Source organism: Erpetoichthys calabaricus, chromosome 1 (genome assembly GCF_900747795.2).
Source record: "Erpetoichthys calabaricus chromosome 1, fErpCal1.3, whole genome shotgun sequence".
In the NCBI taxonomy this organism is placed as follows: domain Eukaryota; kingdom Metazoa; phylum Chordata; class Cladistia; order Polypteriformes; family Polypteridae; genus Erpetoichthys; species Erpetoichthys calabaricus.
Window position 1 is genome coordinate 340072340 of NC_041394.2, and position 72089 is coordinate 340144428.

The 72089-nt window shown below is 41.2% G+C and overlaps 1 protein-coding gene across 2 annotated transcripts; it reads right to left on the minus strand.

Annotated features, from left to right (window-relative positions):
• Positions 1-11780: 11780 nt before the first annotated feature.
• LOC114667412 (tigger transposable element-derived protein 1-like) lies at positions 11781-55248 on the minus strand. Of its 2 annotated transcripts, none has more exons than XM_051925660.1 (2): positions 53328-55248; positions 11781-11926 (listed from the first exon to the last, which is right to left on the minus strand). In XM_051925660.1, exon 1 carries the CDS (start codon positions 55175-55177, stop codon positions 53387-53389), a length of 1791 nt encoding a protein of 596 aa, XP_051781620.1. In that variant the 5' UTR covers positions 55178-55248; the 3' UTR covers positions 11781-11926; positions 53328-53386. The 2 variants fall into 2 exon arrangements, with proteins under 2 accessions (XP_051781620.1, XP_051781621.1); XM_051925661.1 differs by lacking the exon at positions 11781-11926 and adding an exon at positions 41233-41872.
• Positions 55249-72089: the final 16841 nt, after the last annotated feature.

Here is a 72089-nt window from a genome sequence, read left to right on the forward strand (position 1 = left end):
AGGAAGACATTTACAGCACGAGTCACACGCGGGAACGAAGGTAAATGACGTTAATTTTTGACTGTCTTTTAATACTGTGTGAGCATACATATTAACACATGTGCAATTAAACGTGTGCATTTACGGGGTGATTTCTGAGGCTTAAAAGCTCACCTTTTATCAAACGCGGGAAGAAAGGTAACTGACGTTGTTCACTGTCTTTTAATACTGTGTAACCATACATATTAACACATGTCCAATTAAACGTGTGCATTTACGGGGTGATTTCTCAGGCTTAAAAGCTCGCCTTTTACTAAAAAGGTAAATGCAAAACTATTTTCAATCAGTTTATTGAAACGCTCCCGTTAAGGATTGCAATAACATATTCGCGAGATAAAAGAACGAAGTAGGGGGAAATGGAGGAACAGCCGCAAACAGCGAAGAGCAAAAAATTAATTAAACAATTGAGAACGGAGCGAGTTAAGCATACAAGCATGTTCATAAGGGAAACAAAGCACGGTGTAAAACGTAAGTTTAAATTAAGTTTATAGAAACGCTCCCGCTGCGGATTGCAATAACATATTCGCGAGATAAAAGTTTAATGAGAAGACACGAGGTATAAACGAAGCACACGCCGTGGCGCAACGTTAGGGGCAACAGTTTCAACCATTCTATGATCTGCTTCTCGCAACTGAAAGACGGCACATGGCGGATGTTAGCCGACTTGCTGACCGCAACGTTAGGGGCTTCAACTATGGCGCTGACGCAACATCTCAGTGCCAACACTTTGCAGACTGTACTTAAAAGACACGCCCTCCTCACTGGACAGTTAAAAACACCAATCAAACTAACGATGACATCAAGTATTACCCAATCAAAAGTAGGAAAGGAGGCATCTTCATAAAATGCGTGTGGGATGATTTGCATGAGACGCTGCTTTAAAAAAAAAATGATAAAAAAAATACGGGATAAATCCCGTCCAGTACTGATTCAAAACGGGACGCGCAATTTCATTCTCAAACGCGGCACGATTCCGTATTTTAAAGGACGGGTGGCAACCCTACAGTGCCAGGTAACCACCCATACAATCAGATTGTGATTCAGACTAGGAATGCAATGAATGTAATTACCCCGATCTACATACAAGGCGAAAGTCTTGCAACATTCAAAGATGATGGTTTGGGATAATTAGTACTTATTAAGTACAACATTGAACATAAAAGAGCTTATGAAGCCTTGAACCGAAAAAAGCAAGATCTCACAGATCGTAAAAAAAAAAAAGGAGGTAATGTCGTTTTACTCGCTGTAGATTTTAGTCAAACATTACCAGTTATTCCACGAGGGAGACCAGCAGATGAACTCAACACGTGTTTAAAATCCATGCTTCTCCCACGGTCGGTTATATGTCGCGTGTTCTCGGGTAGGTACACCAAAAAATTTATACATTTAAGCATGTAATGGGCAAAGAAAAAATGAGGTATACCCGAAGGCACTGCAGTAGTACTCAATGTAACTTTACTTCTTAAATGTTAATGTTTTACTGTTTAATAATTTATACGCTTCTTATATATTGTTCAAATTCTTTTATCAAAATACCAGTGACAGCGCAATGCACGATAACATGGAGTGAATACACCATACGCATCTGCCCACGGCCGCCCTGGTGTGCGCAGATAGGAGTTGATTCTAAAATAAAATAAACATAAAAAGAGTAATACATTCATCACCCATAAAGTGGATAGCAGACGTGACGTATTATATGTGTACCACATTTCAAGTCAATAGGTGAAACGGTTTGCAAGCTACATGTGATTTAAAATCCTGGACAGACCAACGAAAAGCCACGGTAGCAAATTATAGAAGAAGATTTTACTGTTTAATAATTTATATTTATATGAAATGTGCTTCTTATATATTACTTCATATTCTCATATGATAATGATGTTAGTTATTTATATTGATTTCTATGTTATTGTAAGTGCATCTATGTGTGTATATGTATGTATGTATGTGTATATATATATATATATATATATATATATATATATATATAAAATATATATATAAAAAATATATGTGTATATGTATATATAATATATCTGTATATGTGTGTATATGTGTATATGTATATATATATGACAGCAACACTCATAACAATGACAACACAATTACATTGACAATCATGTTACGTTATTTTTAAAATGTTTCCTTTACTTTTTCATAACCTCTTTAACACACTACTTCTCCGCTGCGAAGCGCGGGTATTTTGCTAGTATATAATATAGTAGCCTAATTTAATCAAAATATAATCGCGGAATACGTTTAAGGTAAAAATGATGGGAAAAGCGACGCCTTTCTTAAGGTTTTTTGACCGATTCATTTTTGTTTCTTGGTGTAGTAATAAATTTTTACATGCAGAATTTTTGATGACGTAAAAAAACGTCAATTAAATTATTATTATTATTAAGTTGATTTAATTCCATTACCACTACAACATTGTTAAAATAAGAATAATGCAAAATGAAAATATAGTTAACAAAAACAAACATCAAACGCCAAACAAATAATACTATGGATTTTTCATGATAAAACTGTTGGTTGCAGTTTACGGAGCAAACCAGAAACGTTCCGAGATTCAACTGGATGATAACATGCATACATGACCGCAAGATTCTTACAGTCTGCTTCATATTTAATTTAATTTTTTAAGATATATATGACGGCTCGAGTCACAAAGACAGAATGTGTCCCAAAAATAGTTGGGATGCCAACCTGGCCAACTCGATTTAATTTGAAAAGCAACAGTGGCGCGGTGCTGCTCAAACTTAAAGAATGCTGGCAGTCGCCTCCAGTTCGCCCTCTGCTGGTCGTTCCACCAGAGTGGTGGGATGAGTGTAACATAGAGGGATACACATTTTTTAGGAAGGATAGACAGAACAGAAAAGGAGGTGGGGTTGGTGTTTATGCCAAACAGAAATTAAATGTAAGTCCTCTTCAGTTGGGTTGGATGATGAGCCCCATCTTAGTGAGGACATGTGGCTTCATCTGGAACTCATTAGGGAAAGAGGTCTTATTTTAGGAGTGTGTTATAGACCACCCAATTCAGACAGTAATTTCAACACACTTTTTTTTAGTAATATCAGTGGGATATTATATAATAGTCATGGGGGACTTTCATTATCTAAATACTAACTGGGATAACCTTGCAGATGGAGGAGCACAAGAGCAGGAGTTGTTAGAAGTAATCAGTGACTGTTTTCTAACACAGCATGTTAAAGTACCAACACGGGGTGAAGCCTGTCTGGATTTAGTATTTTGTAATAATCAGGATAGAATTGAGGGTGTAGAGGTGATTGAACCACTAGGGTCAAGTGACTATAATATAATACAGTTCTCAGTATTTTGTAAGAGTGCGGATGAAAAGACTAAAATTGTTAAGTTGAACTTTTGTAGAGCAAATTTTGAGCAGATGCGACAAAGTCTAAGTAGGATACACTGGGATAAGCTTTTAAGTGTGGAGACAGTCGAGGAGCAGTGGAACAGGTTTAAAAATGTTTGACATGTAATCCAGGACAGATACATACCTAAATTTGGAATTACAGTAATCCCTCACCTATCGCGGGGGTTACGTTCCAGAGCCCCCCGCGATAGGTGAAAATCCGCGAAGTAGCGACCTATATTTATTTTATTATTTATACATATTTTAAGGCTTTATGAAACCCTTCCCACACTCTTACAAACCTTTCTCACTCTCTTGTTAACCTTTCCCACACTCTTATAAACACTTCCTATGCTCTTAAACACTTTCTACATTCTTAAACACCTCAGACCAACACTGCACACTGCACGCAGCGATCAGACGTCAATGTGTCTGCACTCGCTTTGTGAAGGGGGGCAGCTGAACTCACGCTGAGCAGAAATGGACTTTGTGCTGCTTCTGCCAAAATGCTTGCTTGTCGCTCTGTGCGTTCGGAAGGATGAGGAGGAGTGGGGGGTGTGAGGGCTGAACGCACGTTCGCTCAAACCCCCCTCCCCAGAGGTGGAGTACGCTCCTGCCACTTCGCATTGTCAAGTGGGTGGGGAGCTGAATGAACACTAAGGAGAAGTGGACTTTGTGCTGGCTTTGTGCTGCTTGTCGCTCTGCGTGTCAATAATTTAAAAGCCTGTACATCACCAATTTTCCTGTCTCACTGTCTTGTCTTGCGTGAAGTTAAAATGTTTTATAATAGTAAGATGTTATTCATATCCTTAGCCCGACATTCACATATCATATGTGTTAACAAAGTGTGTTTTATAAGTTTACATGTGTTTAAAGCATGTGGGATGGGTATTTTAAGGCTTAAACTATAAAAATGTTTATTTATATGGTCTTTCTATATCGCGGATTTTCTCCTGTTGCTGATGGGTCTGGAACATAACTTCCGCGATAGGCGGGCAATCATTTGTATTTAAAAACCCGCGAAGTCGTGAATCCGCGAAAAGTGAACCGCGAAGTAGCGAGGGATTACTGTAATAGAAAATTGAAAAAAACTCAGTGGATTAATGAAGATTTAAAAAAGAAGTTGCAAAGGAAAAAATGCTTTATAAAGGCATATAAGACTAATGACTGCAAAGTGAATCGTATAGCGTATGAGAACATGAGGGCAACCATTAAGAAGGATATCAGGGAGGCTAAAAGACAGTTGGAGAGGAATAGCAGATAAGGCGAAAGATGACACTAAGAGATTCTTTCAGTATTTCAGTAGTACAAGAACAGTCAAGGAGGAGGTGAAGTGCATCAGAAATAGTAAAGGGGAATTAAAAGATAAAGACAATGAAACAGCAGATGCCCTAAACTTACATTTTTCTGAGGTGTTTACAAGTGAGCAAGTGGATGACCTCCCAGAGGTAACAGGGACTACTAAGGAGGTACTGAGGGATTTGGAAATTGTAGAGAGAGAAGTGCTGCTCAGATTAAATAAGATGAAATCAAACAAATCACCAGGACCAGATAATATCTACCCTTGAGTTCTTAAGGAGGCTAGCGAGTACAGATATAAACCCTTGACACATACTTTTTGGAAGTCACTGCACACTGGAGAGATTCCGAAGGACTGGACAAATATCATCCCATTATATAATTTTGAAAGTTCCTAAGGTCTTACTGTCTACCACGTTACTTGCTCGCTTATTCCAAGTATCTATTGTTCTTTGTGTAAAGAAACACTTCCTAATGTTTGTGTGAAATTTACCCTTAACAAGTTTCCAACTGTGTCCCCGTGTTCTCAATTATCTCATTTTAAAATAACAGTCTCATTCTACTGGTCTAATTCCCCTCATAATTTTAAACACTTCAATCAGGTCTACTCTTAATCTTCTTTTGCTTAAATTGTAAAGGCTCAGCTCTTTTAATCTTCCCTCATACCTCATTCCCTGTAGCCCTGGCATCAACCTAGTCGCTCTTTTCTAATGCTACTATGTCCTTTTTGCGGCCTGGAGACCAAAACTGCACACAGGACTCAAGATGAGGTCTCACCAGTGTGTAATTGTATCCAGCAGGGGGCGCTAGCTCCCTGGAAATGAGTTCTTTTGTAATTGTGGGGTTCTATGAAGTCCTTTTCCCCCAAACTGTAATCTGGCCATCGTGTTTCTGTGGTTTGCACGTTGTCTCCTCTGTATTTCTGTTCATGAAGTCTTCTGCTGATAGTCATCTCTGACATGTCTATACCGGCCCCATGTAGACTGTTTCTGGTCTGTCGCACAGGTGTTGGGCACTTTTTCTTGACCATAGTGAGGATTCTCCTGCCATCAGCAATGGAGGTCTTCCTTAGCCTACCGGTCCCTTTGTGATGACTGAGCTAAGCAGCGTGTTGTTTGTTCTTCATGATATTCCAGACGATTGATTTTGCTCATCCTAAGGTTTTATCGAGATCCATAATGGTTTTATCCCTGGTTTTCAGCCTCATAATGGCTCCTTTGACTTTCACAGACACAGCTCTTGAACTCTTCTTTAACAATGCCAGCTGCAGACTCCAAAAGGTAGAAGCAAGCCGAGGTATCGTATTGAAGCCATGAAACCCACCTGAGGAATCACAAACACTTTTGATGCCAATTGTCCCAAACATTATGGTGCCCGTGTAAGAAAAGTATTGTGTGACCAAAATGTCTGCAAATCCACCTAAATGAAAATCTGAATTTTTTGACTTGTAATTTTAAACTGGGGAGCAGAAGGGGAAAAATCAAGGAAAAAAATATGTCTTTGTGCCAGATATTATGGAGGGGCCTTTTTACTTCACTGGAGACACTCATCCCTCTCACACACCGAAATACGCTATTTGAACCATACACACTTGTGTTTGTCTTTTAATTGCTCGATCACACAAGAGAAAACAAAATATTCAATGCTGTAATAATCAAATCACCTTTACTCAGGCAGATGACAATGAAACAGTATTCCAGAATAGAGGAAAAAAAAAATAAAGAAATTGCTAATAAAACTAAAAAACATCCATAGATCTACAAAAATAGGCATCAACTCTGGGGGGAATGATGTGCTCTACATACAGCAGGTTACCTTTTAAAGTAATAAAACTTCTTTACTCCAATAAAATAATGTGGTGCATTGCTTAAAAATAATAAAAAAAGAAATCATTACAGCATTACTACCAAAGCAACACACAAGTAACACACTGTTTGTAAAGCATTCCATTTGCTAATAATTAACCACGTCACATTTATTTAGTTACTTTTGTTTGTAAGTATCGAGTGATGTAACCAGTTAACATACCTCCACCCCGTTGTCCCTCTAGACCACCACCTCATACGAGGTCGCTTCTCTTCTCTTCATCTGAAGATGCTGCACTGTTGCTATCACCATCACCTACTGTAACCAAGCGCCGAGGCAGAGGATGATGTGGACCTTTTGATCTGGGAAGACTCATGCCCAGAAAGAATTCCTTTTGTACTAAAAGAGTCGGTTCACCTTGTGGGGAGACTGGACATACAGTAGATCTTATACAATGAAGCCCACCCCATGAAGGTCCTTATCAAGACCTGAATAGTTGGGAACTTTCCATTTCTTTCTCCTTCACCAGACAATGTCAGAACTTCCTTCTTGTCTCATGACAACTGTACTGTAGAGCGTTTCTGCGAGCTTGTTGCCTGCCACATTCAGGACAGCAACATGGATTCTCTTGGGTGGTTCAGTTCTCAACAATGGTTTAGTTCACATACTTTTCAGGACAGGAGTGAATTGCACTCTTGAGTCATGAAGTGTTATTGCTTTTGGGAAGCGGTTTCTGCACTGCTGCTGTTCTTATTCACTCATGTTCAGGGTTCAGTGTCGTACTTGCATTGTCCCTATTTGTGCTTCTTTCTGAGGCTCGTATTGGGTGACGGTGATCAGTATGGCAGCCAGATGTATGTACAGTGGGGCAAAAAAGTATTTAGTCAGCCACCAATTGTGCAAGTTCTCCCACTTAAAAAGATGAGAGAGGCCTGTAATTTTCATCATAGGTATACCTCAACTATGAGAGACAAAATGAGAAAAAATAATCCAGAAAATCACATTGTCTGATTTTAAAAGAATTTATTTGCAAATTATGGTGGAAAATAAGTATTTGGTCACCTACAAACAAGCAAGACTTCTGGCTCTCACAGACCTGTAACTTCTTCTGTAAGAGGCTCCTCTGTCCTCCACTCGTTACCTGTATTAATGGCACCTGTTTGAACTCGTTATCAATATAAAAGACACCTGTCCACAACCTCAAACAGTCACACTCCAAACTCCACTATGGCCAAGACCAAAACTGTCAAAGGACACCAGAAACAAAATTGTAGACCTGCACCAGGCTGGGAAGACTGAATCTGCAATAGGTAAGCAGCTTGGTGTGAAGAAATCAACTGTGGGAGCAATTATTAGAAAATGGAAGACATACAAGACCACTGATAATCTCCCTCGATCTGGGGCTCCACGCAAGATCTCACCCAGTGGGTTCAAAATGATCACAAGAACGGTGAGCAAAAATCCCAGAACCACACGGGGGGACCTAGTGAATGACCTGCAGAGAGCTGGGACCAAAGTAACAGAGGCTACCATCAGTAACACACTACGCCACCAGGGACTCAAATCCTGCAGTGCCAGACGTGTCCCCCTGCTTAAGCCAGTACATGTGCAGGCCTGTCTGAAGTTTGCTAGAGAGCATTTGGATGATCCAGAAGAGGATTGGGAGAATGTCATATGGTCAGATGAAACCAAAATAGAACTTTTTGGTAAAAACTCTACTCGTCGTGTTTGGAAGAGAAAGAATGCTGAGTTGTATCCAAAGAACACCATACCTACTGTAATGCATGGGGGTGGAAACATCATGCTTTTTCGGCTGTTTTTCTGCAAATGGCCCAGAACGACTGATCCGTGTAAAGGAAAGAATGAATGGGGCCATGTATCGTCAGATTTTGAGTGAAAACCTCCTTCCATCAGCAAGGGCATTGAAGATGAAACGTGGCTGGGTCTTTCAGCATGACAATGATCCCAAACACACCGCCCGGGTAACGAAGGAGTGGCTTTGTAAGAAGCATTTCAAGGTCCTGGAGTGGCCTAGCCAGTCTCCAGATCTCAACCCCATAGAAAATTTTTGGAGGGAGTTGAAAGTCCGTGTTCCCCAGCGACAGCCCCAAAACATCACTGCTCTAGAGGAGATCTGCATGGAGGAATGGGCCAAAATACCAGCAACAGTGTGTGAAAACCTTGTGAAGACTTACAGAAAACGTTTGACCTCTGTCATTGCCAACAAAGGGTATATAGCAAAGTATTGAGATGAACTTTTGTTATTGACCAAATACTTTTTTTCCACCATAATTTGCAAATAAATTCTTTAAAAATCAGACAATGTGATCTTCTGGATTTTTTTTCTCATTTTGTCTCTCATAGTTGAGGTAAACCTATGATGAAAATTACAGGCCTCTCTCATCTTTTTAAGTGGGAGAACTTACACAATTGGTGGCTGACTAAATACTTTTTTGCCCCACTGTATTTATTTATTGATAAGGCCTGTTGATCCCCACACCACTGGTACAATCTCAGTGGTTTTATTACACTTGTTCCTCATCTCAGATTACATTTCTTTATATCTGATAATTTTTTTGTCTTTCCATTCTGAATATGGAGTAATAACTTGGGATTGAAACATTAGTGACCCAAGCTTTATCAGACTGTTTTTCTTTGACAACTATGTCTGCTTTCCTTGTGTTTATCTTTCTGTCCACCATTATTTGTATGTCAGTTCCTCATTTTCGGTTACTTGTTCTGGAGTGTGGTCCCAATGCATCTGTGGTACTGGCAAGTTATTTTTTGTGTACATTTTCCAGCCCAGTAGTTGAACAAAGTTATTGTGCCATTCCTTGTACTGTAGAAGCCTTCTGCCATGAGCACCTTGCAGCCAGCAACCACAGCAGTGACTGTTTCCATCTTGGATCAGCACTTATCCATTTTTCCTATTCTTTTCTATCATTGCCTTCAACCATCTCGGGTTGAGGCTACTGTCCTGTGAACCCGTTATTAGGTGCTTGTCCCTTGGTTTTATCTCATGGCTTCTAAGCTATCCATGGGTTAGCTCTTGATATACCTGGAGCAAGAGACCTGTATAATTTTCGCTATATCTGCGGTTTTTCCAATTCTTCTCTTCTGTTGGTCAGTCCATTTGTAATCTTGTTTTTGTGTCTAGCCAGCTGCACAGCTGTTGTGTGTGCATGGGTTTAGTGTCATCTGTCATATCTAGTTTCTGGTAAACATTTGGCCCAGCTTAATAATATAAAGTTGATCTGGGCTTGTTTGCTTGATATTGATGTATCTTTTGGACAGGGTGGTCGGATGAATAGAGGGGGTTATATTATATCTGCAGTCCAATAATTGTAGCTCTGTACAAGTAATCTATTTTGATAAGCCCAATGCATCCTTCTGATCTGGGAATGTAGAAGCTTGGGGCGCAATGATTCTTGAGTGGTGTGCATGGAGAAGTTTCCGTGTTTTATGGCCAGCTTATGTAAATCATTCTGCGGCAAGTTTATGACACTAAAGCTGTAAAACAGGATGGGGATGGCTAGTTGGCTTATTGCGTGCTGTTAGTGACGTTCCGAGTATCATTTTTGTTTGAAAAATGTATTCGTTTCCAATTTTCTTCCATTATTCTTTATGACTAATTTCTGCACCTTCATTTACTCCCACTTTTCAGACTCTGAAGACAATTTTGACAGACAATTGCTTGCCATGGTCACAGCAGTAATATGTCTTCTCTCATTTTTGATTTCTCCAACAGTTTCTTGGTGTGCTTACTACCAAAACAGGAGTGAACATCACTCTTAGTCAGGATAGGCTTGCAAGTTTAATATTCATTTTGATCCCAGCACAACAGGTACTATTTCTGTTTTTTGTCCCACATTTGGCATATCTCAGATTGCATTTCTTGGTACTAAGTTGTTTTTGCCTTGCCAAACTATTAAAACAGAGTAATTACTAGTAACTGATACTTCAATTTTATATACTTCCTTCAGCTACTTTTACTATTATTATAATATCTGATTTTCAGGCATTTATTTTTCTCTTAGTCAGTATTGGAGTGTCCCAAGTGACTAACAATTTCTCATGGAATATTTGCTTGTTTGGATTTTGGGAGTAAGGAAGTTGTCTCTGTTTTAGAACACTCTGGTGTTCTCTCTGGCTTGTACTTTTGCAGTTGGTCATATCCTTGAGCAGGGAAGGTTAAATTGGTACAACGTTTGGACTGGGTGCATTCCAGTTGGCTGCAGTTCTTTTGTTTCTTACCTCTTGCTGTTTCACTTCACTCCATGACATTTCTTTTGCTTGGATGAGTTTTGTTTCAGTCTGTAGTTTGGTGATCCATTTTTGCTTGTTTGTTGTGTTCTTGATCATATGTATAAATTTTTCTCCAATATTTTTCAGCTTCTTTTTCTTTCTAGGTGTTGAGTTACTTTCAAGGTGTTTCCCAAACTTCACATTCTGTAGAACATGTTTGTGATTTCTTCTCTCCTGTGCGAATTCTTTGGTGAATCTGAAGACTGTTCTTGTGAGAGAATTGTTTTCCACATTCAGAACAGCAATAGGGCTTCTCTCCTGTGTGAATTCTTTGATGAACCTGAAGACTATTCTTGTGAGAGAATTGTTTGCCACATTCAGAACAGCAATAGGGCTTCACTCCGGTGTGAATTCTTTGGTGAACCTGAAGATTACTCTTGGAGGAGAATTGTTTGTTACAATCGAAACAAGAATGCAGATTTTCTCCTGTGTGGATTCTTTGGTGTTTCTGAAGACTACTCTTGTAATAGAATTGTTTGCCACATTCAAAACAACAATAGGGCTTTTCTCCTGTGTGCACTATTTTGTGCCTTTGAAGATGGCCTTTTTGTAAAAAACGTTTGCCACATTCAGAACAACAATAGGGCTTCTCTCCTGTGTGGACTTTTTTGTGCCTCTGAAGATGGCAATTTTGATAAAAACGTTTGCCACATTCGGAACAATAATGAGACTTCTCTCCTTTGTGAATTATTTGGTGGATATGAAGACTATTCTTGTGAGAGAACTGTTTGCCACAATCAGAACAACAGTATGGTTTCTCTCCTGTGTGAACTCTTTGATGAACCTGAAGTTGACTTTTTTTCTTAAACTGTTTGTCACAATCAGAACAGCAATACAGCTTCTTTCCTTTGTGAATTCTTTGGTGGTTCTTAAGGACAGTTCTTTGTAAAAACTGTTTGCCACATTCAGAACAGCAATATGGCTTTTCTCCTCTGTGAATGCGTTTGTGGAACTGAAGACCATGCTTGTGAAAGTATTGTTTGCCACATTCAGAACAACAAAATGGCTTCTCCCCTGTGTGAATTACTGCGTGGCTCTTAAGGTGGTCTCTTCGTGAAAACTGTTTTCCACATTCAGAACAGATATGAGTTTTGCCTCCTGGAAAAGGGGGGGAAATAAAAATTATTTTCAAACCACTTCCCTATTATTGATATTAAGTCACAAGATTAAATAAATGCTGGTTGAAATTAGGAACAACCTTTGATCAACATATGCAACTGCAAAACATAAGTCACATATGGAAAGCCATCCAACTTGTTCTTTAACTTTTGTATTACAACACGAGTACAAGCACTGCTGAAAAGAACTTGAAAGAGTAGATGTGACAAACACAACAGAATGATTATTGGACACATTTTGTTAACTACTTTACATAATTCTATCACATTATCATTATACACTTAAAATATGCATTAAAATTATACCTTTTATTGATTAATGGAAGTAAAAAGCAATAATCTTAAGTTATCATGATACTAAAGAGTTTAATTTTAAAAATAGAGAGCCGTACCATGCATGTGAAAAGTCCCTTTAATAGACAGAATTTCCCCTCAAACTTTTTCACAAATAGACTAAAGCTACTGAACTGTAAAATGTGTATGAAAATGACTTATTTAAATCACCAAAGCAAAACAGAGGAATGAACTAATAGTTTTTATTAATGCACAGGCCTACTAGAGGTGCAGTGATCTAAAAGAAACAATTAAAAGATGAGAAAACCCGGGATCAGAGCAGTTATTTGTGTCCTCACCTGTCCTCACAGGTGGCGCAGTGGTAGTGCTGCTGCTTTGCAGTAAGGAGACTGTGGAAGATTGTGGGTTCGCTTCCCAGTTCCTCCCTGTGTGGATAGCGCTTTGAGTACTGAGAAAAGCACTATATAAATGTAATGAATTATTATTATTATTTATTATTATTTGTGTCTGCCTTAGATGGGGAGTGGCTGGTGAAACAAGGGCTAATCACCTTTAAGGCACAACCGTGTGGGTTCTATGGTCAATGGCAATTTGAATCTGGAATCGCTGATAACATGTGCAAGGCTAAGCTGGACAAACAAGTACAAACACAGAGACAGCAAGAGGTAGTGCAAAGTGTCTCGGTGTTTCATTTTAAAATCAACAAGGTGTAAAATAGTACAGTGCTCTTCCATTAACAAACAAACAACTAATCCATAAAATCAAACTGATTACTGCAGAGGCTAATAAATGAACCATTAAAATGAGGTTAAAATCACAGCAGTGAAACCGCTCTGTAAAAACTCACGAGCCCTGATTACTCCTTCTAAAAGTGGACATCTCTTCCGCTTACCCCACATGGGTTTCCGCAAGCCAGAGGTGACCACCTCCCGACAGGCAGAGCCGGCCTTTAAAATCCAGGCTCAAGAACCTGGTGCCGTCACAGGCTCCTGGCAGGGATGCAGTGCTGAGCCTCGCTCCTCCGACTCCTGCTGCTACTCCTTGGCCTTACGTGGGAGACCTCTTGAGCAAAACCAAGGCAAGGTGACTGTGTTATCGTAGTATTTCCCTCTACTTACCCTTTACCTGTTTTATCAAGGGTAAATGTTCTCGTCAAGCTCGTTATCGGGTTGGTCTACTGTTGCACTTTAAAATGAACACACACATAGATAAACAAGGTACACACAGACCCAAACCACAACAGTGCCCCATGAATGACACACATATGCTGATTAACCCTTAGCACTTTAAACCACACATCAGCCTGTGACTCAGCACTTCAAGAGACTTACTTATTATCGGCACGAACAACATGCGATGTTTCAGTGATATCTCAGACCTAAATATTACTTTTGGTCTACAAGAATACATTTAAACATACAAAGACTCAGCACTGTTGACTATAGGCCATTTATCAGCCAAGAATACCTTCCTTTTATCATACTATCCCTTCTATTGAGTGGCGCCCTCACTCTCAGCCTTATAAACCTCGCAGCACAGAAATAATGGCAAAAAATCTGGCTGTCACCAGGTGCTCAAAGAAATCTAACTTATTAATTCAATCACTCTAGACATTAACTCTTTTAGGGCTAATTTTTTTTTGTTTCTTTTCTCCCAGGGCTGAATATTTTTCCAAAAACTAACATTTTTTAAAAAAAGAACACAAAGCAATTGTTTAACATATCAAATCAACAAAAAATATTTACTTTTGACAAATGTTACTGTCTTGCATGTTGTATGAGCCTGAATTCTCTATGATTTCACATACATATCACATACATTTTACACAGCAAAGTCTGATCTCGCTCAAAGCAGCCAATTTCAGTCATTGCCACATTGCACTCCTTACAATACGTGTTGCTTTGGTGCCTATTTTTCAATTGTCTGTTGCTGTACTTTCTAACATATATTGTTAGTGTGTACTGTAGAGAGAGACAAGTCACCCATTTGCCATCGTGCCATGCCACTGCCACCAAGTTTTCTGCCTGCATGAAAACCGTATTGTCACCTCTTTTCATCTTCTGAAACTTTATGAACTTTATGTATGGCATTATAGCCTGGCTCACCCCATGGGATTTGCTTCTGTTTATTACAGAAGTGAATAAAACTTTGCAGCAGCACGTACCTAAGCCACCAGGGGACAAAACACGTTTGGACCAATGCTCCCTGAAGTTATATCACCAGTTCTGTCCCATCTCTATTTGTAATGCCACAGCGCGCTTCATCTCGTCTTTCGTTGTGGGTTTCCACTTTGAAAAACGAGAATGCGATGCAAACGCAGCCCGCGATTCAAAAAAAATCTCTGCCTACCTGTTTGTCTCGTCTGACAGTAGCTGAAAAGCAGCATTAGGAGAGAGCAGCCTGAAGTACAGCAGCTGGTGATCTGTCGTGTCCAAAAGCAAGCCATGCCATCTTGTAAACTCCGGTAACCAGATCGGCTCTCAACGGATCAATGTATGTGTATTTATCCCATGTGAACCTTGCCGTAGATGCATCAGCTGCGCGAAGGCACTCAACTGGCAGTAGATCCGCTCGCACGGCATCGGCTGGTGTCTGATCAGCTGATGCCTGCTTCTAACTCTCTTGCTCGATCTCCTGATCACTGCCAATAAAGTCCGATTCTGAAAAATCAAGAGTCCGACTCCGCGATAATGCGCAAAACAACGTCTGCCAAGTGTTTTCTTTTCTGCACTTGCTTCGCTGCCTTTTCACATGTCGGTGCCATCTTGCCTTTGTTTACATTTCGCAACTCACGCACACGCAATGTTTATTTGCCGAGTCAATGAGTTTAGCATTCCTCCAAGCACAGAGGGAATGCCTGTGACGTGACAGTGAGATTTGTCGCCATTAACAGCTGATTGTCGCCCTTTATCCCTGGATGTCGACTTTTGTCGACATTCGCCTTCAACCCCTCCTGTCGACAAAAGTCGACATCCGCCCTAAAAGAGTTAAGACAAAGCATAGAAAGTTAAAAGCAGCATGGTATTTATTACAAGAATAATAATAATACCACTGGAACAAAGAATAATGGAAAATAGGCACTGATAGGAAAGTCTGAATATATATAGTCTTTAGGAAAAGCTTACGAAAAAGTTACAGATGACAAGGATGAATGTCCCAGGGAGGCGTTTGATTTAGCAATCGATGTTCATGATGCCTTTCTGACAACCAGTGCCATCTTCATCCATTCCTCTTCTTCTCCTCCTTCTGCTCTTCCAAACCAAGGCATTATTTATTATTGCTTGGTTTCACAGCACATGCACCTGCTTGACTGGCTGTCAATGTGATTGATGAATTTTGCTCAAACTCTTTCCCAGATAATAAAGTTCTTTGATATTGCCTCAGTCTCCCTTTCCCAGGCCATAAACCCAATTGTTGTCCCGGATGTCCATCCATAAAGTAATCAATAGCCTGAGGTATCAGCTCAGGCTTCCTTTCCCAGGTTATAAAGTAATTGAGCCACCAGAAATGTCTTCCTTTCAATGTTGGAAACAGCTGTTTTAAAAGTGAGGTGTAAGAAAACCTGCTTTGATTTGTCTTTAATTTAGTTCATCTGTTGTTTTATCTTGACCAAAATATAATGGAAAATTAAACCAAAATACACCATAACAGTGACTCTTCAGAAAGAATGGCTGTGCATCCTTCATTGGTAAATAAAAATGCTTAACTCTCAGTCAGTGTGTCTTAGTCTTTCCATCTCAGTGCTCATTACAGTATTATTATTGATGTGGCTGTTTCAGCGCATGAAGACTGGCATAAACCTTTAATATGAATATAATAATGTTCCTATGACTATTTTAATAGTCTTTATGATAAACCCTTCGTGTTAGTGTCATTAAACTCTTAAACATCATGATGATTTCCAAGGAAACTAGAAAGCACCTTAATGCCAGTGTGCAGCACAGGGTGATGTCAAGCATTCCCACACATGCACTCCTATTCCAGTGCATCAGAACTACTTTTCATGTCCTACTCTGAGGCAGGACAGATGCTTATTCCAGTCAAACTTTTAGTGTAATTCCTAAGAGTAATTCTGAGACACTTCAAAAGTGTAGACACAGAGCAAAGAATTTCTAAAGTATGAAATCAGAAAGAAAAATATATTTTTTGAAAAGATTTTCAGATACCCCAAAAATGTAAAGGTTGAATTTAATATCCTCACCAATATGATGGCACAAACATCACACAAACTGCAGAAGACCATGTAAGACCACTATGGATGCAAACAGATGCACTGGCCCCAAAAATGGAGGCTCATTTTTAACAGAAAACAAATCAACTTCCTTAATATGACACAGGTCCAAAAAAAAATAAAAAACATGAAATTCACAATCTTTGATTCCCAAAACCCTCAGAAAGACACTGATCACCAAGATAATTAGGCAAAAATTAATAAACATGGCTACTGAGAGAAAGCCTTACATTTACTTCTTATACTGAAAACATCAAAATGCTGGTATCGTACGGTTTTAAACTTCAGGTTTGTCAGTACTTTTCCAGAACCTGCATAACCTACACTTAAATTGGAATTATTTGCAGACTTTGGCAGATTCACCCCTTTAAAGGATGCCCTGAAGCTGGTCATTTAAATGATGGCATGCCAGTTCATGCCATGGGTGACTGATCCTCGGGCTAATGCAATTTGTCAGCATCAGCAACGTTACACTATTGTTAATCATCTGTCCATTTTCTTAACCCGCTTATTCAAGGAAGGGTCATGGGGCAGCTGGAGTAGATCCTTGTTATAGTTTACATTACTGTATATTACTTATACACATTGTCACGCATGCGCGCATGGGGAGCCACGGAAAGACTCGATGAGCAGCGTAATACATCGTGTCAGGGGATTAAGGCGGGGTACTTACCTTTCTTTCTCTTCTTCCCATAGAAAGACAGAAACAACGCCACTGTAACTTCCCCTGGACTCAGTAAAACATGCGCTGCCACTTCCGCATTCCATCCCTTCCTCTTGTCCCCCATTGATGATGTCACGGCTCCCATACTACACTTCGGTTCCTCCCAGCATTCCTGTCACCAGTTTCCAGTCCTTCCCTATTTAAGTTCCCTCCAGACACTATGAAGATGTCTGTAGTGATAATTAGATCTCATAACTTTGACCGTACTTTTTTGTTTAAAAATATTTCTGTACAGTATACGGGGCCGGAAACCCCAAACCTTTTTGACGTTTCTGACTCTTTATTACAACATATATATGCACACATATACATACATATACATACACATATCATTAGGATATTTATCTTGACTTTCACAAAGCATTTGATGAGGTGCCACATGAGAGGTTGGGCATCAAATTAAAAGAAATGGCAGTTCACGGTGATGTTTTTTGATGGGTGCAGAATTGGCTCAGACACAGGAAGCAGAGGGTGATGGTGTGGGGAACGTCAACAGAACTGGCCGATGTTAAGAGTGGTGACCAGCAGGGGGCAGTGCTAGGACCACTGCTATTTTATATATATATAGGAATAAAAGTAACAAGCTGGTTAAGTTTGCAGATGATACCAAGATAGCTGGATTAGCACAGGGGTTCTAAACGTTGGTCCTGTGGTCCCCCTGTGGCTGCAGGTTTTTGTTCCAACCAGCTTCATTTTTTAAACGGACTCCTGGGCTAAATTAAGTGAGCTGTTATTTGCCAGATTCTGTGTTTTGGGAAAAATGTAGAAATTAGAAAACTAAGCTTGGTTAAAAAAAATTATACAAAATAAAAAAATGATATCTATCTATATCTATCTAGACTACATTAGATGATCTGCAGGAAAATGATCCCTTTATGTGATGTTCAAGTCGGCAGTGTGGTATAACTATACGGTCTGTATCATAGATGTGGGCACATGTTTTACATCTTTTCTGTAGGCATGGAGATGTGCCATTTTCTGTTGGTTCACTTAGGGAGCCTCGGACAATTAATTGTTGAAGGTTTGGTGGTTGTCTGTATGCCAGGAGGGGAGGTTCAGGAAATACATATTTCAGTGTTTGATCATTGTTTAGTATTGGCTGAAGTTCTTTTATAATTTTTCGAAGTGTTTCAAGATGTGGGTTGTAGGTGACAACAAGGGGGATGCGATCCTTGTTGTCTTTGTTTTTATATTCCAGAAGTTTGTCTCTGGGTATGGCAGTAGCTCTTCTTATTTGAGTGTCTGTTGTTTTCGGGGTGTAACCTTGTTTGATGAAATCTTGTCTGAGCTCCTGCAGTTGTTGATCCCGGTCTGTTGGGTCTGAGCAAATACGATTGTACCGTATTGCTTGGCTTGGTACATCTCCATGCCTACAGAAAAGATGTAAAACATGTGCCCACATCTATGATACAGACCATATAGTTATACCACACTGCCAACTTGAACATCACATCAAGGGATCATTTTCCTGCAGATCATCTAATGTAGTCTACCTAATTTTCTGCATGAAATGTCCTGACACTGCACTCTATGTGGGAGAAACTGGACAAACACTCCGCCAGAGAATGAATTTACACAGGTTCCACATTAAACGTGGCAACACAGATGTTCCTGTGGCGGCCCACTTCAACAGCCATGGACACTGTGAGAAGGACTTTAAAGTCACAGTGCTTATGGGCAACTTCAAAACACAGCAAGAGAGGAAAGAATGGGAAGTTAAACTCATGCTAAAATTTAATACTTTACAACATGGATTGAATAAAGACAAGAGTTTTATGGCCAGATATGAGGATTGTTTACATCTCTCAGACTGACAGACAACCTGTCTACAGACCCACATTGTTTTGAAAAACTCATTACAAACTTCAAAAGACTTTGTTGGACAGTTATCTTATCCAGAGATCTTGACAATACATTGTTCTTCTCTCTCTTGTTAAATTAACCCTAGCCTGAATGAATCTATTAATTTTTTACATTTAAAATTTCTCATTTAAACATTTACCAATGTTGTTTCTTGTCCTAGAGTGTGTATATAAACATAGGGAACTCCAGTCTCTGTATTACATCTTGCCTGAAGAAGGGGCCTGAGTTGCCTCGAATCCTGAATATTGTAATCTTTTTAGTTAGCCAATAAAAGGTGTCATTTTGCTTGACTTTTCACTACATTCAATATGGTCAAAAATTCTCTGAAAATCTGTGTATCTTTAGTTATAGGAGACTGCGTTTGTTCATTATTATGACTGACATGAACATATGACCATGTTTTATATGGGAATTAGACATATAGATAATTCCTAGGGGTTCACATACTTTTTACTTTAACTAGACAGACAGAGATATTAAAATGTACCAAGCAGTTATATAGGAATAATGTGTTTTTTTCTTTTTAACAATATTTTCATCTTGATTTTCATTCTGTTTTTTGCCAGGTTTTATAATTGTTTAATTAATTCATTGTTTTCTAATTAGTGGGTCTAACGCTAAAGCAGTTGCTGCCTTTGATTATTCAGTGTTGTTTGCCTGGCTGTCTGCTCTGCTGGTTGTCATTATTAAGATAGAATGAAGGGAGCAAACTGCACAGAGAAAGGGCAAAATAGAATGAAATCAACCAAAGAGAGTTAAGTATTTAAATCTCTAGTAAAAATGGAAATATTCCTAAATGTATTATAAATGCAAAAATTATGCTGTAGTGCTTTCATAATGAAGAATAAGAGAAGATAAAAAAATCCCAGCTAATTAAATGAGATCAGCGTTATCAGGTGTTGTCACTGATTAGGAATCGGGTTGGAACAAAAACCTGCAGTCACTGGGGGTCCACATGACCGACTTTGAGAATCCCTGGATTAGCAGATACAGTAATTTGGAATCTGTTATATTATTACAGAAGGACTTGGACAGCATACAGGTTTGAGCAGATTTGTGGCAGATGAAATTTAATGTCAGTAAATGTAAAGTATTACACATAGTAAGTAAAAATGTGAGGTTTGAATACACAATGGGAGGTCAGAAAATCGAGAGTACACCTTAGAACAGTGTTTCCCAAACTCTGTCCTGTGGACCCCCTGTGGCTGCAGGTTTTTGTTCCAACCAGCTTCTGTTTTTAATTGAACTCCTGGGCTAATTAAGTGAACTGATATTTCCCAAGTTCTGTGTTTAGGGAACAATATAGAAATTAGAAAACTAAGTTTGGTAAAAAAAAAAAAAAAAAAATTAAAATGTACCAAGCAGTTATATAGGAATAATGTTTTTTTTTTTTTTTAAAGTATTTTCGTCTTGATTTTCATTCTACTTTTCTAGGTCTTCTAAATTGTTTAATTAATCCATTATTTACTCATTATGGGGCGGTTGCTAAAGTAATTGCAGCCTTTGATTATTTAGTGTTGTTTGTCTGGGTGTCTGCTCTGCTCGTTTTTAATTATCATTATTAAGATACAACAAAGGGGGAAAATCTGCACAGAGAAAGGGCAAAATATAATGAAATCAAGAAAAGAGAGTTAAGCATTTAAATCTATAGCAAAAGCAGAAATATTTCTAAATGTCTTATACATATAAAAATCATGCTGCTGTGCTTTCTTAATGAAGAATAAGAGAAGAGAAAAAAATTCCAGCTAATTAAATGAGATCAGTGTTATCAGGTGTTGTCACTGATTAGGAATCTGGCTGAAACAAAAACCTGCAGCCACAGGGGGTCCCCAGGACCGAGTTTGGGAAACACTGACTTATGAGAAGGATTAGGAGTCATAGTGGACTCTAAGATATTCTAAGGGAATAGAAAATCGATACTCTTTATAATCATAGTATATTCAATCAATATTCTAAGGGAATAAAAAAAAATCGAGAGTACACCTTATGGGAAGGATTTAGGAGTCATAGTGGACTCTAACCTATCGACTTCCAGACAGTGTTCAGAAGCCATTAAGAAGGGTAACAGAATGTCAGGTTATACAGCACCTTGATGTGTGGAGTACAAGTCACAGGAGGTTCTGCTCGACTTTTATAACACACTGCTGAGGTCTCATCTGGAGTACTGGGTGCAGTTTGGGTCTCCAGGCTACAAAAAGGACATAGCAGCGCTAGAAAAGGTCCAGAGAAGAGCGACTAGGCTGATTCCAGGGCTACAGGGGATGAATTATGAAAAAAGATTAAAAGAGCTGAGCCTTTACAGTTTAAATAAAAGAATATTAAGAGGAGACCTGACTGAAGTGTTTAAAATTATGAAGGGAATTAGTCCAGAGGATCAAGACTGTTGTTTTAAAATTAGTTCATCAACAGCACGGGGGCACAGCTGGAAACTTGTTGAGGGTTAATTTCGCACAAACATTAGGAAGTTTTTCTTTACACAAAGAACAATAGACACTTGGAATAAGCGACCAAGTAGCATGGTGGACAGTAAGACTTTAGGGACTTTCAAAACTTGACTTGATGTTTTTATGGAAGAAATAAGTGGATAAGACTAGCGAGCTTTGTTGGTCTGAATGGCCTGTTTTCATTTAGATTGTTCTAATGTTCTAATATACATTATATACACATATATACACATACGTACATACACACACATACATACACACACACACACACACACACACACAAACACATATAGGGTTTACAGAGAATGGTCCAAAAAAAGGAAAATATTGAGTGAGTGGTAGCTCTGACAACAATGCCCTGTTGATGCCAGATGTCAGAAGAGAATGGTCAGATTTGTCCAAGCTTATAGAAAGGCAACAGTAACTGAAATAAACACTAGTTACAAATGAGGTATGCAGATGAGCCTCTGTGAACACACAACATTGAAGCAGATGGGCTACAGCAGCAGGAGACCACACCGGGTGCCACTCCAGTCAACTAAGAACAGGCAACTGAGGCCACAGTTCACATGGGCTCACCATAACTGGACAATTGAAGATTGGAAAAATGTTTTCTGGCCTGATGAGACTCAATTTCTACTGCAACATTTGGATGGTAGGGTCAGAATTTGGTGTCAACAGCATGAAAGTATGGATCCATCCTACCTTGTATCGACAGTTCTGGCTGGTGATGTAATGGTACGCGGGATAGTTTCTTGGCACACTTTGGGCCCCTTAGTACCAATTGAGCATTGTTTAAATGCCACAGCCTACCCGTGTTTAATTGCTGACCCTGTCCTTCCCTTTATGACCACAGTGTCCCCATCTTCTGGTAGCTACTTCCAGCAGGGTAACGCGCCATGTCACAAAACTCCGATCATCTCAGATCAAACTGGTGTCTTGAACATGACAGTGAGTTCACTTTACTCAAATGGCCTCCACAGTCACCAGATCTCAATCCAATAGAGTACCTTTGGGATGTGGTGGCACGGGAGATTAGCATCATGGATGTGCAACTGACAAATCTGCAGCAACTTCATGATGCTATCTTATCAATATGGACCACAATCCCTGAGGAGTGTTTCCAGCACCTTGTTGAATCTATGCCATGAAAAATGACGTCAGTTCTGAAGGCAAAAGGGGGTCCAACCTGGGACTAGCAAGGAGTACCTAATAAAGTGGCCAGTGTGTATGCATACAGGTGTTTCTCAATAAGTTAGAATATCATTGAAAAATTAATTTATTTCAGTAATTCAATTCAAAAAGTGAAACTCATATGTTATACAGATTCATTACACATAGAGTGATATATTTCAAGCGTTTATTTCTTTTCATTTTCCTGATTATGGCTTACAGGTAATGAAAACTCTGAGATAATGCAGTATCTCAGAAAATTTGAATATTACACAAGACCAAAAAAAAAAAGATTTTTAATACATAAATGTTGGCCTACTGTAAAGTCTGTCTGTGTATGCACTCAATACTTGGTCGGGGCTCCTTTTGCATAAATCACTGCATCAATGCGGCGTGGCATGGAGGTGATCAGCCTGTGGCACTGCTGAGGTCTTATGGAAGTCCAGGATGCTTCGATAGCAGCCTTCAGCTCGTCTGCATTATTGGCTCTGCTGTCTCTCATCTTCCTCTCGACAATACCCCTTAGATGGGGTTTAGGTCAGGCGAGTTTGCTGGCCAATCAAGCACAGCAATACCATGGTCATTAAACCTGCCAAACTTTTGGCAGTGTGGGAAGGTGCCAAGTCCTGCTGGAAAATGAAATCAGCATCTCCATAAAGCTTGTCAGCCAAGGGAAGCATGAAGTGCTCTAAAATGTCCTGGTAGATGGCTGCGCTGACATTGGACTTGATAGAACACAGTGGACCAACACCAGCAGATAACATGGCTCCCGAAATCATCACTGACTTTATAAACTTCACACTGGACCTCAAGCAACTTGGATTCTGTGCTTCTCCTTTCTTCCTCCAGACTCTGAGACCTCGATTTACAAATGAAATGCAAAATTGACTTTCATCTGAAAAGAGGACTTTGGACCACTGAGCTGTTAACAGTCCAGTCCATTTTCTCCTTAGCCCTGGTAAGACGCTTCTGACGTTGTCTCTGTTCCAGGAGTGGCTTGACACAAGGAATACTGTGACAGTTGTAGCTCATGTCCCGGATACACACGTCTGTGTGTGGTGGCTCTTGAAGCAAGGACTCCAGCCGCAGTCCACTCCTTGGGAATCTCCCCCAAATTCTTCACAAACCTCTCAAGGCTGTGGTTATTCCTGCTGCTTGTGTACCTTTTCCTGCCCCATTTTTTCCTTCCACTCAATTTTCCATTAATATGCTTGAATACAGCACTCTCTGAACAGCCAGCTTCTTTAGCAATGACCTTTTGTGGCTCACCCTCCTTGTGGAGGGTCTCAGTGACGGTCTTCTGGACAACTGAGGCAGACTGAGAGACCATTTCAAGGCTCAGTACCCCTTTGCAGGTGAGTGGAGTGGGACACCAGGAGTCTATAACATTGAACTTTTTTACCATATTCTACTTTTACGAGATACTGAATTTTGGGTGGGCGGCACGGTGGCGCAGTGGTAGCGCTGCTGCCTCGCAGTTAGGAGACCCGGGTTCGCTTCCTGGGTCCGCCCTGCGTGGAGTTTGCATGTTCTCCCCGTGTCTGCGTGGGTTTCCTCCGGGCGCTCTGGTTTCCTCCCACGGTCCAAAGACATGCAGGTTAGGTGGATTGGTGATTCTAAATTGGCCCTAGTGTGTGCGTGTTTGTGTGTGTCCTGCGGTGGGTTGGCACCCTGCCCGGGATTGGTTCCCTGCCTCGTGCCCTGTGTTGGCTGGGATTGGCTCCAGCAGACCCCCGTGACCCTGTGTTCGGATTCAGCGGGTTGGAAAATGGATGGATGGATGGATGAATTTTGGGTTTTCATTAGCTATAAGCCATAATCAGCACAATGAAAAGAAATTAACACCTGAAATATATCATTCTCTGTGTAATGAATCTATAGAAGAGTTTCACTTTTTGAATTACTGAAATAAATTAACTTTTCGATCAAATTTATTGAGATGCTTTGATGCACACGTGTGCAGGCATCCTGGTCGGGGAAGCTTTTGATCCTTTACCTTGCCGGAAGGCCAGAATGACAGAAGGACAATGGGAGACAACTTGGAAAGACTATTTACTCCGATGAGCTCCTAGGTGGAAGCAACCCTGAAGTCTGATACACCAGAAGACGCCCACGAGCCATGCTGGGAATTGCAGTGACATAAAGCAGCCTTGTTAGGGTCCCTGGGTTCCACTATGGAGTGCTACTAGAGGCTGTGCTCCTTGAATTTTAGGAATTCTGAATGACCTGCAAGTATTTCCATTGGGCTATGCCATGGAAATGGAAACACTTCCAGATCCTAGATAAAATGAGATACCCAGCCATATCCGAGCAAGTCAGAGTCGGGTAGAAGGAGGATAATGCTTGCCAGGAGGTATGAAGGAGAAAAGAAAGAAATATTAGGGGAATTGTGTTTTGGAGAGCCATTGTGAAAGGAATTGTCGATAATAATTCAGTTATTTGAACCAGGGACTTGCATTTGTGTGGTGGGAGGCTGGAGGCCTACAGCCTCTCGCATCGTTTTCTCCTCAGACAAGACGGCAACGAAAAGCAGTCAATTCAGTCTAGCCAAGAGCAGGAATCCCTACTCGTGCTTGAACATTCACGTGTCCAACCCAGAGGATCCCTGGGAAAGGTGTCAACCAGAATACCAATCTTCAGATTCCTCATCACCTCCCTAGGAAACCACAGAAGGAAAGAATTCTGATGAGTGGTCTTTCTTCTTGTGTTAGCAATATGTGAAACATCTAGAACCCACCGAGAAATTAGAAAAGATGGGGCAGACCGATCAAGACAAAGATTCCCTGTACTACACTTCCTAAAATTCCTCCGGAAAACTGGCGGAGATTGTGTCATAAGAGTGCGAGGCTTTTGACTCACAGCTGCTGGATGGAAAGGATCGAGGATTCATTCAACAATCAGCAGAACAATCCAGATGATTGTTTGACCTGTGCAATTTAGAAAAACTGCTTCAGCCAATACGGACACTTCTGTCACTTCTGAGATATTTAGAAACAATATTAGAAGGGATTGACACCATAGCAAGAACTGCATTGGAAACGGTCAACAGGTACTTATGTTGTCAGGGAATAGGATTGCTTCCCACAATTTGGTTACACAGGTGAGGGGTGGGTCTCTGTGTAATATATCATAAGGAAGCGCAGTGCAAAATGGTCCTGGAGAAATATGAAGGGAACCCAGTAGTTGTTTCAACAGTTATAGCTAAATACAGTGCATCCGGAAAGTACTCACAGCACATCACTTTTTCCACATTTTGTTATGTTACAGCCTTATTCCAAAATGGATTAAATTCATTTTTTTCCTCAGAATTCTACACACAACACCCCATAATGACAACGTGAAAAAAGTTAAATTTGCAAAAACCTCAAGTAATTTAAAAAAAAAAAAATTGAGAAAGCACATGTACATAAGTGTTCACAGCCTTTGCCGTGAAGCCCAAAATTGAGCTCAGGTGCATCCTGTTTCCCCTGATCATCCTTGAGATGTTTCTGCAGCTTAATTGGAGTCCACCTGTGGTAAATTCAGTTGATTGGACATGATTTGGAAAGGCACACACCTGTCTATATAAGGTCCCACAGTTGACAGTTCATGTCAGAGCACAAACCAAGCATGAAGTCAAAGGAATTGTCTGTAGACCTCTGAGACAGGATTGTCTCGAGGCACAAATTTGGCGAAGGTTACAGAAAAATTTCTGCTGCTTTGAAGGTCCCAATGAGCACAGTGGCCTCCATCATTCGTAAGTGGAAGAAGTTCAAAACCACCAGGGCTCTTCCTAGAGCTGGCCGGCCATCTAAACTGAGCGATCGGGGGAGAAGGGCCTTAGTCAGGGAGGTGACCAAGAACCCGATGGTCACTCTGTGGAGAGCGGAGAACCTTTCAGAAGGACAACCACCTCTACAGCAATCCACCAATCAGGCGTGTATGGTAGAGTGGCCAGACAGAAGCCACTCCTTAGTAAAAGGCACATGGCAGACCACCTGGAGTTTGCCAAAAGGCACCTGAAGGACTCTCAGACCATGAGAAAGAAAATACTCTGGTCTGATGAGACAAAGATTAAAATCTTTGGTGTGAATGCCAGGCATCACGTTTGGAGGAAACCTGGCACCATCTCTACAGTGAAGCATGGTGGTGGCAGCATCATGCTGCGGGGATGTTTTTCAGCGGCAGGAACTGGGAGACTAGTCAGGATAAAGGGAAAGATGACTGCAGCAATGTACAGACACATCCTGGATGAAAACCTGCTCCAGAGCGCTCTTGACCTCAGACTGGGGCGATGGTTCATCTTTCAGCAGGACAACGACCCTAAGCACACAGCCAAGATATCAAAGGAGTGGCTTCAGGACAACTCTGTGAATGTCCTTGAGTGGCCCAGCCAGAGCCCAGACTTGAATCCGATTGAACATCTCTGGAGAGATCTTAAAATGGCTGTGCACCGACGCTTCCCATCCAACCTGATGAAGCTTGAGAGGTGCTGCAAAGAGGAATGGGCGAAACTGGCCAAGGATAGGTGTGCCAAGCTTGTGGCATCATATTCAAAAAGACTTGAGGCTCTAATTGCTGCCAAAGGTGCATCGACAAAGTATTGAGCAAAGGTTGTGAATACTTGTGTACATGTGATTTCTCAGTTTTTTTATTTTTAATAAATTTGCAAAAACCTCAAGTAAACTTTTTTCACGTTGTCATTATGGGGTGTTGTGTATAGAATTCTGAGGAGAAAAATGAATTTAATCCATTTTGGAATAAGGCTGTAACATAACAAAATGTGGAAAAAGTGATGCGCTGTGAATACTTTCCGGATGCACTGTATGTGCCCCTTTCTGAACCTTCGGTAGATGCTATTACACGGACTATTTAGGTCAAACTGGGCATAGAAATCAGAACACAGAGCAAAGAGGTCCCCAGACTTACGTGATGGGAACTGAATAACTGCATTTCTGACAGTTGATAAATATATGACAGTTGATCTCCCATTACCTAGGCCATCCATCAGAGAAATAACTGCATAGACCAAGGCACTCACGTCAGGCAAGTGATATAATGATATAATAATATGAAATAATGGTAGGTGCTGCTGTGAGTGGCAGCCTTTCCAGCAGCTCTGTGTACGACTTTATATTTCTACCTTTTTCTTACTACTTGGACATGGATTTTTACACGCCGAGACTCGTCTATTCAGGTAATCAACTTCAAGCACTGAAAACAAGGGCCTGTGCCGGTGTGGTTCCCTATTTATCTGAGGAGGTAAGGAGGTCGTATCAAGGCAGCAGAGCCGGTGCTAAGCTAAAGGCTACGCGGCTAGCAAGGAAGTGGTGATACAAGCCTTTGGTGCCTTCTGTGATCATGGGAAATGTGAACTCACTACCAAATAAGATCGATGAACTGGCTGCACTGGTGAAAAATGTCAGGACTGTTTCCTTTAGGGGGCGATAGCTCCCTAGTTGGAATAAGTTCTTTTGTAATTGCGGTGTTTTAAGTAACCGAACACTACAGATATAATATTAAAAGGCAATATCCCTCCCATAGTAATATGGCGGTAAGAAATCACATAAGAGAAAATAACTTAGCTTTCTTTAATGACGATTGACGTGACATTACAGACGAAGGAAGCCATAGCAAGACAATTACCCAGGTGGGAACTCAGTGTATACAGTCTGCCATTTTTCGTCGCTGCGATGGAAGGGTTTTCAGGACGGATAACGATATTTTATGGCTGCTGTCCAAGTCTTTTATACTGGTTTCTCCACGTGCAAGCCCTTACTTAGGTTCCAAACAAGGGAAGAAGATTTTGTGCTGACATTTAACAGAGGACAAAATAGTATACATCTGTCTTTAGGCTGACTATACATTCCTCCAGCTGTCTTTGTCTATCTTGTCCTGTGCTTGGCCCAGCAATTCTAAATGCCGAGCCCCTTTGTACTAAATATGGCTCAGCTATTCATGTACAAAGAAAAGAAAAACAGATTTAAAATGTCTGCACAGACAGTGACATTAAACTTAATATTATAACAAACTTATTATAACAAACCACACTTTGTCACTAGATCTGTGGTGAAGGTCTTATCCACAAAGCGTAAGGTACTCGATCCTCCTTCACAGTGTAGACAGTTCCTCAAGAACATTTCTGGAAATGTGAAGTGTAGTACCACTATGGCTCCTGTTTCATTCATCTAATATACCAGCGTAAATAAATATTAACAATGATAAGTTACAGTACACTTGGATGAAAAGTTACATTTAACATGGTGTTACTAAGTAGTGATCACTGTATCCCACCTGTGGTGTAAGTGGAGATCTCCTGTTATGTCTTACATAGTTAATGTTGTAACTGAATATCATTGGCCCATGCAGTGGGTACCATAGCCTCAGATTTATTTTATAAATCTATATAGCGTCTTGGTGGACTTTACTATTTTTCGGCACTCATAACACTTATAACTACAGTATGTTGATATATGTGCCCCATCCATTGGTGTCTGATCCCTTTATATGAGTTACAATAGTTGTAACATAAATCAAATGCTATTCAAAATCTATTGCTATGATTAATAATTGTTCTTAACCAGTATTATTGCATAATTGTACCCTCCCCAACTTCACTATCGGATGTTCTATTCCCTTTCAATTTACAATTTAACACCATTGGTGGTAAATTGTGCATATCCTCATACTTTTGAGCCCCTCTTATAATATTTTTCAAGTATATTCCTAAACTTTCTATATACGTGCCTTGTCCAACCCAGTGGTTTGTAGATAAAGTCTTTTGCTTGGTGGCTTTGCAGATCCCTCCGAACAAACGTGTGGCTGGTACAGGACTTAGTCTTTGCCATTACTGGAACAGAAACTAAACTGTCTGATTGCCATTAGAGAGCTAATGAGATGCACACATGGTGACTGCCCATTTAGCAGAGGAACACTTCACTCTAGGCTTGCACTGGATACAGCAGTCATTCACAGGAGCCTTCAACAGCTCTCATCTCACTTCAGTGGCATGGTCACAGTCTGTTTGTGTCCATAAAAACCTTGTTTCTGCAGCAAATGTCTGCACAACCATATCTGTCATCAGATTTACATAGCTGGACTTACATTCTTTCTTTGATTCCGCACTCCTTCCACTCTGGATAAGCGAGTCGTTTCTTCACCAGCTATTATCAGGTATGTGCAGCAGACCAAGAGTCATTAATGCAGTACAGTCACTTTAAATCTTTGTTCATAGAACACCACTTTTTCTTTATTGATAAAGCTCTACCACTGAGTTGGAGAGGCCTTAACACCACTAAATTGAGTGTTCAAACTAAAATACTTGCTATGCTAAATAAAGAAGGGCGAAGGGTAGAGCAAATACATAATATAAAACAATGCTTTATCAAACATATGTATAATACAATACAGCACTATTAATGAAAATCCTAGACTTTCAGTTTCCAGTCTCATATCATAAATAACAGCTAGAGATAAATTAATATGGCAAATTATTATATTTAAACCAGGCTAGTGAAAATGTTTCTTCAGTAGGATTAATACACTAAACAAAATTAACACATTGCATCAGTTATAACAAACTGTAGCTTATCTTATCAAGAGACAAAATTTCTTAAATGTCTAAGATATTACAACAGCACAGTTTTTTTTTTTAAACACAGACTTAAAAATAATGACATATAAGAGCATCTGCCACCCCAGACTCTGAATAACAGTCTTTTAAGTAGTTTACTTGGCTAAGGCAGAAGTTCTTTAAGCACATTCAGCACACTGGAGAAAGCAACTGTTCACAAACAAACAGCCATCACTCTTTGCAGTCATTTCTACACACTTAGCAATTGCTTCATTCTTTCCAATATCATCCCATATTCTCATACTTAACATTCTCTTTTACAATTGCACTTCATTCACAGAGATCTCTATCACACATGCTATAAACTCACTCGAGGTTGTGCTTTTTATTTTACTTATACAAGGTTTTCACCATTCAACGCACTTAAACACTTCTTGCCCTTTATGCTTATCACAAAAGTCAAGCAACTTCTCAGGACTCAAGCTGGTATTACTTTCATTAAATTAGGAGTACATCTTACCTCAGTTTCATACGGTGCTAGTCTCCAGATCATGAAAACTCCGTGCCGATCCGATTCAGCGACAACGAGGTGAATCCCCCCATTGGGAAATCACGCAGCACAATTCCACAACAGGAAAGCATTCCCAGAAAAAGCTACGCAGTCACAAAGAATATGCTGATTCAACAAGGAAAACATACATGCTTGAACCTTTATTTCCTATCGCCGGGCAAGTGTGCTAACCACTGCGCCACCATACTATTTACCGTAATAGTACCTAAAATACACAACCTCCATTCACGCACATCAGTCACATTCTGCTTTTCACAAGAACTTGTCTCCCTTCTCATTTATTATTATGAAAAGAGCATTTTTCGTTTAAAATTGATCAGTGTTTGAAAGGAAAAATGTTTTGCACATTTATGATAAGCTTTAAACAAAAATGGAGACATTTTATGTACTTTAACCCAATTATACATAGCTTCTCACATAACAAAGAAATATAATTATCGATGTCTCATTTTAAATCCACACTTACACTTACAATTAATACCTTCTTAAAAGTATGGCCAGTACTCACAGGAAGGTAACAGAGGCATGCTTCTCATTGCAAAGTTAAAACCAAATGTATTTATTCTTTTTCCAATTTAATTTACAGCTCTTTTACATTTTAGTGCTATTTGTGTACACATTATACAGTTTCATTTTTAATACTAGCTTAAAACGTAGGTTTGTATAAGCAATACTTATAAGATGACTAATTTAATTAGTTTCTGTGAGTTTTTCGATGTTCTGCAATTATCAGCATTTCAACACACGTCATGATACTTTAGCAGAATTGGTGAGGGTGTTTGCCAAAACCTTTAACCTTTAAACCTTTAACCTTTTGGGGTACTGCAACAGCTGCACAGCTCATAAACTGCATTTTCAACAGGCGAACGCATCGTGTATTTTTGGATTATATCAGGCTGCTATTATGCCATTAAAGATTTCTACAATTATTTTAGTGTGCGTGATTGTTATAATATGTTTTGTTATTAAGTTTAATGTCACTGTCTCTGTGCACACTGTTATGGATTCATTCATACAGGCAGATCAAGTATGGTGCACAGGGGCTCAGCATTTAGAATTGCCGAGCCAAGCACAGGACTAGATAGCTAAAAGACAACTGGAGGATTGTATAGTCAGCCTAAAGACAGAATAGTATATTTATGTCCTCTGTCAGCACAAAATCTTCTTTCCTTGTTGGGAGAATAAGAACTGCATGTAGGCATTGTGCTATTCCTGTATTTTTTTGAAGGTGGGGTTTGAGTCCTTTCCTGTCCTTGTTTGGAGATCAGAAAGAGAGCCTGCATGTGGAGTAACCAGAATATAAGGATGGACCTACTGCCAATACACTTTGAAGCTATCGGATGGAAGATTATGTCCTCCGTCCGGAAAATCCTTTCAGCGTGGCGACGAAAGATGGCAAACTGCGTAGATCAAGATTCCCGCCTTGATAGAGTCTGTCATAAGCTTCCCGTCTGTAATACCGCGTAAATCGTCAGTAAAGAAAGCTGAAGTATATCCTTTTTTCTCACGTGATTTTTGTACCGCCGTAATCACTATGGGAGGGATATCGCCTTTTATATCATATTTCTATATTTTTCGGTTACTTAACATGCCGCAATTTCAAAAGAACACATTTCCGGAGAGCTAATGCCTCCTAAGGAAACCGTGATCGAGACTTTATGGATTTTATCGGCATTGACATTGTTTATCTTCAATTGACTGACTACCAAACACGCTGGATGTGTGACTCTTCAGACGATAAGGTGCATGCATCAACTCTTAATAATGCGCAGCTCTTCATAGCTTTACAAAATTCTGTTCCTAATGGCTATTGATTTAACTTATTTAATAACAGCATTCCCCAACACGGCATTAACTTTTTTTTTTTAGGTTTTGGACATTCATAGGGCAGCTGATTAATCTGTTTTGTCCACTTGTGTGCCGTTCCGTTTTATTTTGGATAACCAGTCTCGTTTCTACAGGTTTAAAACTGTTGTTTTACAATTTATCGTGTCCGACTTAGTTTCGTCTTTTATTTTATTTATTCCCACATTTTATAATCACTGTAAATGCCAATAGGGACTCTGCTGTGTTGGACCCTTGAGCAAAGCCCTTAACCTGCAACTGCTGAGTACTTGGAGTAGTGAGAAAAGCGCTATATAAATGGAAAGAATTATTATTATTATTATGCTTTGGACTTTTAAGTCCAACTCACATAATGTAATTAGCAGAAGCTGCATTTACTAGCAGCTGTTTTTCTTATTTGTTTATTTTTATTTTTGCACTGTGGCCCATGTTACAAGCCCGCCTCCAGTTAGGGCCAGGCATTTAAGGCAGTATAACTTGGTCATGGGAGGCCATGACTGTGCACACGACCATCCCAATGCACTCAGTATCTGTCTGAAACCCTCCATGCCATCATTATCAGAAGCATATTTTTATATATATGATACATTATATATATAATATGGTTATTAATTTAGCCACTATCCTGCTCGCAGTGCCATTATGTTCCCTATAGGGGGCGATAGCTCCCTAGTTGGAATAAGTTCTTTTGTAATTGCGGCGTTTTAAGTAACCGAAAACTACATAGATATAATATTAAAAAGCGATATCCCTCCCATAGTGAAATGGCAGTATGAAATCACATAAGAGAAAATAACTTGGCTTTCTTTAATGATGATTTACATGGCATTACAGACGAAGGAAGCCATAGCAAGACACTTACCCAGGTAGGAACTCAGTGTATACAGTCTGCCATTTTTCATTGCTGCAATGGAAGGGTTTTCAGGACGGATGACGATATCACCCATCCGTCCGTCGGCTTCAAACTGTTTGGCTGCTATCCAAGTCTTTTATACTGGTTTCTCCATGTGTAGGCCCTTACTTAGGTTCCAAACAAGGGAAGAAGATTTTGTGATGACATTTAACAGAGGACAAAATAGTATACATCTGTCTTTAGGCTGACTATACATTCCTCCAGCTTTATTTGTCTATCTTGTCCTGTGCTTGGCCCAGCAATTCTAAATGCTGAGCCCCTTTGTACTAAATCTGGCTCAGCTATGCATGTACAAAGAAAAGAAAAACAGATTTAAAATGTCTGCACAGAGACAGTGACATTAAACTTATTATAACAATTTTTTTACAACAAGGACCTACAGAGAATGCAGTTTGTTGTGTTTTTGTGAAACGTGGCTAACAACTAACACTGCAGATGTTAACGTGAAGCTACCCGGGTTTAGCACAGTTAGAGCGGACAAAGACGCAAGTACCTGCGGCAAGCGAAAAGGAGGAGGACTTGCTCTCTATGTGAATACAAGGTGGTGCAACTCTGGAAATGTAAACGTCAAAATCTCCACTTGCTGCAGGGACATCGAAATGTTGGCCATAAGTTTGTGTTCCTATTACTTGCCCAGAGAGTTTGGACATGTCATTGTTTTTATTGTTTACATCCCTCCTCGGGCGGACGTGGAGATGGCGATTGACATCATCCATTCTGCTGGCAGAGCAGGCTCTGAGAGACTGCTTTGGAACTACAGACTGGGATATCCTGCAGGGGTCACATAGTGAGAACATTGAGGAGGTTGTTGACTGCACTACTGACTACATCAACTTCTGTAGTTCCAGTAAGTACAGTACGCTGCTATGCTAACAACAAGCCATGGATTACAAGTGACATCAAGGGCCTTTTGAACCAGAAGAAAAGGGCTTTTAAAGGCGGTGATCAGCATGAGCTCAAGCGCGTGCAGAAGGAACTCCGAGTCCAGCTCAGGGAGGCGAAGGAACAGTACAGGAGAAAGCTGGAGCAGAAGTTGCAGAATAACAGCATGAAGGAAGTGTGGGATGGGATGAAGACCATCACTGGCTGCAGCTCGAAGCGGGGTGCCACCATCGAGAGAGACATGGAGAGAACAAACCAGAGGAATAATTTCTTTTAACAGGTTTGACCACCCTAACCCACTCTCACCTCAGAGTACTGCACCCTCCACCCATCCTTCTGCTGATACCAGCATAGGAGAGAGTTTCCCCCCACCCAGAATTACATCAGCCCAGGTAAGCAGAGAGCTGAGGAGACTTCGTGCCAGCAAAGCAGCGGGTCCAGATGGAGTATCGCCACGACTGCTGAAGGCCTGTGCGTTGGAGTTGGGGAGTCCTCTACAGCGCATCTTCAACCTGAGCCTGGAACAGGGGAGAGTCCGGAGGCTTTGGAAAACATCTTGTATCACCCCAATCCCAAAGGTATCACGTCCTAGTGAGCTGAGCGACTTCCGGCCTGTCGCTCTGACGTCACATGTGATGAAGACCATGGAGCGACTGCTGCTTCACCACCTGAAGCCACAGGTCCGTCACGCCCTCGACCCTCTGCAGTTCGCATACCAGGAGAAGGTGGGAGCGGAGGATGCCATCATCTACATGCTACACCGATCCTTCTCCCACTTGGACAGAGGCAATGGTGCTGTAAGAATTATGTTTCTAGACTTCTCTAGCGCCTTCAACACAATCCAACCTCTGCTCCTTAGGGACAAGCTGACAGAGATGGGAGTAGATTCATACCTGGTGGCATGGATCATGGACTATCTTACAAACAGACCTCAGTATGTGCGTCTCGGGAACTGCAGGTCTGACATTGTGGTCAGCAGCACAGGAGCGCCGCAGGGGACTGTACTTTCTCTGGTCCTGTTCAGCTTATATACTTCGGACTCGAGTCCTGCCACGTGCAAAAGTTTGCTGACAACACTGCTATCGTGGGCTGCACCAGGAGTGGGCAGGAGGAGGAGTATAGGAACCTCATCAAGGACTTTGTTAAATGGTGCAACTCAAACCACCTACAACTGAACACTAGCAAAACCAAGGAGCTGGTGGTGGATATTAGGAGGACCAGGCCCCTCATGGACCCCGTGATCATCAGAGGTGACTGTTTACAGAGGGTGCAGACCTATAAATACCTGGGAGTGCAGCTGAATGATAAATTGGACTGGACTGCCAATACTGATGCTCTGTGTAAGAGAGGACAGAGCCGGCTATACTTCCTTAGAAGACTGGCGTCCTTCAACATCTGCAATAAGATGCTGCAGATGTTCTACCAGATGGTTGTGGTGAGCGCCCTCTTCTACGCAGTGGTGTGCTGGGGAGGCAGCATAAAGAAGAAGGACGCCTCACGCCTGGACAAACTGGTGAGGAAGGCAGGCTCTATTGTAGGCACAGAGCTGAACAGTTTGACATCCGTGGCAGAGCGATGGGCACTGAGCAGGATCCGGTCAATTATGGAGAATCCACTGCATCCACTAAACAGTATCATCTCCAGACAGAGGAGCAGCTTCAATGACAGACTGCTGTCACTGTGCTGCTCCACTGACAGACTGAGGAGGTCATTCCTGCTTTCAATATTCTTAGAAATCACCTTAGTCAATGGATGGGCCTCTCTTGCAGTGTCTTAAATTGGTTTGAGTCCTACCTGGCAGGTACAAAATTCTTTGTTAGTATGCCCCGAGAGAATCTGACCTACCACAGCTATGCTGATGACACACAACTGTATTTATCAATAGCACCTGATGACCCCGACTCTGTTGATTCACTGACACAATGTCCCGAATGGATGAGTAGCAATTTTCTCAAACTAAATAAGGAGAGAACAGAAATCTTAGTGAGTGGCAAAAATGGATATAATGAGGTTATTAGAAATAAACTTGATGCGTTAGGATTAAAAGGCAAGACGGAGGTAAAGAATTTAGGGGTAACTGTTGACTCTGACCTGAATTTTAAATCACATATTAATCAGATTACTAGAACAGCATTTTTTAACATAAGAAATATAGCAAACATTAGACCTCTTATAACATTGCAAGATGCTGAGAAATTAGTTCACGCTTTTGTTTTCATTCGGCTAGATTACTGTAATGCACTCCTCTCAGGACCACCGAGAAAAGACATCAATCGATTGCAACGAGTGCACAATGGAGCTGCTAGAATCTTAACTCGGAAAAGAAAATCCGAGCACATATCTCCAGTTGTGATGTCACTACACTGGTTACCTGTGTCATTTAGAATTGATTTTAAAATCCTGCTTATGGTTTACAAAGCCTTAAATAACCTGCTCCATCTTATATTTCAGAATGTCTTACACTCCAGATCATAACCTTAGATCTTCAAATGAGTGTCTGCTTATTATTCCAAGAGCTAAACTTATAAAAAGTGGGGAGGCGGCTTTTATGGCTGTTATGCACCTAAAATCTGGAATAGTTTACCGATAGAAATTTGCCAGGCTAATACAGTGGAGCAGTTTAAAACACTGCTGAAAACACATTACTTTAACATGGCTTTCTCATAGCTTCATTTTAGTTTAATCCTGATGATCTATATATTCAATTAATTATTGTTATCATTCATGGTGGCTCCAAAATCCGTACTAACCCCCAACTTTCTCTTCTGTTCTTTTTCCAGTTTTCTGTGGTGGTGATCTGTGCCAACAGCACCTGATCAAAGCACTGTAATGTACCTACATTAATGGACTAAAAGCCAGAAGTCCACATGACCGTCATCATCAAGTTCTTCCATGTGGACCCTGAATACCAGGAGGACTGATTGAGGTCATTTATGTTAGGCAGAATTTCCTAGAAGGGGCTGGGTGGTCTCATGGCCTCAGAACCCCTGCAGATTTTATTGTTCTCCAGCCTTCTGGGGGGTATTTTTCGTACGTGGATTACTCGTTTAGCCGGATGTAATTATTGACAATTTGGCCTGATCCTGGATCTGTCGGTTTTTCGAAACTCTTGCTGGAAGTGTTGTTATAGCAACACATCCTATTCCTCAAACCTGCCCAGAGGAAATTCTTTTCGAAAGATACCGCTTTAGCCGAGGGGGAATATCGTACCTCAAAAATTTATTAGGACCATATATTCAAAGTCAAACTCGGCGAAGTCGGGCTCTCACAACCACACAGACAGTATGCATTGCTTTGAGGTTTTTTTAAAGCAGCACTTTTTTTATATACTGTAGGCGATGCGGAAAATCTATCTAAAAGTGCTGTTTGCCAGGCAATTCGTAAAGTCTGTTTGGCTCTGAAAGATTTCCTTCGGGTTTTCATTGTGTTTCCTGGACACCTGCGTGTGCAGACAATAAAAGAGGCGTTTCATGCCATTGCAGGTAGGTAATACACAGGCAAAAACACCCACAGTTCCATGAAGAATCTCACAATCAGCCTAACATTCTTATTACCCAGGATTTCCAAATGTGATTGGGGCACATGGGACTGATCACAGTGGAGTTTGATCAAACATTATTTGGAAAATGTTCCTCTCCTCCTGATGAACAATCAGACACAGTGTCATCATCAAATATTTGACCTTTGTCAATATCTCATTGGTCAGACACAGGTTCAAGGGATATGACATTCCCTGCAACTGACCCAACAAAAAAAAAAAAAAAAAAAGAGGGCTATATGGAACCTACCTATGGCACACATTGAGGACAAATATATGCAATGACCATCCTTTACCTGAAATGAAGTGACCACTGCATCCTGCCACTGGTTCTGAGGAGGAGCTTCCCCCTGGAATGCCCTCAGAAACAGGGCGATGGGCATTTTGCTGGAGAGTCAACTGTTCTGCAGGGGTTAGGTCTGGACCGCGTGGACCTCCAGCTGTTTTTTGCTTGTCTGCCTTCTTATTAGCTTTAAAATTAATATTCTTTACATTATATATGATTCTTTATGTCATCAATTCTTTAAATAGTTATATACCAATGTTTACCAGTTTGAAGAATATTCTTGTACTTCACTTTAACCTGTTCCCATGTTCTCCTTGTGCTCACGTTTGATCTGGAATTATGACATATTAAATAATAATTAATCTGACACATAGGAAATGAAACGCTGCTGTCAATAAGTACAATGCACACGCATTTAATTTGTTGGCCACTTTTTGCCAGCCGTCTTTTCTGGTTTGGGCTGCTTTTGCAGTGTTACCCCTTGTGCATATTAAATCTTGAAATTCTTCATGTCCTTCGAATGAATGGTCCTGCTCTGCTTGTGTGGAAAAAAAAAAAAGAGCCCGTTCTTTCATCATTTTGTTACAGCTTATCAAAGACTCGCTGATCATGTTTTCTAGACTCAATATATGTGGGCTTTTCACTCCGCGCGGGCGCGCACATTCATCTTGGATGATTAAATCCAGCTCGACTAATCTAATACACGGCTGCGTTTGAAAAAACGACTTATCCGGGATGAGTTTCACCGGCATTAACTCATCCAAGATGAGGCATCCGATTTAAGTGACGTAAGGAAAATACCCCCCAGAAGTTTTGTTTTTTCTGTCCTCCCTGGCCATCGGACCTTACTTTTATTCTATGTTAATTAGTGTTCCTTTATTTTAATTCTTATTTGTCTTTTTTCTCTTTCTTCATTATGTAAAGCACTTTGTTTGTATGAAAATGTGCTATAGAAATAAATGTTGTTGTTCCTTTCAAACTCGCAGGACAAAATGTTTAGTGGGGGATTTTCAGTGCATCGAATGTCATGAAGTAGGACATTGAAAGAAACTGCCTATATAAGATGCAAGGAGCAGCCCAAGATTACTCCAAGCAAGTCGTTTCCTCTAGTGACTGTTGTTTTCATGTTTCAGATGGAAGTCATGTACACTGTGGTAAATACAACTGTTAGCGGAGAAGTGTACCCCTTATGGGACTGTCTGCCTCACCCTATAACGCTCAGCTACGGGGGTTGTGATGGATGGCAGGCATGTGCGGGTGTCCCAGTTGGGATGGCTTTTGATCCTTTACCTGGCTAGGAGGTAGAAGGATGGAAGGACAAGGGGAGAGAACCTGGCAAGACTATTTACTCCCCCAAACTGATAGGTGGCAGGCGGGTGGGTACACCAGAAGACACCCACAGGCCATGATGGAAATTGTAATGCTATAGAATTGCCCTGTTGGGGCCCCTGGGTGTCACCAGGGGGCACTGTTTGGAGCTGTGCTACTTGGGTTTTGGGACTTGCGATGGAATTACTTCCCTGGCACTGGATATACGCCTAGGTCCTCAGTACAAGGAGCTGCCCTGCTATATTTACGTAAGTCAGAGACGGGAGAAAGGAGAACAATGCTCGCCTGGTGGTGTGAAGGAGAGGAAAGAAAGAAGTAATAGACTGTGTGTTTTGGAGAGTCATTGTGAAGGTATTGTTGATAATATATCACTTATTTGAACCTGGGACTTGTGTTTGTGTGGTGGTGTGAGGTTTGTGAGACTGCAGGGCACAGTACTGGTCACAAGTGGAGTAGTCATCAGGATTCCCAAAGAGGTGCCTTTATTTAAAGCCAGTGCCATTGTCCACCTGCATGCACATCAAACTTGTACAGTACACAATTCCAATCAACACTCGGTGGTTTGCGCTTTTTTGCAGCAAGTCATGTGCACGCCTGATAACAAAAGGAAAAATATGCACTACAGCCGAGCCACGAGGAAACCGAACAAAGTACATTTTTTTCCCTCTAGAAATTCTGCCAAGTTGCTTTTTTGTTCAGAAGGTTGTAGGAAGAGAACAACCAAAGGCGCAGTGTTCAAGTGAGAAAAAGAAATTAGTGAACTTGTACGGTTTCCTGTCGGCAGCCATTCATCAAATTCGTTTCACAATGAGGCAGATCAAATTATAGATTTTAAATCCCAGTTTCAAATTAACTTTGAATCATCTTAACTTTATTGAATACCATTTCATGTGCCAAGCTGCAGCAATCCGAGACAACATAAACTTCTGTGTCCTGGGCTAAAATGACCCCCCCCCCCCAAATATACACACCTTCCTCATTTTCCCCAGTAGACCGGTATTACAGCTAATGATTCGTAATCCACAAGCATCTCTCCATCTCCGTCAATACATGAGGCAATGGTACTGAACATCACTGATGTGACCTTTAAAACAATGGACCTATCTGGGAAGTTTTCAGGCTGTCACACATGTGCACATGGGAGTCAGCTAAGGGGCTTGAAAGAAGACCATTCCCGGTCGGACCAGCGGGTGGCAGAGTGCACTGACCCGCTCTCTTTTTTCTCCACAGAGCAAATGCGGGAAATTCCACCTGTGCCCTTTAACGTCACTTCCACCTCCACCTTTGAAGACGTCAATTCCTCCTTCGACTTTAAAACCCACTATCTGTACCAAACCTCAGTTCTGTTTTGGACTCATGTCTGTAAAGACCATTTTTTCCCCACAACCTCTTTCTTCAATTTTGCAGCCATTTCCAACTATACAGGAGGCTGCCCCAAACCTCTTTTTGTGCTTGGTTAATTTATCACAAGGCTTTTGTTTTCACATTTGGAACCGAAGTACCTTCAGCCTCATTGTAAAGTACAAGAACAGACTAAGATTTACTTGAAAATGTATAAAAAATGCTTTATTTTCAACTCAACTTCAAAATTCAACTTGACAAATACTGAAAGAAGTGAATTTAAGACTGGAGACAGGAAGCACTTCATGTCAAGTGTTGTGGGGATTTGAAATAAACTACTAAGTTATGGAGTTGAAGTAAAAGCCTTGACCACTTTTAGTCCAGTCGTGGGGTCCAGCGGCTGTGGGGCATCCGTTGGTGAAGAAAGATTCATGAATCTTGACTTTGCTGACGATGCTGTGATCTTCGTGGAGTCAATGGATGCTCTGATCAGGGCTCGAGAGAGACTGAGCGAGGAGTCTGAGTGTCTGGGCTTGCGAGTATCCAGGATAAAAACCAAGATCCAGGCCTTTAATGACCTCTTGGGCATGGCCATCAGCAATGTGTCTGTTTGTGGAGAGAGTGTCGACCTTGTCAGTGACATTCATGTCTCTCTCTGGTGACTCTTCCTATGAAGTCAGATGGATTGGAAGAGCATGGGGGGTCATGAGGTCACTGGAAAGGGGTGTGTAGCGGTCCCAATATCTGCAAAAGGACAAAGATCCAAGTCTTTAGAGTCCTGGTGCTTCCTGTCTTGCTATATGGTTGTGAGACATGGACACTATCCAGTGACCGGAGACAAAGACTGGACTCCTTTGGTACTGCGTCTCTGTGGAAAATCCTTGGGTACCATTAGTTTAACTTTGTGTCGAATGAGTGGTTCCTCATGGAGGCACATTACCTGCAATGTGAGAGAGCGTCAGTTACGGCACTACGGCCATGTGGCACATTTCCCCCCCACCGAGGGTGATCCAGCTCGTAACATCCTCATTGTTGGGGACCAGAGTTGCTGGACCAGGCCAAGGTGTCACCCACATAACACCTGGCTGCGGCAGATAAGGATAAATTTTGCACAAAATGACCCTCTAACAAGTTTCCAACCATATCCCTATGCTCTTGATGAACTCATTTAAAAAAACAGACTCGATCCACTGGACTAATTCCCTTCCTAACTTTAAACACTTCAATCAGGTCACCTCTTAATCTTCTTTTGCTTAAACTGTAAAGGCTCAGCTCTTTTAATCTTTCCTCATAATTCATGGAATCAGCCTAGTCGCTCTTCTCTGGACCTTTTCTAGCACTGCTATGTCCTTTTTGTTGCCTGGAGAACCAAACTGCACCCAGTACTCCAGATGAGGTCTCACCAGTGTGTTATAAAGCTGTGAGCATAACCTCCTGTGACTTGTACTCCACATATCAAGGCGCTATATAACCTGACATTCTGTTAGCCTTCTTAATGGCTTCTGAACACTAGTGGTGCAACGGATCACTGTTGATCCAGGATCCGAACTGATTCTTGTCCACGGTTCGGTACACACGTGATCTGAAGATCCGAGAAAAAAAAAAAAAAGTTCCACTGTATTGTGCGCGTGTCTCTCGCGCACTAACTCGGTAGTTCTTGCGCACTGAACTGCAATTAAACTTCTCTCATGCACACTAACTTTCTCTCTCATGCACTAACTCAACCTCTCTCGCACATTTTCGCTCGACTTTTGTCCGGTTTGCTTCATACGCGTGGTCATGGACAGCGGTAGCAGTTCAAGCAGAGGAGCTCGACAAACCTCCAGCATCATTTAACACTAGAATTACCAGAGTCTATGAAAAAACTCGTAAATCCGGCCCACCTTAAAAACGTTCTCAACTCTCTTTTGTCTTCTAAATGTGCCGATTAAGACAAGCAGCAAGTAGCCGGCTATTCAATCCCCCACCGTCGCAGAACGCTCACTAAGTTTTCCCAGCTCATGCCTTGTTTGATTATCTGGGAGTGACTGAACTGCTGGAGTTTTAGAATGGAAATAATAGATCGTTATTTGGAATACACGCATTTCATGTGTGTTCCGTTTCTACAGTAATCTGTGTAAACACATTGCTAAAACAGAAACATTTTCATATTTTAGTAATAAATGTTACAAAATGTAGGCATAAACTATAGAATGTGTGAAGCCTGAAGTCCAAACATCAAATAAACACTTTCACAAAAGATTCAAGGATACTACAACTCTTTCCGTGGCTTAACGCAATGATTTGCTGACATGGAGCACAGAAACCCTGCCATGTTACAGAGGAGCGAGTTCAATTCCCAGCTTTGGAGAAAGTGTTTTTTTTTTTCCTCAAATGGACATAAAATTTATAAATTGGTATGCACTGTAAATCGTTAAGTTTAAAATGTCGATCGCGGTTATTTCTGTTGATTAATTCATGCTTTTTTACTTAGAGTCAGAACAGGAGCTTGTTCAGCGTATTCAGCTTCTGATCTGACTCAAACAGCGCCAGTATAACTTCACACCCAACCTGACGCTGTTCGTTTTCAAATAATATTGCATTACTTCGACGATGTTTTCTGATTGGTACTATTCGCGGCATAAAATGATTTCTTCAAAACGTCACATATATTTGTCTCTTTCTTTTTTTAAAATGTGCGTTGTAGCACGCAGCAACTGGCCACCTGCATGTTCTTGCGCACACTGAATAAGACAGCGCTATATGCAATCATCAGATTCAAATGTTAACAGTTATATAGCACAGAATGGAAATCAGCAGTTCTTAGCATTGCACCACGCAAGCTGTCGTATCAACTGCCTACTGTAACATGCTTTCTTTTTTCTTCGGTTATAGTCTTGAATAAAAGTGCACTTGTTTTGTTATACTTTTACATCAACATATGTTCCGGTGTTTGAGCTACATCAGCATGCTCAAAAAATACACGTATAATGCCACGAAAAGTGCATGCAGACACTTCAGTTCGCAAGCATTGGTACGACAATGCAGTCACAAGTACACTGCAGAGCTAAAGTGAGTCTTTATGTGAAAACATCAGTGTCAGATGGGGAGTGTCTGATGATTGCATATAGCGCTGAAGTTACTGCTCTTTACTATGCTTTCCTCTGCATGTCCTGGAGTACAAAAGAAACAGCATACAGCAACACGTGGGGACTGGCAATACTGGGGGAAAAAAACACGCGGTCATATGTATCGTGATACACTGCAGAGCTATAGCGCGTCTTTATGTGAAAACAGCAGTGTTAGATGGGCTAGGGAAGGATCCTGAACGCGACACAGAATGAAAAGTGAATTAAAAAAAATAAATAAATAAAGCGAACCTTTACAAATATCATAAATTACACCGGCTGTTAGACTGAAATCAAATGTATCTTTTTATTCTAAAACAGTAAAAATAAGAACACTTCAGAAAAGGGAGTAATGCGGGATCGAACTCATGACCTTCTGATTGCCAGTCAGCAACTGATACTGTTGCGCCACGGCGGCAGTTATAGTAAATGAGTGTCAATGTCGCACACTAAGGCGGCTTTTTTTGGCAGCGGCTTTTTTTTTTTTGTACCTTTTGTGAAAGTGTTTCTTTGATATTTGGACTTCAGGCTTCATACATTATATAGTTTACTAGGGGGCTCCGCCCCCTGCTCGCTTCGCTCGCCAACCCCTGGTGTTGGGAAATGACAAAGAGCGTGATGTATGAATGAGATATAGAATAGTGTGAAGGTGTAGATGATGCAAATAGAAAGCAAAAATAAAGTGTGTGGCACAGTGTAAAGGGTTATTGGAAAATTTCTTTGTACACGCCTTTTAAGTGTAAAAGGTAATTTCAGGTCAGAGCTTGTAAGGTCAATGAAGATGGTCATTGTCGTGATCAGAGTCAACTTTGTCAGAGCTTAGAAAGAGTTGTGTCTCTCCAGGAAGTAATGCAATGACTTGGTTATTTATGTTTTCTACATTAATATTTTTTGGACATAATATAGCGCATTGTGTTAAAAGGGGCATTTGGTCTAATGAGATTGCTGTTCCAAATATCTCTGTAACTAAGTCGTCGCAGATAAAGGCTTGAGGAATTGTACTAATATCTGGGTGAGGTCTATCTGTATTGGTGAGTGTACCATCTCCCAGATGTAATAACCAATTGTTATGATCTGGATCTGGACATCGCATGTTTTGTACTAACTGTATCTTTTGAAAGCAATGTCAATTGTCTGCGTTTTTTAAGGTGCACTGAACAATAGCTGAGCGCATGGCATGTGGAACAATAGCTAAGCACTGTCTAAAATCTCCTCCTAATAAAAGTACCTTTCCTCCAAAGGGAATATTATTATTCATCAATGTCTGTAGAAGTTTATGAATGGTGTTGAGTAAGTGACTGGATGCCATTGCACATTCATCAATAATTAACAGTTTTGCAAGATGGATGTCATGTGCAGTGCCACTGTTCATGTTTATAGTGGATACCGATTTGTAGGATGTAATGCAGTTCATAAAGTTTTCACTTTCAGGTACATCGTTAGTTAGAAGGTTCTGTAGATATTCAGGATATGAATGTAAAGGAGGCAGTCTAATTTGACCCTTTTGACAACAACGTGTAAATTCATTACTTGTATTGTCAGTTGTTTCTTCAGGGAAGTTAAGTGAATGACAATGATTGCAGATGACATTCATTAATCCCAATGAATTTTCCTCAATAGTGGACTCATTATTGAACGCGTTGTCAGCTAACTGGCGCAAGTGTTTAGCAGGTGTCTGTCGTTGATGTCTATGACGTGTATCTTTTGCTTGTGCCGTTTGAGAGGCGCGTTGTTGTATGTGTAGTATTTGGGACGTGTTGTTTTTGAGCTGTAATCGATTTCCCTGTGCTGTGTGAGAAGCCCGTTGTAGTTTACTGTGTGCATTGTTTGTATTGAGTGTTGCTCGTTTTTGTATGTCGGTCAGTTGAGCTTTCTCTTTTTGGAGCCTTGCCTGCTTGTTTTTCGGCATTCCAGATGCGCGGTGTAGACGTCTGCGTTTATTTATTTTGTCCCTTCGCTTCTGTTTCTGTATGTCTGAGACGGGAGGTGTTTCGTTTTGAATCCGTGCCTGTTTCGATGCAGCACTTTGAGACGCGTGCTGTATGCGTGTACGTTCATTGTGTCTGTCCATATGCGCACGTTTCTGTTAATGTGTTAGTTGAGCTTTGTGTTTTTGGAGCCGAGATTATTTTTTCTTCCAGAGGTTCAGAAGCGCGTTGTATGCGCCGCCGTGTATTTTGTTTTTTCATGCGGGTTTGTGTGTTTGGTCCCGTTATCCGAGCCGTATCGTTTTGTACCTGTGATCATGTATTCATGACTTGTTTGTTCTTCAGCGTGAGAAATATGGATAAGTAATAAGGAGGATCGCACTCACTGTTAATATGGAGCCTTTTCTGCAGTTGAACGGTTAATAGTGCTTCAGTGTAAGGAGATCCACCTATGCTGCATAGTGTGAAGGTGTTGAGATGACGTATGTTTAATACGGACGGTTCCTTCAGAAATGGGGCTTTGGGTGTCACTTCTTATTGATGTTAGTGTGTTTGTGGGTCTGAATCGTTGTTTTTGTGAACGTTTCGTGTGCAATGTCCGTAGTCTGTCCCGTTTCGTGTCTAATGGGCTTTGTGTGGCGGTTACGGCTTCTTTTTTTTGGTGTGCTAGGAGCTTGTTGAATTCTCCACTTTGTGTGCGTCCCGTTTCGTGTGCAATGGGATTTGTGTGGCGCTGTGTGCTTTGCCGGCGTCTGAGGAGGGTGGGGGGATGTTGCTTGGAGGGGGTGGTGGGATTGGTGGGGCGCGAGCGGCTTCTTTTTTTTTGTGTGCCAGGGGCTTGTTGAATCCTCCTCTTTGTGTGTGTCCCGTCCGCTGCTTGTTGGGGCGCAAGCAGCTTCTTTTTTTTTGTGTGCTAGTTTCGTGTGCAATGGGTTTCGTGCGGTGCTGTGTGCGTCACCGGCGTTTGACTCCTTTTTTCTGTGCGGACTCCTTTTTTCTGTGGTCGCGGTGCCTCATTTCTTGGGGCGCCTGCGCAGTATGTCTTTTGCTTCCACGGCCCATGGCCGGATGTCCCTGCGTCCATCCGGTTTAACATTCTCGGTTAGTAATGTGGATGCCTACATTTTGTTATTAGAATATAAAAAAAGTTTCTGTTTTAACAATGTGTTTACACAGATTACTGTAGAAACGCAACACACATGAAATGCGTGTGTTCCAAATAACGATTTATTATTTCTACTCAAACTCCACTTCACTCCCAGATAATCAATCAAGACATGAGCTGGAAAAAGTTCATTTACGTTCTAAGTCGGTGGGGGAATGGAATAGCCGGCTGTTTGCAGCTTGTCTTTATCAGTACATTTAGATGACAAAAGACGCTGGTGGAGAGGTGAGAATGGTTTTAAGAAGCAATTTAAGGTGGGCCGGATCTACAAGTTTTTTCATAGGCTCTGGTAATTCTAGTGTTAAGTCTCAATTGTGGGAGCATTTTGGCTTCCCTGTTAAATATGTTGATGGGAAAAGAGTGGTGGATAAAACCACCACAGTTTGTCGACTGTGTGGCATGAGGAAGCCCTATGAGACTGGCAACACGTCGGGCATGGCCAGTCATTTAAAACGACACCACCCTGATGTGACAGGACCCAAGACGATGGCTGCGCAACAATCAAAGATATCCGCGGCATTTAAGCAGCCCTTTGCTCTTAGTCAAGACTGCCATTAGAGAAGACCTGAAGCCCAGATACACTTTACCACTAACCCTACAGGACTACCTTCACAGATCTACTGCACTTGATCCAAGGTTCAAGTCGCTGTCTCACCTAGACCTTGCCCTACGCCTGAGGACATACAGTGATCTCACTACTGAGACTGTGAGCAGTCTTGGCACTGAAGACTGTGAAGAGGTAAAGAAAATAAATATTTTGAAATTATATATTTTATTTTTTAGGATATTTTTAGTTAAGTTTATTAAGTTATTAAGTTATTGCCACATTTTAATGTCTATGGAAAAAAAAGTTTTAATCAATAATGCAACTTTCCCTGCAGTGTCAATATGCAGCACCAACAGGAGAAGACACATCTCCTCCTCAAAAGAAGTCGGCAATGGCGGAGCTTTTTGGCGAGACCTTTGCACAGAAAGACATGGTCAGCAAGGTTTTTGCTGACACCATCAAAGAGGAGGTCGTATCCTATGAGGCAGCAAGTGGAATTCCAGTCGATGGTGATCCACTGACTTGCTGGAAAAGCAACGAATGTAAATACCCTCACCTTGCCACAATGGCACGACACCATCTTTCTGTGCCTGGCACTTCAGTGTCTAGCGAGAGGGTGTTCTCAACAGCAGGGGACATAGTTACAGCAAAGAGATCTACACTTTCCCCAGAAAATTTTTTTCAAAAAAAATTTGAAATTATAAGCTCAGGTCTGCTTTGCTTTCTTTCTTCTTTTTTGATGATGTGGACATAAGCTAGTTTTTATTTCTCTCTCCATGTTCAAAGTAGGGCGGCACGGTGGCGCAGTGGGTAGCGCTGCTGCCTCGCAGTTGGGTGATCTGGGGACCTGGGTTCACTTCCCGGGTCCTCCCTGCATGGAGTTTGCATGTTCTCCCCGTGTCTGCGTGGGTTTCCTCCGGGCGCTCCGGTTTCCTCCCACAGTCCACAGACATGCAGGTTAGGTGGATTGGCGATTCTAAATTGGCCTTAGTGCGTGCTTGGTGTGTGGGTGTGTTTGTGTGTGTCCTGCGGTGGGTTGGCACCCTGCTCGGGATTGGTTCCTGCCTTGTGCCCTGTGTTGGCTGGGATTGGCTCCAGCAGACCCCCGTGACCCTGTGTTCGGATTCAGCGGGTTGGAAAATGGATGGATGGATGTTCAAAGTAAGAAGCAACGATGCCTTAAATTGCATTTAAAGCGGTTTTTTATTGTGTCCACATTAAATGAAATAGTTTTCATGCCCTATATTGCACCTTAATTTGTATTTATATAATTGAGTGGAATGAGTCTTGAGCTGAATGTTTTTTAATGGGAAAAAAATACTTAACTAAATAAATGGAGAGTTAAATTTGTCTTTATTATTTTTTTTTGCTAATCTGAAAATTGATCCAATCCGTGACTTAAAACCGTGATCCGATCCGTGAGTTTTTTGATCCGTTGCACCACTACTGAACACTGTGTGGAAGTCGATAGCTTAGAGTCCACTATGACTCCTAAATCTTTCTCATAAGGTGTACTCTCGATTTTCCGACCGTCCATTGTGTATTTAAACCTAACATTTTTGCTTCCTATGTGTAATACTTTACATTTACTGACATTAAATTTCATCTGCCACAAATCTGCCCAAGCCTGTATGCTATCCAAGTCCTGTAATGATATAACGGACTCTAAATGATCTGCTAATCCACCTATCTTGGTATCATCTGCAAAATTAACCAGTTTGTTACTTATATTCCTATCCAATATATTTGTATATACAGTGGAACCTTGGATTGCGAGCATAATTCGTTTCCAGAAATGTGCTTGTAATCCAAAGCACTCGTATATCAAAGCGAATTTCCCCATAAGAAATAATGGAAACTCAGATGATTCGTTCCACAACTAAAAACTATTCATATAAAAAATGATTAATACTAAATATAAAGTACAAATACATAAAACAAATTAACCTGCACATCCCCTTTGAAAAGAATCATGGCTGGTGTGAGGGAGACAAGAGAGAGGAGAGGAGGAGGGTTATTGTGTATAACCACTTTCACTCTAACACAATCCCTGCTATCTGTTGGCTCACTGGAATCTTTTTTTGCGACTTTAACAAGGAACCTATCCAATGACAGTTGCTTTTGCCTGAAGAGTCACTATACTTGGACACAAAATTAAAAAAAAAAAAAGCTTTACGCACTGTAAGGTTTCTAAACTCTTTTGGGATTCCACCCAACAGGACGACATGTGGAAGAGCGTCCCGAAGAAACCGCAGGCTCCCAGCGCTGTGGCAGTTCGCTGTAAAAACGAATCTGAAAAAATTGCGGACATGCTATAAGCACCTGCCATTGATGGGTCATACAGCGAACATTATAAATATAGGAAACATTATTACTTGGCCACTAAACTGGTCATGACCCTGCCTGACTGCTGTGTCTGTGTATAGGAGAGTGGCAGATCCCACTACAATAAATAACCGCGCTGCTGCTGCTGTTTCAAGCTGAATAAAAGCTGGTGTCGCTAAAGTACCGCGACTCACACATACACACGTGCTATAGTAAACAGCATACGCTTGTATGGATGTTGACTATATGAGTGAGGCACGCCGACAGACCAAGAATGTGAGACTATTACCCACAATCCCACAAAGAGAGAGAACCACCATCAGCTCAGTTGTGATCACGTGACACTCAGCAGACAAAGCATATACGTACTACTCGTCTTGCAAAACACTCACAGACCAAGTTACTCGCAATCCAAGGTTTTACTGTATTAAAAATATCAACTGCCCTAACACTGACCCCTGTGGAACAACTCTTAATATCAGCCAGTTCTGATTAGGTTTCTTGCACCATCACCACCTTCTTCTACGTCTGAGCCAATTCTACACCCATCTACAAACATCACCCTGAACTCCCACTTCTTTTAGTTTGATGCCCAACCTCTCATGTGGCACCTTATCAGATGCTTTCTGAAAGTCCAGATGAATATTATAAGCTCCACTTTGATTGTATCCTTTTGTTGTCTCCTCGTACAATTCCATCATGTTAGTAAAACATAACCTCCCTCTTCTGAACCCATGCTGACTGTTCAGTCAAACTCCTGTCCTTGCCATGAGCTGCTCAGTCTTATCCTTAATAATTCTTTCCATTAATTTTTCTGTGATGCACATTAAGCTTACTGACCTATAGTTGCTAGGATCTGCCTGGTCAACCATTTTATATAACATGATGATGATGATGATAATATTTGCCATTGTCCAGTCCTTTGAAATCTCTCCAGTGCGCACTGTCTTCCTGTGTGTCAAGGGTTTATATTCGTCGTTGCTAACCTTCTTAAGAACTCGAGGGTAAATATGATCTGGTCCTGGTGATTTGTTTGATTTCAGCCTATTTAATCTGAGCAGCACTTCTCTCTCTACAATTCCCAAATCCCTCAGTACCTCCTTAGTAGTCCCCGATACCACTGGGAGGTAATCCACTTCCTCACTTGAAGATCTCAGAAAAATGCAAGTTTAGATAGAGTATTTGCTGTTTCACTGTCCATCTTTTAATTCCCCTTTACTATTTCTGCACTTCACCTCCTCCTTGACTGCTTTTACTACTAAAATACTGAAAGAATCTCTAAGGGTCATCTTTCACCTTATCTGCTATACAGTGATCCCTCCTCGATCACGGGGGTGGCGTTCCTGAACCCACCGCGAAAGGTGAAAATCCGCAAAGTAAAAACCATATGTTCATATGGTTATTTTTGTATATTTTAAGCCCTTATAAACTCTCCCACACTCTTATAAACATTTCCCGCACAGTTAAAGTGCATCCAGAAAGTATTCACAGCGCATCACTTTTTCCACATTGTTATGTTACAGCCTTATTCCAAAATGGATTAAATTCATTTTTTTCCTCAGAATTCTACACACAACGCCCCATAATGACAACGTGAAAAAAGTTTACCTGAGATTTTTGCAAATTTATTAAAAATAAAAAAAAAACTGAGAAATCCCATGTATATAAGTATTCACAGCCTTTGCTCAATACTTTGTCGATTCACCTTTGGCAGCAATTACAGCATCAAGTCTTTTTGAATGTTATGCCACAAGCTTGGCACACCTATCCTTGGCCAGTTTCGCCCATTCCTCTTTGCAGCACCTCTCAAGCTCCATCAGGTTGGATGGGAAGCGTCGGTGCACAGCCATTTTAAGATCTCTCCTGAGATGTTCAATAGGATTCAAGTCTGGGCTCTGGCTGGGCCACTCAAGGACATTCACAGAGTTGTCCTGAAGCCACTCCTTTGATATCTTGGCTGTGTGCTTAGGATCGTTGTCCTGCTGAAAGATGAACCGTCGCCCCAGTCTGAGGTCCAGAGCACTCTGGAGCAGGTTTTTATCCAGGATGTCTCTGTACATTGCTGCAGTCATCTTTCCCTTTATCCTGAATAGTCTCCCAGTCCCTGCCGCTGAAAAACATCCCCACAGCATGATGCTGCCACCACCATACTTCACTGTAGGGATGGTGCCAGGTTTCCCCCAAATGTGACGCCTGGCATTCACACCAAAGAGTTCAATCTTTGTCTCATCAGACCAGAGAATTTTGTTTCTCATGGACCGAGAGTCCTTCAGGTGCCTTTTGGCAAACTCGAGGCAGGCTGCCATGTGCCTTTTACTAAGGAGTGGCTTCCGTCTGGCCACTCTACCATACAGGCCTGATTGGTGGATTGCTACAGAGATGGTTGTCCTTCTGGAAGGTTCTCCTCTCTCGACAGAGGACCTCTGGAGCTCTGATAGAGTGACCATTGGGTTCTTGGTCACCTCCCTGACTAGATGGCCGGCCAGTTCTAGGAAGAGTCCTGGTTGTTTCGAACTTCTTCCACTTACGGATGATGGAGGCCAGTGTGCTCATTGAGACCTTCAAAGCAGCAGAAATTTTTCTGTAACCTTCCCCAGATTTGTGCCTCAAGACAATCCGGTCTCGGAGATCTACAGACAATTCCCTTGACTTCATGCTTGGTTTGTGCTCTGACATGAACTGTCAACTGTGGGACCTTATATAGACAGGTGTGTGCCTTTCCAAATCATGTCCAATCAACTGAATTTACCACAGGTGGACTCCAATTAAGCTGCAGAAACATCTCAAGGATGATCAGGGGAAACAGGATGCACCTGAGCTCAATTTGGAGCTTCATGGCAAAGGCTGTGAATACTTATGTACATGTGCTTTCTCAATTTTTTTATTTTTAATAAATTTGCAAAAACCTCAAGTAAACTTTTTTCATGTTGTCATAATGGGGTGTTGTGTGTAGAATTCTGAGGAAAAAAATTAATTTAATCCATTTTGGAATAAGCCTGTAACATAACAAAATGTGGAAAAAGTGATGCGCTGTGAATACTTTCCGGATGCACTGTATACAGCATAAACCCTTTACATTCTCTTAGATATTAGGTAAGATTCGTTGAAATTATGTATGTAAACACACTGTTTAAATACAGTAAAACCTAAATGTAATTTTAAAGATATTGAGCGTCTCCGATATCACATATGTTACAGCCATTACGATAGACAGGCCACCAGCAATAAATACGTACAAATTGTATACAGTAAAATGTGTGTACAGTTAGTACATGTACGTACGTTTAGTGTAAGTACGTAGAAAATTAGTTATGGGTACTCACCAACAATGACATGACGACTTGTCTGATAACGATGAGTTTAATTTTAACAAATGAGAGTGTCACAGCTCTTCTAAAGGATCCTCTTCAGGCAACTGTGTAGCACCGCCGTTGTCACCTGGAGTTTCTTCTTCCACTGAAGGCATATTAGACAGCGTTTTGCGAGTAAGGAACATTGTGACGGGCAGTTGCTGGCACTGCTTTTTCATTTGTGTATGGAGGTTTTTATACACTTCCATGGCGCTGTCAAGAGCATTTCTAAATTGCAAAGAACGAATCATTTGGGGGTCCCATTCTTCAACCAATGTCTGGAGATCTTTTGCCACTTGTAGAATGGTCGTGAGATGCTCGAGAGTTACGCCGGCATCTTCTTCCTGTGCTGGGTCCTCTTGTTCATCTTCCTCGTTCGCTGACTTGGTCATCTCGGCCAAATCTTCGTCGCTCAGCGTCTCGGAGTGGGCTTCGAGCAGCTCATTGATGTCATCACAGGTCATGTCATCAAATCCTTCTCCTCCTAGCAGTTTTGCCAGCCTGACTGCCTTGTCAACCGCCGAGTGACGAGTTTCTTCTGCAGAAAAGCCCTTATAGTCGTGCACGACTTCTGGCCACAATTTCTTCCAGCAGGCATGAACCGTCTCTTTCTCCATATCGTTAAGGGCCTTCTGCACGTTCACCATACACGATGTGATCATGTACTTCTGCCAGTGCTCCTTCAGGGAAATGTCGTCGTCCGTGTCCATTGCCTCGACCATGTGTTGCAGGGTATTCCTGGTGTACAACGCCTTGAAAGTCCGGATAATTCCTTGATCCATTGGCTGAATCAGTGACGTCGTATTTGGCGGCAAGAACTCTATTTTTACGCCTTGGTAGGACAGATCCAAGGGATGACCTACAGCATTGTCCAGAAGTAAAAGAACTTTGAACTCCAGCCCTTTCTCTGCCAGATAGATCTTTACCTCCGGGATGAAACATTGGTGAAACCAATCCAGCGTCAGGGGTTTCGTAATACAGGCCTTCGGGTTGTGCATCCAGTACACAGGCAGCAGGTTTTTATTCTTGTTTCTCAGGGCCCAGGGGTTTTTGGACTTATAAATGAGCCCAGGCTTTATCATAAAGCCCGCAGCATTGCCGCACACGACCAGTGTTATGCGATCTTTGTGAGCCTTAAACCCCGGAGCTTTTGCCTCTTCCTTTGTGATAAAAGTACGAGATGGCATCCGCTTCCAAAATAGGGCCGTCTCATCCATATTAAACACTTGTTCAGGCCAATATCTGCCTTCCTCAATGATCACCTTGAACGTGTCGGCGACATATTTCTCGGCTGCGGCTTTGTCTGCAGAGGCAGCCTCTCCATGCAGGCTCATGCTGGCCAAGTTGAACCTTTTCTTGAATTTTTCAAACCAGCCCTTGCTGGCAGTAAATTCACTTTTCCTGCCGGGGGATTCAACAGAAGTTCCAGGTTGAGTGTTGTCTAGAGCATCTGCAAACCTATCATGAAGTTGCTTGGCCTTCTCTCGGATGATATTGGTGACCAAGGGGATGTTCTTCTTCTGGCAGTCTTCAATCCAAAGCCCTAAAGCAGATTCCATATGGACTACCACCTTGTTGCGTCCACTTACAACTCGTTTTGCACCCTGGTTAAAGGAAACTGCGGCCGTAGATCTTATATTCTTTTCTTCCTTTTTAATATAACGAACCGTGGACTCATTGAGGCCGTAATGGCGTCCTACAGCGGCGTAGCTGCTCCCTTTCTTCAACATATCCAAAACGTTTACTTTTTCGGCAATTGTTAGCATCTTCCGTTGGCGCTTGGGCATGGCCCCTGAAGCAGTAGCAGATCGTTTTGGAGCCATAATGAAGGGCTTGACTATGTACAAAGATAAACACAAAACAGCACAAATGTTAACTCTTTACACAGCGAAACACGATGCTGCATAAGCGAGACGAGATTTCCTGGTTAATGCAAAGCATTGGGTAGCTTCTCAGCCATCCACCAATAGCATCCCTTGTATAAAATAAACTGGGCACACCAACTGAGGAAGCATGTACCAGAAATAAAAAAGACCCATTGTCAGCAGAAACCCGCAAACCAGTGAAAAATCCGTGATATACAGTGGAACCTCGGGTCACGAACGTCTCAGACCACGTACAAATCGGGTTACGACCACAAAGTTCGCCAAACTTTTGCATCTGTTCACGACCACACACTCGGGTGACAAACAAGCCAGTTTCCCTTCTGGTTCGTACGCGGCGATGATTTCCGCACACATTCAGTCTCTCCCTGTGCAGCAAGCGAGCGAGACAGAGAGAGAGCAAGCGAGCGTGAGCCCAAGCAGGGGTGTTTAGGCTGACATTCGGTGAGTGATCAAGGAGCTGGAGTGACCAGAAGAAGTAAACAAACATTTAGTTTACTATTACGCTGTGCATTCTATGGTATAATTAATTATTTTTGTGCTTAAAAAGCTTTAAAAAAAAATATATATAAAATATATAAAATTTACATACAGCTCGCACGGTCCGGAATGGATTTATTGTATTTACATACAATCCTATGGGGGAAATTACTTCAGGTCACGACCAAATCGGGTTGCGACCAGAGTTTTGGAACGAATTACGGCCATGACCCGAGGTTCCACTGTATATTTAAAATATGCTTACATATAAAATCCGCGATAGAGTGAAGTGCGAAATAGCGAGGGATTACTGTATTCCTCTCCAACTGTCTTTTATCCTCCCTGATATCCATCTTAATGGTTGCCCTCATGTTCTCATATGCCGTAGAACTCACATTGCAGTTATTAGTCTTATATGCCTTATTTCCTTTTGCAGGTTCCTTTATTAAACCACTATGGAGTTTCTTTTCTTTTTTTTTTTTTTTTGGACTTCCTATTAATTGCAAATTGAGGTACAGTATATACCTGTCTTGCATTACAGTATATGTAAAACATTTTTAAACCTGTTCCACTGCTCCTCAACTGTCTCCACACTTAAAAGCTTATCCCAGTCCATCCTCCATGGACATGGCTGCATCTGCTCAAAATTTGCCCTACCAAAGTTAAACTTAATTTTAGTCTTTGCATCCGCACTCTTACAAAAATAGAGAATTATTATATTAGGGTCACTTGACCCTAGTGGATCAATTACCTCTACAACCTCATTTCTATCCTGATTATTACAAAAATACTACATCCAGACAGGCTTCACCTAGTGTTGCTGCTTTAAACATAATGTGTTAAAAAACTCACTGGTTACTTCTGAAAAACCCCTGATCTTGTGCTCCACTATTTGCAAGTTTATTCCAGTTAATATTCAGGTAGTTAGAAGTCCCCCATGACCACAATTTCACTCTGTAAACTTGCCTTTTTGATATTACTAAAAAGATGCACATTGAAATTGTCGGCATTGGGCGGACCATAACACACGCCTAAAATAAGGTGTCTTTCCCTAATTCTTTCCAGGTGGAGCCACACGTCCTCACTAAGATGGGGCGTATCATCCAACTGAAAAATACTTGAGTTTAAATTCTGTTTGACATAAACAGCAACACCACCTCTTCTGTTTTGTGTATCCTTCCTAATAAAATAATGTGTGTCCCTCTGTTGTACTCATCCCCATCTTTGTTATTTAGCCACTTTTCTGTTATTGCTATCATAATTATGCTCTGCTACATACAACTCAAATTCACTTGTCTTATTTTTGATACTCCTAGCTTTAAGGCAAGCTATTATTTATGTGTTGCTCCTTTTACATTTAAGCAGTGAGTTAGAATGTACATTATTACACATTTTCTTTTCTAGAGTATTGTTTCACCTGGCCTGTCTGGGACTTCCTGCCCCAGACCCCCTATTCCCTAGTTTAAACAATCCTCGACTGACATCTTGTACCCCTACCCAACACATTCGTGCCCCTCCAGTTCAGATGTAACCCGTCATGGCAGAACAGGTCCCATCAGTTCCAAAAGGAGCCCCTATGCCCCATTAACCTATACCCTTCTACCCTGCACCAAGATTTGAGCCACGTTAAGCCTTCTAATCTTCTCAATCTTACCTGGGCTGGCATGTGGCACAGGCACAGCTTCAGAGAAACCACCTTGTCAGTCCTGCTCCTCAGCCTGGTACCTACCTGTTTGAATTTGGATCTCAGAACTGACAATCTACCCATATGTATATTACTTGTTCCAACATGGACAATGACATGTATATTCCACACAATCCCCCACCCACCCCAATTTAGCCAACAGCCTATCCACCCTTCCAGGGATGTCTCCCACCTATGCACCCGGCAGGCAATACACTGTGCAAGACTGTCTCTGGAGCAAACCTGAGCTTCAATACCCCTAATGACTGAACACAATTGTATTGTATAGATGTATAGATAGATGTACAGATAACAACTATAATGACAAAGACTAACATCCTAGAGGAGCTTTCAAAGTACATTAAACACACAATGAAAAGCCTCAGTTTCACTCCATTACTAAGTTTCTCTTAAAAAGGACAAAACTGCCTTTTCAGGTCTTTAAAATCCAACCTTAAACCTAACACCTTTTTAAATTTTTCACTTACCATTTATAGTCTTCTTTGTAAGTGGTGACTGACATTCCTGAGTTCTAAGAGATGAAATGTTTTCAGTCCCCTCCATGTCAGACAGTAAAGCTTCAGAGTTCACCTTGACAGAAGACTGCGGAGATAAAGAGCATAAGCTTTGAGAGGAGACTAACCCGGTCACTCCATCATTTTGACATCCATTATGAAGGTCTTCTTCCTTGACACAATTCACACTTGTGTGGATGTCAGTCATGGTGCCGACACACTGCTCTTCAGCCTCTTCTTTAATGCCCACAAACCCCAGTTCACAGTCCACCTCCTTAATGAACAGGCTCTCCTGTTGAGGGTGGACACACTTCATTTCGCTGTCCTCTTCCTTTACCTTTATGGTCCTGAACTCCATGGTATTCACTTGAGCCCCATACATCTCCTCTTTCACTTCTATGTAGACGTCAAAGCAAAAATTGGCCTTTTCTAACTGTGGAAAGAGGAGGATTGAACTCCATTAATACTACACGATTAAGACCGATCGACATTAGATCTCTCAGCTCAAGTTCAGGACACCACCTATAGTTCATAGCAATTTGACACAAACTCGTCACTCTTCACATTAAATACATTTAAATATCTAGGATCAGTGGAAGCCCAAGACAGAGATGCACTGATAACCCATGGGGAACAGTGAGGATAGAACAATTGGAAAAAAGAATCAGGAGTATTGTCTGACTGAAGAATTAAGGGGGAAGGATAAAGGTGAGGTTTGCAAGACAGTGGTAAGACCATTGATGTATGGTCCGGTGACATGAGCTGTAAAGGGGGCACAGCTAGAAGAGGTAGAAATAAACATGTGGAGATGCATGTGTGGAGTTACAAAACAAGTACAGAAGAAGAAATGAGACAATCAGAGGTGCAACAAAAGTGGAAGAGATATCTTTGTACAGGAAAGTAGGTTGAAGTGGTATGCACATGTGAGGAGGAGGGACCATGAATATGTGGGCCAACAAGTGATGGACACAGGGAAGAGAAAGTGAGGGAGGCCAACATGGAGGTAGATGGATAAAGTAAAAAGATCTGAAGGAAAAAGGGCCCGACTTGAGAGGAGGTGAAGGACCAAGCTGATTGGAGAAAGTTGATCAAGCACATTGATCCACACAGATGCAGAAGACGAAGAAAAGATGGGGGTGTTCCAAAAGGCAGGGAAAAGACCATCTGGCACAGTTATGGGTCAGCAGTGTTCAGCTGAACTGCGTGTTTAAGCCAAGCAGTAGAATTGTGTTATGAATTATGTTGAAGAATGTTTATACAAGTTAAGCTTCAAATGTGTGAAAGGGGCAGATGAAGGAAGATCTCAGCTTAGGACAGGAAAAGGGTTTGCTAGCTGGGGCTGACCAAAGTCATCAATGATGGTGGCCTTTTCTTCTTGGTGGTAGGTTAGACAGAGGCTTGGGCCTGGTAACTGATTTAAAGCTCATCCAAAAGCTGCTTCCCAATCACACTGAATGTTTGTAGTAACGGATTTGATAAACGCCTGGCTAATCATGAGAAGTTTCAAAGTGCTTTGCTCTGTGAACTTATCTGCAGAAGTAAATAGCTTACTGACCGGAGTTGAGCTCCTAGTACATCCTTCATTGCACCATCATTACTGGGACAGACACTAAAAAGTGATTAAAAGTCAAAATTCTTTCAAATTGGCCAACAGATTTGCTTCTTGTATTCATGTAATTTTAAATACATTTGAATTTCTTTGACAAGTTAGTAGAAACAAAGTATATTTACTACTTTTAGGCGAATACACACTGTTCCAGAAAACATTCATTTTCCTAACCTGTTTACCCAGTGTAGCTGGAGCCTATCCCAGCAATCACTGGGCTTAAGGCAGAAACAACAACATCATGGACAGAGCGCCAGTCCATCGCAACGTGGATACACAAGCACATGTACATACGATGGGACTTTATGGCAATGCCAATCCACGTAACTTGCATGTCTTCAAGCTGTGGGAGAAAACACACAAGGACACGAGCAGAACAGGCACACTTCATGCAGGGTCCAGAAAACACCAGAAAGCGATTTTTTTTTTTTTTTTTTTAAGACAGAGGAAATTACAAGTGCATTTTGTTTTGGCGGGGGGGGGAGGGGGCATTCCCCAACCAACCTCATATGTATGACTAAAACACTTGCAATCATGCCCACCAAGGAATCCTAAAGTAAAGCACTAGTCATTTAACACTTAATCTCATATGGATGGATATTTATTGGTCCAATGGGGAAATTTGGATCAATAAACTGATGTTGTGATGGTCGTCATGTTAATTAACCAGTGTAGTCACAGGACACACAGGTGAAATTGCTGAGCTCAAGTGTCCTTTTATATCCCAGGAGGTGATCACCTTATTTGACCAATGACACCTGGACTAGTTTATCTTGCCTGTCTGTCTTGATCACATTTAAGCTGGTTGTGTTTTTTTAAATGGATTTTATGGTTAAGGATAGAGCTGCCAGGGAGAGGAAAAGAAGAAGGCCTATGACTGTGCTGAGAGACGACATGACAGTGATGGGTGTGAAACAGTGAGATGATTAGGACAGGAAGATATGGAAGAGGATGATCTGCTGTGGTGACCCCTAACGGGAACAGCCGAAAAAAAAAGAAGTTTTACTTTGTGTTAATGGAGGAGTCTGGCCGATTGGGATTAAAGCTGTTGCCATCATCTTTTTGTCAAGTAACAGAGTGGTAAACCTTAGCACTGCTTGATATTTCTTCTGCAAGATCTTCATCACAGAGTGGCAGATTTTCATTTTACTATGAGCAGTGGCTTTTGTCAGTCATGGTCTCCTTACGTTTTTAATTATTTGGTGGGCTGGGATGGCATTTGAACTTGTGTTTCAATCAGCACTTTTTTCTTGTTCATGTTTGTTATATAGGCTTTGGTTTGGGGTAGGGGTCTACAGCAGGGGTCGCCAAGTCCAGTCCTGGCAGCAGGTTTTCATTCTAACCCTTTTCTTAATTAGTGACCCGTTTTTCCTGCTAATTAACTTATTTTGAACTCATTGTTCTTAAAGACTCAGACCGCTTAATTGTTTTTTTCCTTAATTCGCAACCAAACAATAACGAGATACAAAATGAGCCAAATACATGAGCAGCAAAATGTGTCCATCATACAATATCTGAAAATAAAGAAAGATAAAAGGTCTCAGAAATGTTGATCTGCTCAGGTCCCCAAAACATTTGAACAGTGTGCTCATAGAAAAGAGAAAATTAACAATTTCAGAAATGTCTGCTAATGCACCATGAGAGCAGCAGCAAGCCATGGAATTAAAGAACGGGTTTAATTAATGACAAGAATCTGCACCTCATTAAGCAGCTGGTTGGAGTGAAATTGCTTGGAGTTTGAGGCCCTGACTTAGCTGATCTTCTGTTGGCTCACTCACTCACTTCACATTTCATTTCTGTTTGGGTGCCAATTAAGGAAAGAAATGAAGCAATTCAGAGGAACGATAAAGAACTTCAATTAAAATGAATTCACAAGAAGTTAAGTAGCAGCACAAACAGGGCACTCATTTAAAAAAAGGGTTAGAATGAAGACCTGCAGCCACGGTGGTCCTCCAGGACCGGACTTGGTGACCCCTGGTCTACAGGGTTTTTTCCTGGTGTATTTTTGTGTGCTTTTTAATTTGTAATTCACCTCAGAAAACATTTTCATTTTTTCCTTTCAGTGTTTCTATTGAGTTATCTTTATTAACAATGTGAAATTTTGACAGTAAATTTGATTCACCTTGTATTTTGCTTGACCTATAGCAAGACTTATCAGGTGGTTGGTCAGGGTTTATTATGAAATTTTAAACCAATTCTTAGCAATAAAAAAAAAAAGAGCCGATGATACGAGTCCATGCTTTGATTTGGACACCCCCAGCCCTGTACTAAGTTGGAACGTGGTAGTGGTCCTAATAAAATTAGATATGTGTGAGGTCGCTACATTTAATAAAAGGAATAGAAAAAAAGAAAATAAAACAGTGAGAACACGAGGGCCCATGATATGAAAAGCTGAGCTCCAGCTTTGGTGTGCTGCTCAACCTGCGGACAGTCGGGCAATTTAAAGGGCTCTGTGGGCAGGCATGTTATCAGATGTAGATACAGAAGAGTGGGCATTCAATTTGGATAATGAATATTGGCTACCAATTGTCAAGAGTCATAAAAGCACATTTACAGACAGACAGATACTGTAGCTTATGAACTGTGTGACACAGCTGTAGTATGGCACAAATTAACACACACATATATATTATAGACAGATAGATATACAGACCCATTTATACATGCAATACACACACACACAGTATCAAAATTTGCATACATCCTTCTATTATACTTAAGTTACAAATACATTGTATTATTTTATTTAGTGCAGCAAGTGTGCCTGGGTTATTTGTGAAAATACTCTTAACGCCACGGCAAACCAAAACAGAGACAGTGAGGATGTTTAATGTCGCGGATTTATGAGCCTCGGTCAGAACTTGTACAGCTCCCTTCATATTTCAGGCCTCTCAGAATGTGAAACGGAGGCCCCTCACTCCTCCTATATTCATTTGGCGTCCCTTTGTGGCAATCTTATTCATTACTTTAATTGCTAGCATTACCAAAGGAAAAGGTCTGAGCGATCGATTCACATTTCATACAAAAGACACCAATAAAAAGGAGCTTAAACAGAAATCACAAAAAGGAAAAAGAATTGAACTGCACAGTACAATTAGATTCAACGCAGCAAATATAAAAAAATACAACAATGTCAGACGTCAGGAGGAGCTGGAATTCTACCTCATGAATTTAAACTGCCAGCATTAAAGGAGTTTCACAGTCCAGGTATGCAGTGGCCATTTTGAATAATTTAGGGCTTGCACAGCTTTAAGCCAATGTTATCTGCATGGCTGCTACAAGGGGGCTTTGCTACCCTTGTAATGGAGCCTGATGTCCCCGCCCCGAGTAATCAGATATGCGATTAAGTGAACTGATGGCAGCCTGCATTTAACTGAGCTGCTCAACACAAATGTTAAGGGTGTGGGGGTCCTGCCTGACCAGACAGTATGACTACAGAATAATAAAAACAACTGAATATTTCTGAATATATCAAGTCAAGTTGGGGAGCATGCACTGGTACAGTGTGTTGCCGCACCCACTACATGATGAAACAACTTGGGATCCCGGTTGGCAACCCCCCCCAGGCAGACACACAGTCCAGTGCCACCCTCCAGAAATGCCCCTCTATCTGCCGCAGCCTGCTGTTACGTAGGTGACCCCTTGGCCTGGTCCAGCCACTCTGGTCCCCAACAATGAGGATCTTACGAGCCGGATCACCCTGAGGAAATCGTGCCACATGGCTGTAGTGCCGTAACTGACGCTCCCTCACAATGCAGGTAATGTGCCTCATTTGGGAGTTTGTGAGCAACACAAAGTCAAACCAGCGGTACCCAAATATTTTCCGGAGAGACACAGTACCAAAGGAGTCCAGTCTTCATCTCAGGTCACTGGATAACGTCCATGTCTCAACCATATATGAAGAGAGGAAGCATGACACTTGGACCTTCGTCCTTTTGTGTAGATATCAGGAGCGCCACACACCCCTTTCCAGCGACCTCATGACACCCCATGCTCTCCCAATCCGTTTACTGACTTCATAGGAAGAGTCACCAGACACATAAATGTCACTGCCAAGGTAAGTAAACCTTTCAACGTGGTTGACATTCTCTCCGCAGACAGACACACTGCTGATGGCTGTGCCCAAGAGGTCATTAAAGGCCTGGATGTTGGTTTTTATCCAGGACACTCACAAGCCCCGAAACTCAGACTCCTCTCTCAGTCTCTCAAGAGCCCTGATCAGAGCCTCCATTAACTCCGCAAAGATCACAGCATCGTCAGCAAAGATCAGTGAATCTTTCTTCACCAACAGATGCCCCACAGCCGGTGGACCCCACGACCTTGCCCAACACCCAGTCCATACAAGCATTGAACAGAGTAGGAGCAAGAACACACCCCTGATGAACCCCAAAATCAACTGGGACAAACACAGGAGGTTCTGCCTCCAATCTGCACAGCACCAGTGTACAGGCCGGCCATGAAATCCAGCAACATCGAGGGGATCCCACAAACACTCAGGATGAATATATCCCCCCTTATATAAAGAGAACTAAAACACACACTCTACGTGAACACATGTGGTGGAAAACACAAGCAACATCTCCTACCCTCCCAATTCAATTATTTTCTAATATGAACCGATTCTGTCCACAGCCGTAACATCAAGTTTGAACTCAGAGTTTGAAGACTCACCGAGACTCATGTATGACAGAGGAATTAGGCTTCAGCAGAGGGTTTACAAAACAAACGGTCGGAAGAAAGGAGACTTGATGATGGGGAACAGCAGCTACATGGTACAAGTCTTACTGAACATTTACAAGGTTCACATTACAATCTCTAAAACAGAACTTTACTTCTGTTTTCAACAATCTGAAACAACAACTTTCAGGTTCATCAACGTCATCTTGTGGAAGTAAATGTTCCACACAAACACATATCATCATAAACAGTTTAATAATCAACACAGTAATAAACTCCTTTTAAATAACCTCACCTCCCAGTAAATTAAACTTGGCATGGTGGAGGCCTTGTGTGCCTCAGTCTTCCTTAGAACTCCAGTGTCTGGAGATTTGTACTCCTGATGGAGCAATTCGCTTAAAGGGGAGGGGCCAGACTAAGAACAGCCCATTATTGTGCCTCATGAATATTCTAATTACCGTATTTTTTACACCATAAGACGCACTTTTTTTTCCCCCAAAAGAAGGTTGGAAATGTCTGTGCGTCTTATGGTGCGAATATTGCATCACAGACCATGATGTGTAATACCTGACAAAAGTCGACATCCAGGGCTAGAGGGCGACAAAACTCACTGTTACGTTACAGGCATTCCCTCTGTGCTTGGAGGAATGTTAGACTCATTGACTCGGCATCTAATCCTTGCGTGTGCGTGAGTTGCGAAATCTAAACAAATATAAACAAAGTCAAGATAGCGTCTACATCTCATGAGGGAGCGAAGCGCATTATCACTGAGTTGGACTCTGGACTCGATAGATTACCAGCCGCTGGACTACTTCAGGCTGTTCTTTCCTGAAGCTGCCTTTCAGCTACTGTCAGACAAGACAAACAGGTATGCAGAGCAATTTTTTGAATCGAGGGCTGTGCTTGCACCGCATTCTCATTTTTCAAACTGGAAACCCACAACAAAACACGAGATGAAGGGCTTTGTGGCATTACAAATATAGATGGGACTAGACTGGCGATATAACTTCAGGGAGCATTGGTCCAAACGTGCTTTGTCCCCTGGTGGCTTTGGACAGGTTATGTCGCGTGATGATAGGTACGTGATGCTGCAAAGTGATTGTGAGCAACTGAGCTTAATAAATTCTGACACTAGCGATGAGGAGTTCTTGGGGTTTCCATAAAACTAGAAGAATGCTTGAACCTTAAAGTCTCTCCTTATTTGTTAATGACAGTGATGATGTTTCTTAATACCGCTGTTGAATTTACATGGTTGAAATATTATTCTGCTATATTTTATTAAACATATTAGTGCACCATTTGGTTCAGAATATTTTTTTTCTTGTTTTCCTCCTCTAAACCTAGGTGCGTCTAATGGTCAGGTGCGTCTCATGGTGCAAAAAATACGGTAAATGAAAGTGGGTCTGGCACAGAAGACTGATGCCAGTCCTGACAGTGGTGTTCACCTAAGACTGGCACAAAGGGGTGACCCACACAGCCTGATATAGCTAAATGCAGTACTCACCAAGTGGAACTTAACTTCTACCTCACCACCATAGTCCAGTATCAAACAAAGACAAATAGAAGTGATTGGGATTTGGGATGAAAACCAAATTAAACTTGCCAGGCCTCTAAACCTAAGCATCTTTACAGAAGTGGAGAAAATAAGAATAAAAGAGCCAACATGGAAAAATAAATAGAAACTTAAAAAAAAAAAAAAAAACAGGCTGAGAATCAAATTCAGTCTGCTGGAACTGTGAGGCAGTAACACAAACCACAAATCTCTATTAACTTCTCTAATACTCCCTAACAGGCATTACTGCTTTGGCATTAGCACTGAAACATGGGATTGTGTCACACTGGATACAAGTTACAAGGGCTGCTTGAAAGAAGGGAAAAAGACAAGTCTGTAACAAATGATTCTTTTATCTAATATGTGCTGCTGTAACTATTATCATTAGGATATATACTGTAAAGAAGCATTGGCTTATGAACTTAAATGCTTATCTAAATATTTTATACATATAGTTTGTCTTTGTTGGACTTGCGCCCTTTGTCTACCTGAGTGCCTGATCTGATTGTTGGGCTACCAGCAGAGCTACAGAGTGAACGCTGAGGAAAACAGAGCAAGCGTCCGGCTCTGCAAACAAGAGAACAACGTACAGATCAAACCTGCCTTCTGTCATCACGGACAATACAAGACCACAAGCCAAAGGGAAATAGAAACTCCGCATTCTCATGTGCTTCACTGAGATGTGACTTAGAGCTGAAACTCCAGAGTCCATAGTGGTGTGGGATGGATTTCAAATCAAGGGGGTGGACAGAAGCAGGAGGAGAAGTGGCAAGAACAAAGGAAGTGGACTTGCAGTTTTTGTGAATGAAAAATGATGCAACCTCAGACACCTTACTATTAAAGCACAGGTATGCAACTTGAATGTTGAGCTGCTTGCCAGAGACTTGTGACCTTAATAAAGGCTGCAAATTTACACCCAACACCCAACCCCCCGATCTTCAACAGATTTGACTCATTTTCGTCAGTCCAGGCCTCCCCAACACTGCAGGCCTCTGTGTGCTCTGCAGCTCAGCGTCAGTAAGACAAAAGGAGCTGCAGGAACACAGAAGTGGAGCAGAGCTACAAGTACCTGGGGGATCACATGAACAACAGACTGGACTGGACTGGTGCAGGTCAAGAAGGGCCACAGCACACCGAACATCCTAAAATGACTCCGGTCTTTTGATGTAGAAAGCAAGTTGCTTCTGGGTATTTTAAGTAAAAATGGGATTCGATCAGGTGAAGTGAATCAGAGACACACACCAATGAACAGCAATAGCACGCGGGGGACAGAGGGAGATTCACTCGAGCAGATTTCGCTGCCGGACTGAAGAACACGAACGCGCCTCTCATTCAAGTCGAGCGCGGTACGTCAAAGTGGAGCGAATTAAAACTCACACATTCATAAAGTGCGCCTAACAAACCCGGAGCACTTACCGTTTGTTTGTTTGTCTCTCGGCGATGGGGTTCTTTCGAAACTCGTTGAAATTCCCACCTCACTCCACCACAGTCTTCCTCTAATGCGGGGCTTCAGTAGTTGTCGCCTTGGATGACGTCAGCCGGGCACGATCACATGCGCACGTGATGATTTGCTAAAGAGTTGAAAGCGAAATTTAAATGTCTGGTATGCGTCATCCGATTTGTCTCGCGCACGCGCTCTATGCTTAATTAAAATTCATTTCACGACGCTACCCGATTTGTTCTGCGCATGTCTAATGTTTTACGACACACGTCACTCGTCAGGTTTGAATTGTACTTGTGAGTTATTTTTGTGTTGCCATTTATCTCCGTCTGTAAGTGGACTTCTTACTGGGAAAGATGGCAAGTTTTGAATTTTTTAACGTCTTGGAAGAATATTTGTCGCCTGAAAATTTTTAACTTCATTCGAATGAAGAGGGAGCGAAATGAAATGCGACCTATGTCTGTGAACTTTATAATGGATATGTATAGCTTTTTGCAAGTACATCGTATTGATGAAAAAGGCAATAAGGATTTTCATTTTTAGTTGCAATACGACATTCGTAATCTCGTGGTTTAAAAGTGAAAGTCGCAGCCTTTTCCGTATTTGGGTTAATGGATGTATTTAATTTATTTCGCAACACCCTATTAGCATTTGGTGGTGTTTTCTTTTAACATTTGTTCACCTTAAAGAGTGAACGGCATACTAATAATTACGCAAAACAATGTAATCGAAGTGTCGAAATAGAAACAGAATTAGGAGAGCACGTCTGACACTCGTCCGGTGTAAAATGTGCCCTCCAAAGCCATCAGTATTTTTTATTATGTTGATATCAGATTACATCATTACAATAGTTTTTCCATAATAAAGTTAACAAATATATAATAATGAAGGCTAAATTACATACAAGAGTAGCAACAGCTAAATTATTACAAGAAAGCGAGATACAGATAATAGCATTACAAATTGTTAATGAAGCAGATCAGAATCTTACACGTTTTAATTACTTTAGTGTGTTTTCCGTTTTTAAAATATTTCTAGCATATTAATGTCAGGGTCAAACGTTCTGAACTTTACACTTATGAATAGGAAATTTACGAAGCGAGGAAACCACAGTTACTGCATTTTTTAACATTTAGTCTTCAAAATTGTATACAGAAGAAGAACAAGAATTAAAGAGTGAGATATTGGTTTGTCATTCAAGACAGTAACAGAAATAAATCTTTATAAAACATTTTGGAGTAGAAGCAGAAATAATTTGTTTTTTGATTTGTTTTCATTTGTACACAAACTACATTCTGGTGATATATTATTGTCATACTTATGAATTAATTTGTTAGTTGGGTACTATTTATTCATAATTTTGATATGGATTTCTTTAACCTTGTTTGGTAGAAAAAATTCTATGGCAGCAAACAGGCAATTTTAAAATTTATATCCAAAGCCATCAGAGAAGTGTTGTGTGTGTCTGATGTGGCACAATGACAGGCTGGGCACCTGCTGTTGTCATTTGTCATTAGCTTATCATTTAAGCTGTTGGTTTAGCAGGAGTACACACGCACACACATCTATATTACTAAACCACAGTTTAATTTATGCATGGCGGATGCACCGAGGCGCATGCGTACTGTGCCGTGGCGCCCGCCAAAGAGTCAAACACAACTGCTTCCCAGAGTCAGTAGGTGGCGCCCAAACAGCATAACCTGTAAGCACCCAAGCAACACAACCTGTAAAATAAACTTGCTCTAATCCACAGTGCCAGTAATATAGATCACATAACGGTCATTCAGTAACACAGAAACATAAACGAGACCCCATGGATAAAAACAATAAACGGAGGCTCCTACAACGCGCTTCACAAACACCAGAAGCAAAGAACTCACAGGCCGTGGCGCCCCAGAGTCAAACGCAGCGGCTTCCCAGAGTCAGTAGATGGCGCACAAACAACACAACCTGTAAACTAAACTTGCTGTAATCCACTGTGCCAGTAATATAGATCACATAACGGTCATTCAGTAACACAGAAACAAAAACGAGACACTAGGAAATGGAAACCATACCAATGTATTTCAGCTTCACCCAGATATTATTCAAATTCCTCACGCCTTTATCTGCGACGACTTGATAACGGAGGTGTTTGGTGACCTGTATTTGCACATAGACGACTTTATGTTGCCTTTTCAAGAGTTCGTCGTTCGTGTGACGTTAAAGTAAAGGTTGTAACTACTCCATACCAGTGACAACTACTTCAAGAACAGCAAGCCATCTTTACTCAAAATGTTGTTTATAAAGAGATATTTGATTAACTATTTTGTTTGTACCATTTTAGTTATGTTTACTTTCCAAAATACTTCATTTAAACCAGGGGTGTGCAAAGCCATTCCTGGAGGGCCGCAGTGGCCGCGGGTTTTTATTCCAACCCAGTTGTTTAATTAGAAAACAATCCTTGCCAATAATTACATTTCATGGCTTTTTAGTGCTTTAACTCTGCTATGTCAAGTCATTCTCAAATCCTAGATTTTTTTTTCCGTTCTAAAGATATCCAAATATTTTGAAGTGTAAAACGGATGGGTAATTCTCAATCCTTGACTTTTTTGTCTTCTCTTTCCTTCCAAGTATTTAATTAAACCAAATAGTGCATGATAAATACACACAGGCGTAAAGGGTAACAAGCAAAATGGATAACTGCTGGTTTCTTTTGTCATTTGCATCTTATTGCTAATAAGGAGCAATTAAAAACCAAGAATGCAGCTGTTTAAGACTTAAATAAGCAATAAGGGTTCAAAATCTTAACGAGGGAGATAACTAAAATGAAGCAGAAGTGTTTCTAGAGCAATTAGTGCTTCTTATTAAGCAATTGGGTTGGAACAAAAGCCTGCAGCCACTGCGGCCCTCCAGGAATGACTTTGCACATCCCTGATTTAAACCTTTCCACTCCGATATTGGTGTTACTTATAAGGGCAACCTCTCAAAGACATTTTGGACTTACATAATGTGACAATTACAATTCCATTTTTGTTTTAATAAATTGGTTAATGTTAGTACAAATGTCTATATTTAATTCAATGAAAACTTTACCAGGACGCTCCCACCCTCCATCACTTTTCATTCTGGATGCGCCGCGGCGCATGCACACAGCCCCTCAGCGCCCCAGACTCAAACCCAGCGGCTTCCCAGAGTCAGTGGGTAGCACCCGAACAACACAACCTGTAAACTAAACTTGCTGTAATCCACTGTGCCAGCAGTCGGTGTCAGCAGAGGCAAAGGAATCACGTCTCCACAAAACGAGACCGCTTTAGTACAGATATGCTTATTTAATTAAATGACATTTCCCCGGACGCACCCACCCTCCATGATATTTCATCCATCCAAATATCGGACGGAACAGAAACTGATTGCCATTCTTGGATTTACAATTCTTTAGAGAATCGCGGGCTTACTTGTTTAACAATATAATGGAGAAGGCTTGCTCCTTAGAAATAACTTATTTCTTATTGCTGCAGTTAGAAACACAGAGCCCCTTCATTGTATTTTTCTTCTTGACCCTACAGGATGCCCGGTGGTAACCAGCCTTCCAAGTGGCTGAACAGATGCCAGTGTACCCAAATTCTGAGACACAACCGGATGTTCTTCTGCTTTTAATATTTCCAATTTGAGATGATGTCCAGTTCATGTTAGATTTGCTATTTCTACAGGTAAGACTACTGAGGCTTTCAGTTTCAGAAGTAATTTGTGCACAATTCCTGCAAATCCTCCCCATATTTATTACTTGATCTGTAATATTTTGCTGCCTTGAATACTGTACTGTATGTTAGATATATAGATACAGTAGATACTTTATTAATCCCAAGGGGAAATTCACATACTCCAGCAGCACCTTACTGATACAAAAAACGATATTAAATTAAAGATTGATAATAATGCCGGTAAAAACAGACAATATCTTTGTATAATGTTAATGTTTACCCCCCGGGTGGAATTGAAGAGTCGCACAGTTTGGGGGAGGAACAATCTTCTCAGTCTATCAGTGGAGCAGGACAGTGACAGCAGTCTGTCGCTGAAGCTGCTCCTTTGTCTGGAGTTGATATTGTTTAGTGGATGCAGTGGATTTTCCATAATTGATAGGAGCCTGCTGAGCACCTGTCGCTCTGCCACTGATGTCAAACTTTTGTTTGCTCACTCTGTTCAGTAACTAACACGGCTTTTTAATTTTAGACAGGAAAGCCTCAGAGTGTGAATCCTCACAAACACAGAGACTGAGGTACATCAGTACCAGCAGTTACTAAACAGGGATGTTGTTCCATTTTGCAAAATAACCTTTATTTTCTTAAGTTACATTGCTTTGTTGTTGGATTTTGAAAGAGCTGAGACTTAATTTTAAATTAAAACAAAACTAAGGCAGGAGAGAAAAACAAAGATGTTTTCATGTAAGTAATGATACCTAAGCACATCACATTAGAAGTTCAGATATACAGAGAGTCTACTGTATGCATAATGCAAAAGAAAAAAAAATGATGCTACATATAATGACAGTTAAGTTGGGGTTCTTTCAAAATCCAACAAAAAAACACAGTAATTATTATTATTAGTTGGACTTTACTCTAAGCAGAACTTTATCTATTGTGATGGTTTACTTTGGTAATAGTTGATCTACAGGTGAACCAAAAAGGAGGCAGAACAAGAAGTAAGAGTACACTTTATTAATGTTTGAACTCCGTGAGTGAATATCTACTGTGTTTATGTTTTTAACAGTTACAGTGAAGTAGAAGAGTCTGGCCGTGTTATGGGGCAGCAGTTAAAGAAGAAGGAAGGAGAGATGTGTGCCCTGTTCAAGTAGTGGCTGGTCCTCCTGCCCGCACTTCTAGAATCCTCCATCTCAATCTCTGCTCTGATCTGCTGT

What these genes read in the sequence shown, in the direction of transcription:
- LOC114667412 (XM_051925660.1), bottom strand. Translation starts at nt 55,177, where the DNA reads ATGGCTCCAAAACGATCTGCTACTGCTTCAGGGGCCATGCCCAAGCGC.